We start from the raw sequence: 72,089 nt of genomic DNA on the forward strand, positions 1-72,089 counted from the left end.
GTAAGATGAGGAAACAGGGACATATTGGCGGTAAGATGAGGGAACAGGGACATATTACTGGAATTATATCAATTTTCCCTCCTACATAGGGCATAATGCCTGTAATATGAGGGAACAGGGACATTATGCCTGTAATATGAGGGAACAGGGACATAATGTCGGTAATATAAAGGAACAGGGACATAATGCCGCTAATATGAAGGTACAGGATCATAATGCCTGTAATATGAAGGAACAGGGACATAATGCCTGTAATATGAAGGAACAGGGACATAATGCCGGTAATATGAAGGTACATAGTCATAATGCCGGTAATATGAAGGCACAGGGACAAAATGTCTTTAATATGATTGAACAGGGACATAATGCCGGTAATATGAAGGAACAGGATCATAATGCCTGTAATATGAAGGAACAGGGACATAATGCCTGTAATATGAAGGAACAGGGACATAATGCCGGTAATATGAAGGTACATAGTCATAATGCCGGTAATATGAAGGCACAGGGACAAAATGTCTTTAATATGATTGAACAGGGACATAATGCCGGTAATATGAAGGAGCAGGGACGTAATGCCGGTAATACGAAGGAACAGGGACATCATGCCTGTAAGATGAGGAAACAGGGACATATTGGCGGTAAGATGAGGAAACAGGGACATATTGGCGGTAAGATGAGGGAACAGGGACATATTACTGCCATTATATCAATTTTCCCTCCTTCATAGGGCATAATGCCTGTAATATGAGGGAACAGGGCTATAATGTCTGTAATATGAGGGAACAGGGACATAAAGCCGGTAATATGAGGGAACAGGAACATAATACCGGTAAGATGAGGGAACAGGGACATCATGTCTAAAATATGAGGGAACAGGGACATAATGCCGGTAATATGAAGGAACAGGGACATAATGCCGGTAATATGAAGGAGCAGGGACGTAATGCCGGTAATATGAAGGAACAAGGACATAATGCTTGTAAGATGAGGGAACAGGGACATATTACCCGAATTTTGTCCCTGTACACTCCTTCAGGGGACATAATGCCAGTAATATGAGGGAACAGGGACATAATGCCTGTAATATGAGGGAACAGGGACATAATGCCTATAATATGAAGGAACAGGGACATAATGCCTGTAATATGAGGGAACAGGGACATAATGCCTATAATATGAAGGAACAGGGACATAATGCCTGTAATATGAGGGAACAGGGACATAATGCCTATAATATGAAGGAACAGGGACATAATGCCTGTAATATGAGGGAACAGGGACATAATGCTGTAATATGAGGGAACAGGGATATAATGTCTGTAATATGAGGGAACAGGGATATAATGTCTGTAATATGAGGGAACAGGGACATAAAGCCGGTAATATGAGGGAACAGGAACATAATACCGGTAAGATGAGGGAACAGGGACATAATGCCTGTAATATGAAGGAACAGGGACATAATGCCTGTAATATGAAGGAACAGGGACATAATGCCGGTAAAATGAAGGAACAGGGATATAATGCCGGTAAGATGAGGGAACAGGGACATAATGTCTGTAATATGAGGGAACAGGGACATAATGTCAGTAATATAAAGGAACAGGGACGTAATGCCGGTAATATTAAGGAAAAAGGAGATAATGCCTGTAATATGAAGGAAAAAGGAGATAATGCCTGTAATATGAAGGAACAGGGACGTAATGACGGCAATATGAAGGAACAGGGACATAATGTCGGTAATATGGCGGAACAGGGACGTAATGCCAGTGACATGAGGGAACAGGGACATAATGCCTGTAATATGAGGGAACAGGGACATAATGCCGGTAATATGAAGGAACAGGGACATAATGCCTGTAATATGAAGGAACAGGGACATAATGCCTGTAATATGAGGGAACAGTGATATAATGTCTGTAATATGAGGGAACAGGGACATAAAGCCGGTAATATGAGGGAACAGGAACATAATACCGGTAAGATGAGGGAACAGGGACATAATGTCTGTAATATGAGGGAACAGGGACATAATGTCAGTAATATAAAGGAACAGGGATGTAATGGCGGTAATATGAAGGAGCAGGGACATAATGCCGGTAATATAAAGGAAAATGGAGATAATGCCTGTAATATGAAGGAACAGGGACGTAATGACGGCAATATGAAGGAACAGGGACATAATGTCGGTAATATGGAGGAACAGGGACGTAATGCCAGTAACATGAGGGAACAGGGACATAATGCCTGTAATATGAGGGAACAGGGACATAATGCCGGTAATATGAAGGAACAGGGACATAATGCCTGTAATATGAGGGAACAGGGACATAATGCCTATAATATGAAGGAACAGGGACATAATGCCTGTAATATGAGGGAACAGGGACATAATGCCGGTAATATGAAGGGACAGGGATATAATGCCTGTAATATGAAGGAACAGGGACATAATGCCGGTAATATGAAGGAACAGGGACATAATGCCTGTCATATGAGGGAACAGGGACATAATGCCTATAATATGAAGGAACAGGGACATAATGCCTGTAATATGAGGGAACAGGGATATAATGTCTGTAATATGAGGGAACAGGGATTTAATGTCTGTAATATGAGGGAACAGGGACATAAAGCCGGTAATATGAGGGAACAGGAACATAATACCGGTAAGATGAGGGAACAGGGACATATTGCCTGTAATATGAAGGAACAGGGACATAATGCCTGTAATATGAAGGAACAGGGACATAATGCCGGTAATATGAAGGAAAAAGGAGATAATGCCTGTAATATGAAGGAACAGGGACGTAATGTCGGTAATATGGAGGAACAGGGACGTAATGCCAGTAACATGAGGGAACAGGGACATAATGCCTGTAAGATGAGGGAACAGGGACATAATGTCTGTAATATGAGGGAACATGGACATAATGCCGGTAATATGAAGGAACAGGGACATAATGCCGGTAACATGAAGGAACAGGGACATAATGCCTGTAATATTAAGGAACCGGGACATAATGCCGGTAATATGAAGGAATAAGGACATAATGGCGGTAATATGAAGGACCAGGGACAAAATGCCTGTAATATGAAGGAACAGGGACATAATGCTGGTAATATGAAGGAACAGGGACATAATGCCGGTAATATGAAGGAGCAGGGACGTAGTGCCGGTAATACGAGGAACAAGGACATAATGCCTGTAAGATGAGGGTACAGGGACATATTACCGGCATTTTGTTCCTGTATGCTTCTTCAGGGGACATAATGCCAGTAATATGAGGGAACAGGGACATAATGCCGGTATTATGAAGGAACAGGGACATCATGCCTGTAAGATGAGGAAACAGGGACATATTGGCGGTAAGATGAGGGAACAGGGACATATTACTGGAATTATATCAATTTTCCCTCCTACATAGGGCATAATGCCTGTAATATGAGGGAACAGGGACATTATGCCTGTAATATGAGGGAACAGGGACATAATGTCGGTAATATAAAGGAACAGGGACATAATGCCGCTAATATGAAGGAACAGGGACATAATGCTGGTAAGATGAGGGAACAGGGACATAATGCCGGTAATATGAAGGAACAGGATCATAATGCCTGTAATATGAAGGAACAGGGACATAATGCCGGTAATATGAAGGCACAGGGACAAAATGTCTTTAATATGATTGAACAGGGACATAATGCCGGTAATATGAAGGAGCAGGGACGTAATGCCGGTAATACGAAGGAACAGGGACATCATGCCTGTAAGATGAGGAAACAGGGACATATTGGCGGTAAGATGAGGGAACAGGGACATATTACTGCCATTATATCAATTTTCCCTCCTACATAGGGCATAATGCCTGTAATATGAGGGAACAGGGCTATAATGTCTGTAATATGAGGGAACAGGGACATAATACCGGTAAGATGAGGGAACAGGGACATAATGTCTGTAATATGAGGGAACAGGGTCATAATGCCGGTAATATGAAGGAACAGGGACATAATGCCGGTAATATGAAGGAGCAGGGACGTAATGCCGGTAATATGAAGGAACAAGGACATAATGCTTGTAAGATGAGGGAACAGGGACATATTACCGGAATTTTGTCCCTGTACACTCCTTCAGGGGACATAATGCCAGTAATATGAGGGAACAGGGACATAATGCCTATAATATGAAGGAACAGGGACAAAATGCCTGTAATATGAGGGAACAGGGACATAATGCCTATAATATGAAGGAACAGAGACATAATGCCTGTAATATGAGGGAACAGGGACATAATGCCTATAATATGAAGGAACAGGGACATAATGCCTGTAATATGAGGGAACAGGGACATAATGCCGGTAATATGAAGGGACAGGGATATAATGCCTGTAATATGAAGGAACAGGGACATAATGCCGGTAATTAGAATGAACAAGGACATAATGCCGGTAATATAAAGGAACAGGGACATAATGCCTGTAAGATGAGGAAACAGGGACATAATGCCTGTAATATGAGGGAACAGGGACATAATGCCTGTAATATGGGGGAACAGGGATATAATGTCTGTAATATGAGGGAACAGGGATATAATGTCTGTAATATGAGGGAACAGGGACATAAAGCCGGTAATATGAGGGAACAGGAACATAATACCGGTAAGATGAGGGAACAGGGACATAATGCCTGTAATATGAAGGAACAGGGACATAATGCCGGTAATATGAGGGAACAGAGACATAATGCCAGTAATATGAGGGAACAGGGACATAATGCCTGTAATATGAAGGAACAGGGACATAATGCCTGTAATATGAAGGAACAGGGATATAATGCCAGTAATATGAGGGAACAGAGACATAATGCCAGTAATATGAGGGAACAGGGACATTATGCCTGTAATATGAGGGAACAGGGACATAATGTCGGTAATATAAAGGAACAGGGACATAATGCCGCTAATATGAAGGAACAGGGACATAATGCTGGTAAGATGAGGGAACAGGGACATAATGCCGGTAATATGAAGGAACAGAATCATAATGCCTGTAATATGAAGGAACAGGGACATAATGCCGCTAATATGAAGGAACAAGGACATAATGTTGGTAATATGAAGGAACGGGACATAATGCCGGTAAGATGAGGAAACAGGGACATAATGCCTTTAATATGAAGGAACAGGGACATAATGCCTATAATATGAAGGAACAGGGACATAATGCCTGTAATATGAGGGAACAGGGACATAATGCCTATAATATTAAGGAACAGGCACATAATGCCTGTAATATGAGGGAACAGGGACATAATGCCGGTAATATGAAGGGACAGGGATATAATGCCTGTAATATGAAGGAACAGGGACATAATGGCGGTAATTAGAAGGAACAAGGACATAATGCCGGTAATATAAAGGAACAGGGACATAATGCCTGTAAGATGAGGAAACAGGGACATAATGCCTGTAATATGAGGGAACAGGGACATAATGCCTGTAATATGAGGGAACAGGGATATAATGTCTGTAATATGAGGGAACAGGGATATAATGTCTGTAATATGAGGGAACAGGGACATAATGCCTGTAATATGAAGGAACAGGGATATAATGCCGGTAAGATGAGGGAAGAGGTACATAATGTCTTTAATATGAGGGAACAGGGACATAATGTCGGTAATATAAAGGAACAGGGACGTAATGCCGGTAATATGAAGGAACAGGGACATAATGCCGGTAATATGAAGGAAAAAGTAGATAATGCCTGTAATATGAAGGAACAGGGACGTAATGACGGCAATATGAAGGAACAGGGACATAATGTCGGTAATATGGAGGAACAGGGACGTAATGCCAGTAACATGAGGGAACAGGGACATAATGCTGGTAATATGAGGGAACATGGACATAATGCCGGTAATATGAAGGAACAGGGACATAATGCCGGTAATATGAAGGAAAAAGTACATAATGCCGGTAATATGAAGGAACTGGGACAAAATGCCTGTAATATGAAGGAACAGGGACACAATGCTGGTAATATGAAGGAACAGGGACATAATGCTGGTAATATGAAGGAACAGGGACATAATGCCTGTAAGATGAGGGTACAGGGACATATTACCGGCATTTTGTTCCTGTAGCCTTCTTCAGGGGCCATAATGCCAGTAATATGAGGGAACAGGGACATTATGCCTGTAATATGAGGGAACAGGGACATAATGTCGGTAATATAAAGGAACAGGGACATAATGCCGCTAATATGAAGGAACAGGGACATAATGCTGGTAAGATGAGGGAACAGGGACATAATGCCGGTAATATGAAGGAACAGAATCATAATGCCTGTAATATGAAGGAACAGGGACATAATGCCGCTAATATGAAGGAACAAGGACATAATGTTGGTAATATGAAGGAACGGGACATAATGCCGGTAAGATGAGGAAACAGGGACATAATGCCTTTAATATGAAGGAACAGGGACATAATGCCTATAATATGAAGGAACAGGGACATAATGCCTGTAATATGAGGGAACAGGGACATAATGCCTATAATATTAAGGAACAGGGACATAATGCCTGTAATATGAGGGAACAGGGACATAATGCCGGTAATATGAAGGGACAGGGATATAGTGCCTGTAATATGAAGGAACAGGGACATAATGCCTGTAATATGAAGGGACAGGGATATAATGCCTGTAATATGAAGGAACAGGGACATAATGCCGGTAATATGAAGGGACAGGGATATAATGCCTGTAATATGAAGGAACAGGGACATAATGCCGGTAATTAGAAGGAACAAGGACATAATGCCGGTAATATAAAGGAACAGGGACATAATGCCTGTAAGATGAGGAAACAGGGACATAATGCCTGTAATATGAGGGAACAGGGACATAATGCCTGTAATATGAGGGAACAGGGATATAATGTCTGTAATATGAGGGAACAGGGATATAATGTCTGTAATATGAGGGAACAGGGACATAAAGCCGGTAATATGAGGGAACAGGAACATAATACCGGTAAGATGAGGGAACAGGGACATAATGCCTGTAATATGAAGGAACAGGGACATAATGCCTGTAATATGAAGGAACAGGGATATAATGCCGGTAAGATGAGGGAACAGGAACATAATGTCTGTAATATGAGGGAACAGGGACATAATGTCGGTAATATAAAGGAACAGGGACGTAATGCCGGTAATATGAAGGAACAGGGACATAATGCCGGTAATTTGAAGGAAAAAGGAGATAATGCCTGTAATATGAAGGAACAGGGACGTAATGACAGCAATATGAAGGAACATGGACATAATGTCGGTAATATGGAGGAACAGGGACGTAATGCCAGTAACATGAGGGAACAGGGACATAATGCTGGTAATATGAAGGAACAAGGACATAATGCCGGTAATATTAAGGAAAAAGGACATAATGCCGGTAATATGAAGGAACAGGGACAAAATGCCTGTTAATATGAAGGAACAGGGACATAATGCTGGTAATATGAAGGAACAGGGACATAATGCTGGTAATATGAAGGAACAGGGACATAATGCCTGTAAGATGAGGGTACAGGGGCATATTACCGGCATTTTTTTCCTGTACCCTTCTTCAGGGGACATAATGCCAGTAATATGAGGGAACAGGGACATTATGCCTGTAATATGAGGGAACAGGGACATAATGTCGGTAATATAAAGGAACAGGGACATAATGCCGCTAATATGAAGGAACAGGGACATAATGCCGGTAAAATGAAGGAACAGGGATATAATTCCGGTAAGATGAGGGAACAGGGACATAATGTCTGTAATATGAGGGAACAGGGACATAATGTCAGTAATATAAAGGAACAGGGACGTAATGCCGTTAATATTAAGGAACAGGGACATAATGCCGGTAATATGAAGGAAAAAGGAGAAAATGCCTGTAATATGAAGGAACAGGGACGTAATGACGGCAATATGAAGGAACAGGGACATAATGCCGGTAATATGAAGGAACAGAATCATAATGCCTTTAATATGAGGGAACAGGGACATAATGCCTCTAATATGAAGGAACAAGGACATAATGTTGGTAATATGAAGGAACGGGACATAATGCCAGTAATATGAGGGAACAGGGACATAATGCCTATAATATGAAGGAACAGGGACATAATGCCTGTAATATGAGGGAACAGGGACATAATGCCGGTAATATGAAGGGACAGGGATATAATGCCTGTAATATGAAGGAACAGGGACATAATGCCGGTAATTAGAAGGAACAAGGACATAATGCCGGTAATATAAAGGAACAGGGACATAATGCCTGTAAGATGAGGAAACAGGGACATAATGCCTGTAATATGAGGGAACAGGGACATAATGCCTGTAATATGAGGGAACAGGGATATAATGTCTGTAATATGAGGGAACAGGGATATAATGTCTGTAATATGAGGGAACAGGGACATAAAGCCGGTAATATGAGGGAACAGGGACATAATGTCGGTAATATGGAGGAACAGGGACGTAATGCCAGTAACATGAGGGAGCAGGGACATAATGCCGGTAATATGAGGGAACATGGACATAATGCCGGTAATATGAAGGAACAGGGACATAATGCCGGTAATATGAAGGAAAAAGGACATAATGCCGGTAATATGAAGGAGCAGGGACGTAATGCCGGTAATACGAAGGAACAGGGACATCATGCCTGTAAGATGAGGAAACAGGGACATATTGGCGGTAAGATGAGGAAACAGGGACATATTGGCGGTAAGATGAGGGAACAGGGACATATTACTGCCATTATATCAATTTTCCCTCCTTCATAGGGCATAATGCCTGTAATATGAGGGAACAGGGCTATAATGTCTGTAATATGAGGGAACAGGGACATAAAGCCGGTAATATGAGGGAACAGGGACATAATGGCTATAATATGAAGGAACAGGGACATAATGCCTGTAATATGAGGGAACAGGGACATAATGCCGGTAATATGAAGGGACAGGGATATAATGCCTGTAATATGAAGGAACAGGGACATAATGCCGGTAATTAGAAGGAACAAGGACATAATGCCGGTAATATAAAGGAACAGGGACATAATGCCTGTAAGATGAGGAAACAGGGACATAATGCCTGTAATATGAGGGAACAGGGACATAATGCCTGTAATATGAGGGAACAGGGATATAATGTCTGTAATATGAGGGAACAGGGATATAATGTCTGTAATATGAGGGAACAGGGACATAAAGCCGGTAATATGAGGGAACAGGAACATAATACCGGTAAGATGAGGGAACAGGGACATAATGCCTGTAATATGAAGGAACAGGGACATAATGCCTGTAATATGAAGGAACAGGGACATAATGCCGGTAAAATGAAGGAACAGGGATATAATGCCGGTAAGATGAGGGAACAGGGACATAATGTCTGTAATATGAGGGAACAGGGACATAATGTCAGTAATATAAAGGAACAGGGACGTAATGCCGGTAATATTAAGGAACAGGGACATAATGCCATAATATGAAGGAAAAAGGAGATAATGCCTGTAATATGAAGGAACAGGGACGTAATGACGGCAATATGAAGGAACAGGGACATAATGTCGGTAATATGGCGGAACAGGGACGTAATGCCAGTGACATGAGGGAACAGGGACATAATGCCTGTAATATGAGGGAACAGGGACATAATGCCGGTAATATGAAGGAACAGGGACATAATGCCTGTAATATGAAGGAACAGGGACATAATGCCTGTAATATGAGGGAACAGTGATATAATGTCTGTAATATGAGGGAACAGGGACATAAAGCCGGTAATATGAGGGAACAGGAACATAATACCGGTAAGATGAGGGAACAGGGACATAATGTCTGTAATATGAGGGAACAGGGACATAATGTCAGTAATATAAAGGAACAGGGATGTAATGGCGGTAATATGAAGGAACAGGGACATAATGCCGGTAATATAAAGGAAAATGGAGATAATGCCTGTAATATGAAGGAACAGGGACGTAATGACGGCAATATGAAGGAACAGGGACATAATGTCGGTAATATGGAGGAACAGGGACGTAATGCCAGTAACATGAGGGAACAGGGACATAATGCCTGTAATATGAGGGAACAGGGACATAATGCCGGTAATATGAAGGAACAGGGACATAATGCCTGTAATATGAGGGAACAGGGACATAATGCCTATAATATGAAGGAACAGGGACATAATGCCTGTAATATGAGGGAACAGGGACATAATGCCTATAATATGAAGGAACAGGGACATAATGCCTGTAATATGAGGGAACAGGGACATAATGCCGGTAATATGAAGGGACAGGGATATAATGCCTGTAATATGAAGGAACAGGGACATAATGCCGGTAATATGAAGGAACAGGGACATAATGCCTGTCATATGAGGGAACAGGGACATAATGCCTATAATATGAAGGAACAGGGACATAATGCCTGTAATATGAGGGAACAGGGATATAATGTCTGTAATATGAGGGAACAGGGATTTAATGTCTGTAATATGAGGGAACAGGGACATAAAGCCGGTAATATGAGGGAACAGGAACATAATACCGGTAAGATGAGGGAACAGGGACATATTGCCTGTAATATGAAGGAACAGGGACATAATGCCTGTAATATGAAGGAACAGGGACATAATGCCGGTAATATGAAGGAAAAAGGAGATAATGCCTGTAATATGAAGGAACAGGGACGTAATGTCGGTAATATGGAGGAACAGGGACGTAATGCCAGTAACATGAGGGAACAGGGACATAATGCCTGTAAGATGAGGGAACAGGGACATAATGTCTGTAATATGAGGGAACATGGACATAATGCCGGTAATATGAAGGAACAGGGACATAATGCCGGTAACATGAAGGAACAGGGACATAATGCCTGTAATATTAAGGAACCGGGACATAATGCCGGTAATATGAAGGAATAAGGACATAATGCCGGTAATATGAAGGAACAGGGACAAAATGCCTGTAATATGAAGGAACAGGGACATAATGCTGGTAATATGAAGGAACAGGGACATAATGCCGGTAATATGAAGGAGCAGGGACGTAGTGCCGGTAATACGAGGAACAAGGACATAATGCCTGTAAGATGAGGGTACAGGGACATATTACCGGCATTTTGTTCCTGTATGCTTCTTCAGGGGACATAATGCCAGTAATATGAGGGAACAGGGACATAATGCCGGTATTATGAAGGAACAGGGACATCATGCCTGTAAGATGAGGAAACAGGGACATATTGGCGGTAAGATGAGGGAACAGGGACATATTACTGGAATTATATCAATTTTCCCTCCTACATAGGGCATAATGCCTGTAATATGAGGGAACAGGGACATTATGCCTGTAATATGAGGGAACAGGGACATAATGTCGGTAATATAAAGGAACAGGGACATAATGCCGCTAATATGAAGGAACAGGGACATAATGCTGGTAAGATGAGGGAACAGGGACATAATGCCGGTAATATGAAGGAACAGGATCATAATGCCTGTAATATGAAGGAACAGGGACATAATGCCGGTAATATGAAGGCACAGGGACAAAATGTCTTTAATATGATTGAACAGGGACATAATGCCGGTAATATGAAGGAGCAGGGACGTAATGCCGGTAATACGAAGGAACAGGGACATCATGCCTGTAAGATGAGGAAACAGGGACATATTGGCGGTAAGATGAGGGAACAGGGACATATTACTGCCATTATATCAATTTTCCCTCCTACATAGGGCATAATGCCTGTAATATGAGGGAACAGGGCTATAATGTCTGTAATATGAATGAACAGGGACATAATACCGGTAAGATGAGGGAACAGGGACATAATGTCTGTAATATGAGGGAACAGGGTCATAATGCCGGTAATATGAAGGAACAGGGACATAATGCCGGTAATATGAAGGAGCAGGGACGTAATGCCGGTAATATGAAGGAACAAGGACATAATGCTTGTAAGATGAGGGAACAGGGACATATTACCGGAATTTTGTCCCTGTACACTCCTTCAGGGGACATAATGCCAGTAATATGAGGGAACAGGGACATAATGCCTATAATATGAAGGAACAGGGACAAAATGCCTGTAATATGAGGGAACAGGGACATAATGCCTATAATATGAAGGAACAGAGACATAATGCCTGTAATATGAGGGAACAGGGACATAATGCCTATAATATGAAGGAACAGGGACATAATGCCTGTAATATGAGGGAACAGGGACATAATGCCGGTAATATGAAGGGACAGGGATATAATGCCTGTAATATGAAGGAACAGGGACATAATGCCGGTAATTAGAATGAACAAGGACATAATGCCGGTAATATAAAGGAACAGGGACATAATGCCTGTAAGATGAGGAAACAGGGACATAATGCCTGTAATATGAGGGAACAGGGACATAATGCCTGTAATATGAGGGAACAGGGATATAATGTCTGTAATATGAGGGAACAGGGATATAATGTCTGTAATATGAGGGAACAGGGACATAAAGCCGGTAATATGAGGGAACAGGAACATAATACCGGTAAGATGAGGGAACAGGGACATAATGCCTGTAATATGAAGGAACAGGGACATAATGCCGGTAATATGAGGGAACAGAGACATAATGCCAGTAATATGAGGGAACAGGGACATAATGCCTGTAATATGAAGGAACAGGGACATAATGCCTGTAATATGAAGGAACAGGGATATAATGCCAGTAATATGAGGGAACAGAGACATAATGCCAGTAATATGAGGGAACAGGGACATTATGCCTGTAATATGAGGGAACAGGGACATAATGTCGGTAATATAAAGGAACAGGGACATAATGCCGCTAATATGAAGGAACAGGGACATAATGCTGGTAAGATGAGGGAACAGGGACATAATGCCGGTAATATGAAGGAACAGAATCATAATGCCTGTAATATGAAGGAACAGGGACATAATGCCGCTAATATGAAGGAACAAGGACATAATGTTGGTAATATGAAGGAACGGGACATAATGCCGGTAAGATGAGGAAACAGGGACATAATGCCTTTAATATGAAGGAACAGGGACATAATGCCTATAATATGAAGGAACAGGGACATAATGCCTGTAATATGAGGGAACAGGGACATAATGCCTATAATATTAAGGAACAGGCACATAATGCCTGTAATATGAGGGAACAGGGACATAATGCCGGTAATATGAAGGGACAGGGATATAATGCCTGTAATATGAAGGAACAGGGACATAATGGCGGTAATTAGAAGGAACAAGGACATAATGCCGGTAATATAAAGGAACAGGGACATAATGCCTGTAAGATGAGGAAACAGGGACATAATGCCTGTAATATGAGGGAACAGGGACATAATGCCTGTAATATGAGGGAACAGGGATATAATGTCTGTAATATGAGGGAACAGGGATATAATGTCTGTAATATGAGGGAACAGGGACATAATGCCTGTAATATGAAGGAACAGGGATATAATGCCGGTAAGATGAGGGAAGAGGGACATAATGTCTTTAATATGAGGGAACAGGGACATAATGTCGGTAATATAAAGGAACAGGGACGTAATGCCGGTAATATGAAGGAACAGGGACATAATGCCGGTAATATGAAGGAAAAAGTAGATAATGCCTGTAATATGAAGGAACAGGGACGTAATGACGGCAATATGAAGGAACAGGGACATAATGTCGGTAATATGGAGGAACAGGGACGTAATGCCAGTAACATGAGGGAACAGGGACATAATGCTGGTAATATGAGGGAACATGGACATAATGCCGGTAATATGAAGGAACAGGGACATAATGCCGGTAATATGAAGGAAAAAGTACATAATGCCGGTAATATGAAGGAACAGGGACAAAATGCCTGTAATATGAAGGAACAGGGACACAATGCTGGTAATATGAAGGAACAGGGACATAATGCTGGTAATATGAAGGAACAGGGACATAATGCCTGTAAGATGAGGGTACAGGGACATATTACCGGCATTTTGTTCCTGTAGCCTTCTTCAGGGGCCATAATGCCAGTAATATGAGGGAACAGGGACATTATGCCTGTAATATGAGGGAACAGGGACATAATGTCGGTAATATAAAGGAACAGGGACATAATGCCGCTAATATGAAGGAACAGGGACATAATGCTGGTAAGATGAGGGAACAGGGACATAATGCCGGTAATATGAAGGAACAGAATCATAATGCCTGTAATATGAAGGAACAGGGACATAATGCCGCTAATATGAAGGAACAAGGACATAATGTTGGTAATATGAAGGAACGGGACATAATGCCGGTAAGATGAGGAAACAGGGACATAATGCCTTTAATATGAAGGAACAGGGACATAATGCCTATAATATGAAGGAACAGGGACATAATGCCTGTAATATGAGGGAACAGGGACATAATGCCTATAATATTAAGGAACAGGCACATAATGCCTGTAATATGAGGGAACAGGGACATAATGCCGGTAATATGAAGGGACAGGGATATAATGCCTGTAATATGAAGGAACAGGGACATAATGGCGGTAATTAGAAGGAACAAGGACATAATGCCGGTAATATAAAGGAACAGGGACATAATGCCTGTAAGATGAGGAAACAGGGACATAATGCCTGTAATATGAGGGAACAGGGACATAATGCCTGTAATATGAGGGAACAGGGATATAATGTCTGTAATATGAGGGAACAGGGATATAATGTCTGTAATATGAGGGAACAGGGACATAATGCCTGTAATATGAAGGAACAGGGATATAATGCCGGTAAGATGAGGGAAGAGGGACATAATGTCTTTAATATGAGGGAACAGGGACATAATGTCGGTAATATAAAGGAACAGGGACGTAATGCCGGTAATATGAAGGAACAGGGACATAATGCCGGTAATATGAAGGAAAAAGTAGATAATGCCTGTAATATGAAGGAACAGGGACGTAATGACGGCAATATGAAGGAACAGGGACATAATGTCGGTAATATGGAGGAACAGGGACGTAATGCCAGTAACATGAGGGAACAGGGACATAATGCTGGTAATATGAGGGAACATGGACATAATGCCGGTAATATGAAGGAACAGGGACATAATGCCGGTAATATGAAGGAAAAAGTACATAATGCCGGTAATATGAAGGAACAGGGACATAATGTTGGTAATATGAAGGAACGGGACATAATGCCGGTAAGATGAGGAAACAGGGACATAATGCCTTTAATATGAAGGAACAGGGACATAATGCCTGTAATATGAGGGAACAGGGACATAATGCCTATAATATTAAGGAACAGGGACATAATGCCTGTAATATGAGGGAACAGGGACATAATGCCGGTAATATGAAGGGACAGGGATATAGTGCCTGTAATATGAAGGAACAGGGACATAATGCCTGTAATATGAAGGGACAGGGATATAATGCCTGTAATATGAAGGAACAGGGACATAATGCCGGTAATATGAAGGGACAGGGATATAATGCCTGTAATATGAAGGAACAGGGACATAATGCCGGTAATTAGAAGGAACAAGGACATAATGCCGGTAATATAAAGGAACAGGGACATAATGCCTGTAAGATGAGGAAACAGGGACATAATGCCTGTAATATGAGGGAACAGGGACATAATGCCTGTAATATGAGGGAACAGGGATATAATGTCTGTAATATGAGGGAACAGGGATATAATGTCTGTAATATGAGGGAACAGGGACATAAAGCCGGTAATATGAGGGAACAGGAACATAATACCGGTAAGATGAGGGAACAGGGACATAATGCCTGTAATATGAAGGAACAGGGACATAATGCCTGTAATATGAAGGAACAGGGATATAATGCCGGTAAGATGAGGGAACAGGAACATAATGTCTGTAATATGAGGGAACAGGGACATAATGTCGGTAATATAAAGGAACAGGGACGTAATGCCGGTAATATGAAGGAACAGGGACATAATGCCGGTAATTTGAAGGAAAAAGGAGATAATGCCTGTAATATGAAGGAACAGGGACGTAATGACAGCAATATGAAGGAACATGGACATAATGTCGGTAATATGGAGGAACAGGGACGTAATGCCAGTAACATGAGGGAACAGGGACATAATGCTGGTAATATGAAGGAACAAGGACATAATGCCGGTAATATTAAGGAAAAAGGACATAATGCCGGTAATATGAAGGAACAGGGACAAAATGCCTGTTAATATGAAGGAACAGGGACATAATGCTGGTAATATGAAGGAACAGGGACATAATGCTGGTAATATGAAGGAACAGGGACATAATGCCTGTAAGATGAGGGTACAGGGGCATATTACCGGCATTTTGTTCCTGTACCCTTCTTCAGGGGACATAATGCCAGTAATATGAGGGAACAGGGACATTATGCCTGTAATATGAGGGAACAGGGACATAATGTCGGTAATATAAAGGAACAGGGACATAATGCCGCTAATATGAAGGAACAGGGACATAATGCCGGTAAAATGAAGGAACAGGGATATAATTCCGGTAAGATGAGGGAACAGGGACATAATGTCTGTAATATGAGGGAACAGGGACATAATGTCAGTAATATAAAGGAACAGGGACGTAATGCCGTTAATATTAAGGAACAGGGACATAATGACGGTAATATGAAGGAAAAAGGAGATAATGCCTGTAATATGAAGGAACAGGGACGTAATGACGGCAATATGAAGGAACAGGGACATAATGCCGGTAATATGAAGGAACAGAATCATAATGCCTTTAATATGAGGGAACAGGGACATAATGCCTCTAATATGAAGGAACAAGGACATAATGTTGGTAATATGAAGGAACGGGACATAATGCCAGTAATATGAGGGAACAGGGACATAATGCCTATAATATGAAGGAACAGGGACATAATGCCTGTAATATGAGGGAACAGGGACATAATGCCGGTAATATGAAGGGACAGGGATATAATGCCTGTAATATGAAGGAACAGGGACATAATGCCGGTAATTAGAAGGAACAAGGACATAATGCCGGTAATATAAAGGAACAGGGACATAATGCCTGTAAGATGAGGAAACAGGGACATAATGCCTGTAATATGAGGGAACAGGGACATAATGCCTGTAATATGAGGGAACAGGGATATAATGTCTGTAATATGAGGGAACAGGGATATAATGTCTGTAATATGAGGGAACAGGGACATAAAGCCGGTAATATGAGGGAACAGGGACATAAAGCCGGTAATATGAGGGAACAGGGACATAATGTCGGTAATATGGAGGAACAGGGACGTAATGCCAGTAACATGAGGGAGCAGGGACATAATGCCGGTAATATGAGGGAACATGGACATAATGCCGGTAATATGAAGGAACAGGGACATAATGCCGGTAATATGAAGGAAAAAGGACATAATGCCGGTAATATGAAGGAAAAGGGACAAAATGCCTGTAATATGAAGGAACAGGGACATAATGCTGGTAATATGAAGGAACAGGGACATAATGCTGGTAATATGAAGGAACAGGGACATAATGCCGGCAATATGAAGGAGCAGGGACGTAATGCCGGTAATACGAGGAACAAGGACATAATGCCTGTAAGATAAGGGTACAGGGACATATTACCGGCATTTTGTTCCTGCACCCTTCTTCAGGGGACATAATGCCAGTAATATGAGGGAACAGGGATATTATGCCTGTAATATGAGGGAACAGGGACATAATGTCGGTAATATAAAGGAACAGGGACATAATGCCGCTAATATGAAGGAACAGGGACATAATGCTGGTAAGATGAGGGAACAGGGACATAATGCCGGTAATATGAAGGAACAGGATCATAATGCCTGTAATATGAAGGAACAGGGACATAATGCCGCTAATATGAAGGAACAAGGACATAATGTCGGTAATATGAAGGATCAGGGACATAATGCCGGTAAGATGAGGGAACAGGGACATAATGCCTTTAATATGAAGGAACAGGGACATAATGCCTGTAATATGAGGGAACAGGGACATAATGCCTATAATATGAAGGAACAGGGACATAATGCCTGTAATATGAGGGAACAGGGACATAATGCCTATAATATGAAGGAACAGGGACATAATGCCTGTAATATGAAGGAACAGGGACATAATGCCTGTAAGATGAGGGAACAGGGACATTATGCCTGTAATATGAAGGAACAGGGACATAATGCCTGTAATATGAAGGAACAGGGTCAAAATGCCTGTAGAATGAGGGAACAAGGACATAATGCCTATAGTATGAAGGAACAGGGACATAATGCCGGTAATATGAGGGAACAGGGACATAATGCCGGTAATATAAAGGAACAGGAACATAATGCCGGTAATATGAAGGAACAGGGACATAATACCGGTAAGATGAGGTAACAGGGACATAATGCCGGTAATATGAAGGAATAGGGACATAATGCCGGTAATATGAAGGAACAGGGACATAATGCCGGTAATATGAAGGAACAAGGACATAATGCCTGTAATATGAAGGAACAGGGACATAATGCCGGTAATATGAAGGAACAGGGTCAAAATGCCTGTAGAATGAGGGAACAAGGACATAATGCCTATAGTATGAAGGAACAGGGACATAATGCCGGTAATATGAGGGAACAGGGACATAATGCCGGTAATATAAAGGAACAGGAACATAATGCCGGTAATATGAAGGAACAGGGACATAATACCGGTAAGATGAGGTAACAGGGACATAATGCCGGTAATATGAAGGAATAGGGACATAATGCCGGTAATATGAAGGAACAGGGACATAATGCCGGTAATATGAAGGAACAAGGACATAATGCCTGTAATATGAAGGAACAGGGACATAATGCCGGTAATATGAAGGAACAAGGAGATAATGCCTGTCATATGAAGGAACAGGGACATAATGTCGGTAATATGAAGGAACATAGTCATAATTCCGGTAATATGAAGGCACAGGGACAAAATGCCTGTAATATGAAGGAACAGGGACATAATGTCAGTAATATAAAGGAACAGGGACGTAATGCCGGTAATATGAAGGAACAGGGACATAATGCCGGTAATATGAAGGAAAAAGGAGATAATGCCTGTAATATGAAGGAACAGGGACGTAATGTCGGTAATATTGAGGAACAGGGACGTAATGCCAGTAACATGAGGGAACAGGGACATAATGCCGGTAATATGAGGGAACAGGGACATAATGTCGGTAATATGGAGGAACAGGGACATAATGCCTGTAAGATGAGGGAACAGGGACATAATGGTGGTAATATGAAGGAACAGGGACATAATGCCGGTAATATGGAGGAACAGGGACGTAATGCCGGTAACATGAGGGAACAGGGACATAATGCCTGTAAGATGAGGGAAAAGGGACATAATGTCTGAAATATGAGGGAACATGGACATAATGCCGGTAATATGAAGGAACAGGGACATAATGCCTGTAATATGAAGGAACAAGGACATAATGCCAGTAATATGAAGGAACAGGGACATAATGCCGGTAAGATGAGGGAACCGGGACATAATGGCGGTAAGATGAGGGAAAATGAACATTATGCCTGTAATATGAAGGAACAGGGTCAAAATGCCTATAAAATGGGACATAATACCTATAATATGAAGGAAAAGGGACATAATGCCTGTAATATGAGGGAACAGGGACATAATGCCTGTAATATGAAGGAACAGGGTCAAAATGCCTGTAGAATGAGGGAACTAGGACATAATGCCTATAGTATGAAGGAACAGGGACATAATGCCGGTAATATGAGGGAACAGGGACATAATGCCGGTAATATAAAGGAACAGGAACATAATGCCGGTAATATGAAGGAACAGGGACATAATACCGGTAAGATGAGGTAACAGGGACATAATGCCGTTAATTTGAAGGAATAGGGACAATATGCCGGTAATATGAAGGAACAGGGACATAATGCCGGTAATATGAAGGAACAAGGACATAATGCCTGTAATATGAAGTAACAGGGACATAATGCAGGTAATATGAAGGAACAAGGAGATAATGCCTGTCATATGAAGGAACAGGGACATAATGCCTGTAATATGAAGGAACAGGGACATAATGTCGGTAATATGAAGGAACATAGTCATAATTCCGGTAATATGAAGGCACAGGGACAAAATGCCTGTAATATGAAGGAACAGAGACATAATGGCGGTAATATGAAGGAACAGGGAAATAAAGCCGGTAATATGAAGGAAAGGGGACATAATGCCGGTAATATGGAGGAACAGGGACGTAATGCCGGTAACATGAGGGAACAGGGACATAATGCCTGTAAGATGAGGGAAAAGGGACATAATGTCTGTAATATGAGGGTACATGGACATAATGCCGGTAATATGAAGGAACAGGGACATAATGCCGGTAATATGAAGGAACAAGGACATAATGCCGGTAATATGAAGGAACAGGGACATAATGCCGGTAAGATGAGGGAACCGGGACATAATGCCGGTAAGATGAGGGAACAGGAACATAATGCCTGTAATATGAAGGAACAGGGTCAAAATGCCTGTAAAATGAGGGAACAGGGACATAATGCCTGTAATATGAAGGAACAGGAAAATAATGCCTATAGTATGAAGGAACAGGGACATAATGCCGGTAATATGAGGGTACAGAGACATAATGCCGGTAATATGAAGGAACAGGAACATAATGCCGGTAATATGAAGGAACAGGGACATAATACCGGTAAGATGAGGTAACAGGGACATAATGCCGGTAATATGAAGGAATAGGGACATAATGCCGGTAATATGAAGGAACATGGACATAAAGCCGGTAATATGAAGGAACAGGGACATAATGCCGGTAATATGAAGGAACAAGGACATAATGCCTGTAATATGAAGGAAAAGGGACATAATGCCGGTAATATGAAGGAACAAGGAGATAATGCCTGTAATATGAAGGAACAGGGACATAATGCCTGTAATATGAAGGAACAGGGACATAATGCCTGTAATATGAAGGAACAGGGAAATAATGCCTGTAATATGAAGGAACAGGGACATAATGCCGGTAATATGAAGGAACAGGAACATAATGCCGGTAATATGAAGGAACAGGGACATAATACCGGTAAGATGAGGTAACAGGGACATAATGCCGGTAATATGAAGGAATTGGGACATAATGCCGGTAATATGAAGGAACAAGGACATAATGCCTGTAATATGAAGGAAAAGGGACATAATGCCGGTAATATGAAGGAACAAGGAGATAATGCCTGTAATATGAAGGAACAGGGACATAATGCCTGTAATATGAAGGAACAGGGACATAATGCCTGTAATATGAAGGAACAGGGACATAATGCCGATAATATGAAGGAACAGGGAAATAATGCCTGTAATATGAAGGAACAGGGAAATAATGCCTGTAATATGAAGGAACAGGGACATAATGCCTGTAATATGAAGGAACAGGGACATAATGCCGATAATATGAAGGAACAGGGACATAATGCCGATAATATGAAGGAACAGGGACATAATGCCGATAATATGAAGGAACAGGAAAATAATGCCGATAATATGAAGGAACAGGGACATAATGCCGATAATATGAAGGAACAGGGACATAATGCCGATAATATGAAGGAACAGGGACATAATGCCGATAATATGAAGGAATAGGCAAATAATGCCGATAATATGAAGGAACAGGGACATAATGGCGATAATATGAAGGAACAGGGAAATAATGCTGGTAATATGAAGGAACAGGGACATAATGCCGGTAATATGAAGGAACAGGGACATAATGCCGGTAAGATGAGAGAACAGGGACATAATGCCTGTAAGATGAGGGAACAGGGACAAAATGCCGGTAAGATGAGGGAACAGGGACAAAATGCCGGTAAGGTGAGGGAAAAGGGATGTAATGCAGATAATATGAAGGAACAGGGACATAATGCAGATAATATGAAGGAACAGGGACGTAATGCCGATAATATGAAGGAACAGGGACGTAATGCCGATAATATGAGGGAGCAGGGACATAATGCCGATAATATGAAGAAACAGGGACGTAATGCCGATAATATGAAGGAGCAGGGGCGTAATGCCGTTAATATGAAGGAACAGGGGCGTAATGCCGGTTCAAATGAGGGAACAGGGACATAATGCCGGTAAGATGAGGGAATAGGGACATAATGCCGGTAATATGGAGGAACAGTGACGTAATCCCGGTAAGATGAGAGAACAGGGACATAATGCCTGTAAGATGAGGGAACAGGGACAAAATGCCGGTAAGATGAGGGAACAGGGACAAAATGCCGGTAAGGTGAGGGAAAAGGGACGTAATGCAGATAATATGAAGGAACAGGGACATAATGCCGATAATATGAAGGAACAGGGACGTAATGCCGATAATATGAAGGAACAGGGACGTAATGCCGATAATATGAAGGAACAGGGACATAATGCCGATAATATGAAGGAACAGGGACGTAATGCCGATAATATGAAGGGACAGGGACGTAATGCCGATAATATGAGGGAGCAGGGACATAATGCCGATAATATGAAGGAACAGGGACGTAATGCCGATAATATGAAGGAACAGGGACGTAAAGCCGATAATATGAAGGAGCAGGAACGTAATGCCGTTAACATGAAGGAACAGGGACGTAATTCCGATTCAAATGAGGGAACAGGGACATAATGCCTGTAAGATGAGGGAACAGGGACATAATGCCGGTAAGATGAGGGAACAGGGACTTAATGCCGGTTATATGAAGGAACAGGGACATAATGCCAGTAATATGAAGGAATAGGGACGCAATTCTGGTAATATGAAGGAACAGGGACGTAATGCCGATAATATTAAGAAATAGGGACTTAATGCCGGTAATATGAAGGAACAGGGACGTAATACCGGTAATATGAAGGAATAGGGACATAATTCCGGTAATATGGAGGAACAGTGACGTAATCCCGGTAAGATGAAGGAACAGGCACATAATGCCGGTTCAGATGAGGGAATAGGGATATAATGCCGGTATAATGAGGGAACAGGGGCATAATGCCGGTAAGATGAGCGAACAGGGACTTAATGCCGGTTATATGAAGGAACAGGGACATAATGCCTGTAATATGAAGGAACAAGGACGTAATGCCGGTAATATGAAGGAATAGGGACGCAATTTCGGTAATATGAAGGAACAGGGACATAATGTCGGTAATATGAAGGAGCAAGGACATAATGTCGGTAATATGAAGGAACAGTGACGTAATGCCGGTAAGATAAGGGAACAGGGACATAATGCCGTTAATATGAAGGAACAGGGACGTAATGACGGTAATATGAAGGAATAGGGACATAATGTCGGTAATATGAAGGAACAGTGACGTAATGCCGGTAAGATAAGGGAACAGGGACATAATGCCGTTAATATGAAGGAACAGGGACATAATGCCGGTAATATGAAGGAACAGGGACATAATGCCATTAATATGAAGACATAGGGACGTAATTCCGGTATAATAGAGGAACAGGCACATAATGCCGGTTCAAATGAGGGAACAGGGACATAATGCCGGTAAGGTGAGGGTACAGGGACATAATGCCGGTAATATAAGGGAACAGGGACTTAATGCCGGTTATATGAAGGAACAGGGACATAATGCCTGTAATATGAAGGAACAGGGACAAAATGCCTGTAATATGAAGGAACATGGACATAATGCTTGTAATATGAAGGAACAGGGACATAATGCCGGTAATATGAAGGAATAGGGACGCAATTCTGGTAATATGAAGGTACTGGGACGTAATGCTGGTAATATGAAGAAACAGGGACGTAATGCCGATAATATGAAGGAGCAGGGACGTAATGCCGGTAATATGAGGGAACAGGGACATAATGTCTGTAATATGAGAGAACAGGGACATAAAGCTGGTAATATGAAGGAACAGGGACATAATGCCATTAATATGAAGGAACAGGCACATAATGCCGGTAAGATGAGGGAACAGAGGCATAATGCCGGTAAGATGAGCGAACAGGGACTTAATGCCGGTAATATGAAGGAACAGGGACATCATGCCTCTAATATGGAGGAACAAGGACATAATGCCGGTAATATGAAGGAATAGGGACATAATGCCGGTAATATGAAGGAATAGGGACGCAATTCTGGTAATATGAAGAAACAGGGACGTAGTGCCGATAATATGAAGGAGCAGGGACGTAATGCCGGTAATATGAGGGAACAGGGACATAATGTCTGTAATATGAGAGAACAGTGACATGAAGCCGGTAATATGAAGTAACAGGGACATAATGCCTGTAAGACGGAACAGGGACATATTACCGGCATTATGTCCCTGTACCCTCCTTCAGTGGACATAATGGCAGTAAAATGAAGGAACAGGAAAAAAATGCCGGTAATATGAAGGATCAGGGACATAATGCCGGTAATATGAAGGTACAGGGACGTAATGCCGATAATATTAAGAAACAGGGACCTAATGCCGGTAATATGAAGGAACAGTGACGTAATCCCGGTAAGATGAAGGAACAGGGACATAATTCCGGTAAGATGACGGAACAGGCACATAATGCCGGTTCAGATGAGGGAATAGGGACACAATGCCGGTTATATGAAGGAACAGGGACATAATGCCGGTAATATGAAGGAACAGTGACGTAATGCCGGTAAGATAAGGGAACAGGGACATAATGCCCTTAATATGAAAGAACAGGGACATAATGCCGGTAATATGAAGGAACAGGGACATAATGCCGGTAATATGAAGGAACAGTGACGTAATGCCGGTAAGATAAGGGAACAGGGACATAATGCCGATAATATGAAGGAACAGGGACATAATGCCGTTAATATGAAGGAACAGTGATATAATGCCTGTAATATGAAGGAACAGGGACATAATGCCTGTAATATGAAGGAACAGGGACATAATGCCGGTAATATGAAAGTACAAGTAGAAGCGGGAAAAGAGCGGCCGGTATTGTAAAATGAGCTTGCAATTCAAAATCTGAGTTAAGCCAATCAAAGGGAGGGGGAGGGATTGGTAATGTGAATTTACTGATTGAAACGCCCCGGAAGTGACATGTTTAACAGTTCTCTCTCTGGTCCACATAAGGTCTATATAAAGACGCGCCCCGCGGTTGTCGGTACTATATTTCTCTTCAGCTTCAGCTGACAGGATGTCTGGTCGTGGTAAAGGAGGAAAAGGACTCGGAAAGGGCGGTGCCAAGCGGCATAGGAAGGTGCTCCGTGATAACATCCAGGGCATCACCAAGCCTGCCATCCGCCGTCTAGCTCGCAGGGGAGGCGTCAAACGCATCTCCGGTCTCATCTATGAAGAGACTCGCGGCGTCCTGAAGGTTTTCCTGGAGAACGTCATCCGTGACGCCGTCACCTACACCGAGCACGCCAAGAGGAAGACCGTCACCGCTATGGACGTGGTGTACGCGCTCAAACGCCAGGGCCGCACTCTCTATGGCTTCGGAGGTTAAATCCGCTCCTGCTCAGCTCCATTTTACACAACACAAAGGCTCTTCTCAGAGCCGCCACATCCTCTATAGATCAGCTATGATGTCTGCTGGTGACCGCTCGTGTATCTGAGCAGTGACCTTCTACTTCTATATACACGGGGGTAGGGGCTTCAGTATCACGTCCGTCTTCCAGTGAGGAGCCGGATATGTGGACTGCAGTGTGTCCCCTAATAGCGTCCTAGAAGTTAATGTGAAGGGAGAGTACCTTAGTGCTATACTTGCTGGCGAGTGATCCTCAGGCAGGAAAACACCTCCTCGTAGCGGCGCTGCCGGACGCCGTTTGTGCCGATGCCTGCACGTACAGGAGTGGCAGAAACACCGCTGAATATCCGCTCAGTTGCTCATAGCGCTGTATAAGCACACGAGCAGTGGATCAAACAGCGGACTTGCGGTGTTGCTTCTTCGGCGTCCAGCTTGCTGCTGGGCAACGTGCTTTCCGCAATCCTTGGAGAGAGGGCCAGTGTTTTCTTAGCTGCTGTCACTGCTACTAATGTTACCAGATTCTTACAACAAACAATAAATCTGTTACTGGGACCAACTTTGACACAAGTATCGGCTCGGCTCGTATCTCATTCTGCCGGACGGCTGGGATTAATAAGGCTGCTGGCAATAAATCTGTTAACCTCTAGTACTAATAATGACTCTGTCTGCTGTCCCTATATAGGACTCACTTTATTACAGTAACGCGTGCAGTTTCTTGCAGAGCAACATTTAGTGAGACGCATTCAATGATTGAAAAAGTACAAAACTGATGCAGCTGATACGGCATTTTACAAGAGCAAAACCCAATGTTGGAGGGGCCGTGTTTTCCAAGCTGCTCTCATTGCTACAAATGTTACGAGATTTTCAAAACAAACTACCAATTTGTAGCACCAAGTTCCACATAAGTATGGACTTGCATTGTCTTGTATGTCACTTTGCCAGACTGCTGGTATAATCGAGCTGCTGGCAATACAATGACAGGAAACAGAATGCACCTATTTCTACTTCGTACTAACACTGTGCGTTGTCTATACTTAGGACTGACCTCATCCCACTAACGCATGAAGTTGCTGCAGAGTAACATTTACTGAGACGCATTCGAAGAATCCAGTGAGACTGGAAGATATAATTTAAGACACTATGTAGTCGGGGACGGGTTGTAGATCATGAACACGAATCACTGGAGTAGTTGTACTATTAATGTGTTCTGTACAGTATAGTTAGTGCACCAATGAGGACAGCGCCACCATCTGCACGAGGCAGTAGTGAATGTATAGGTCATGAGTAACGCGGTTCTACACCCACCCACCCTACGGCTTCCTCTTCAATGTGAAACCACGCGGTATATGAATTGATATGGGTAGATTTCTGTACAAGCAGAGCCACTTATTTGGCGCAGAACGTTTACATATCGGAGATCAGCGGTGAGAGCTCTGTTCTAAGGACCATGTGGGCGGCTCTTAAAAGAGCCTTTGTGGTTAAATGTGGGATAAGCGGCGCTCACTTGCTCTTGGCGCTTTTGCTGCTCTCGGTCTTCTTGGGCAGCAGAACGGCCTGGATGTTGGGCAGGACGCCTCCCTGAGCGATGGTCACACCACCCAGCAGCTTGTTGAGCTCCTCGTCATTGCGCACGGCCAGCTGCAGGTGACGGGGGATGATTCGGGTCTTCTTGTTGTCCCGGGCGGCATTTCCGGCCAGTTCCAGGATCTCAGCGGTCAGATATTCCAGCACAGCGGCCAGGTAGACCGGAGCGCCGGCGCCGACCCTCTCAGCGTAGTTACCCTTGCGGAGAAGTCTGTGCACACGACCGACAGGGAACTGAAGTCCTGCCCGGGATGAGCGGGTCTTGGCTTTAGCCCGCACTTTGCCTCCTTGCTTTCCTCTTCCAGACATGTCTATTATCTGATCAGATCTAACGGCTGCGCTCCCACCGTCACTTCTTATACCCGGATGGAGCAGAGAGCTTCTTCTCTGATTGGCCGCATCTAAAACTGATATTCAACGCCAGACGCTGTAGCCAATGAGGAAGTAGAATATTTCTATAGACTCGCAGATAACACCACGCCCCCTCCTCTGTCTCTACCAATAGGAACATCTCCCGCCTGAACTCGAATGGAGCAGGAATAAAGCAGCAGCTGCGGATTCTGCTCATTAGGCGCCAAGTAATGTGCCCCGTCCCTGCAGGAAGGACCCAAAGGCTCTTCTAAGAGCCCCCACCAAGTCTACAACAGAGTAGCGCAGAGCTGCTGCTGCTGCATTAGGGTCTTGTTATCTGCGGGCTGCACGGGCTGATTCTTCTACATCCAACGATACCATGAAACGCACAATTCAAACGTACCAATCTCCAGTATAAAGGTGGTTACGTACAAACATGTAACACGTCTTTATTACATCCGTATCGTTCCCGAATTACCGGCATTATGTCCCTGTTCCCTCATATAACTGGCATTATGTCCTTTGTAGGAGGGTACAGGGACACAATGCCGGTAACATGTCCCTGTTCCCTCATCTTCCAGACATTATGTCCCTGTTCCCTCATATTACCGGCATTATGTCCCTGCTCCCTCATATTACAGGCATTATGTCCTATGTAGGAGGGAACAGGGACATAATGCCGGTAATATGTCCCTGTTCCCTAATCTTACAGGCATTATATCCCTGTTCCCTCATATTACAGGCATCATGTCCTTGTTCCTTCATATTACAGGCATTATGTCCCTGTTCCTTCATATTCCCGGCATTATGTCCTTGTTCCCTCATCTTACCGCCATTTTGTCCCTGTTCCCTCATATTACAGGCATTATGTCCCTGCTCCCTCATATTACCGGCATTATGTCCCTGTTCCATTACAGCGTGTAGAAGTCACCAGAGACTGCTCCTCCAATAACCAGGCACAAACACCAGAGTCTGCTCCACCTGTATTAAAAGAAGCCCTCACAGACAAGAAATAGAGGCTTTTCGACCTGTATTACAATAACGACTCAACACACTAGAGTTTGCGGCTACAATAACCTTGCACCAAAAAAAAAAAACGGGTATTGTAATACGGGTGGAGCAAACTTTGTTGTTTTGTGCAAGATTATTGTAACAGCAAAGTCTGTATTGCAATACCAGGCACAGAGGAGACACCAGAGTCTGCTCCGCCTGTATTACAATACCCGGTACAGAGGAGACACCAGAGTCTGCTCCACTTATATTGCAATACCCGACACAGAGGAGACACCAGAGTCTGCTCCACTTGTATTGCAATACCCGGTACAGAGGAGACACCAGAGTCTGCTCCACTTGTATTGCAATACCCGGTACAGAGGAGACACCAGTCTGCTCCACTTGTATTACAATACACGGCACAGAGGATACACCAGAGTCTGCTCCGCCTGTATTACAATAACCACCCTTTATCCAGTCCTCGCCAGTGTGATTGCTTGTTCTCTATCGTCGACAAGCAGTTTCCCTGGCATCTGTTATAAATCTGACTACTACCCTCATCATTGTTATTTACAGATGTCCCATGCTTCCTTCCGTCTCCTAGTGTAGAAATGTTCCGTTGTTTCTGGACAGTGTGATATTGGGACGGGTCATCTGCCCGCAGGATCCGTGTCCCGGCTTCCTCACACGCGACAATGTCCCTCCCTGTCCGGCAGCCACATAATGTATGAAGCAGCATCTGCACCGACACGAGAGCGGCCGCACATAGAACAGGGAGACTAGCGGGAGGCCAGACAATAGCAGGCACAGCTCTGTTGTAGACAAGGTGGGCGGCTCTTAGAAGAGCCTTTGTGTTCTTACTGCAGGGACGGGGCACATTACTTGGCGCTGGTGTACTTGGTGACAGCCTTGGTGCCCTCGGACACGGCGTGCTTGGCCAGCTCTCCAGGCAGCAGCAGGCGCACGGCAGTCTGGATCTCCCGGGAGGTGATGGTGGAGCGCTTGTTGTAGTGAGCCAGGCGGGAGGCTTCCCCTGCGATGCGCTCGAAGATGTCATTGACGAAGGAGTTCATGATGCCCATAGCCTTGGACGAGATGCCGGTGTCAGGGTGGACCTGCTTGAGCACCTTGTACACGTAAATGGCGTAGCTCTCCTTCCTGCTCTTTCTCCGCTTCTTGCCGTCCTTCTTCTGTGTCTTGGTCACAGCTTTCTTGGAGCCCTTCTTGGGCGCTGGGGCAGACTTGGCGGGCTCAGGCATGCTAACACACTGCGATCTGCTCGCAACTGAGATAATGGAATGCTTTACCCTCCCACCGCTGCTGTATTTATACACGGGCTATGCAAATGAGCAACGCTGCCTGACCACTGTTCTACTGGAAGAGCAAGTCATGTGACCTATGGAATCGTCATAAGCCACTCCCAATGCAGCTAATTGGTGGTTTCCACGAGTCTGTTCTCTGTTGGTGGCTTTAAATCTCTCCAATCCCAGGAGCTGGTGAGCGGTGCAGTAGCTTATAAAAGGCAGCAGAAAGGGGGTGATTGTTAAGATACGAATAGGACATTTCTCTCCTTTAGCGATGTCTGGACGTGGTAAACAGGGAGGCAAAGTGCGGGCTAAAGCCAAGACCCGCTCATCCCGGGCTGGACTTCAGTTCCCTGTCGGTCGTGTGCACAGACTTCTCCGCAAGGGCAACTACGCTCAGAGGGTGGGCGCCGGCGCTCCGGTTTACATGGCCGCTGTGCTTGAATATTTGACCGCTGAGATCCTGGAACTGGCCGGAAATGCCGCCCGGGACAACAAGAAGACCCGAATCATCCCCCGTCACCTGCAGCTGGCCGTGCGCAATGACGAGGAGCTCAACAAGCTGCTGGGTGGTGTGACCATCGCTCAGGGAGGCGTCCTGCCCAACATCCAGGCCGTTCTGCTGCCCAAGAAGACCGAGAGCAGCAAAAGCGCTAAGAGCAAGTGAGCGCCGCTTATCCCACATTTAACCACAAAGGCTCTTTTAAGAGCCGCCCACGTGATCCTTAGAACAGAGCTCTCACCGCTGATCTCCGATATGTAAACGTTCTGCGCCAGATAAGTGGCTCTGCTTGTACAGCGATCTACCCATATGAATTCATATACCGCAGGGTTTCACATTGAAGAGGAAGCCGTAGGGTGGGTGGGTGGGTGTAGAACTTCTGCGTTACTCATGACCTATACATTCACTACTGCCTCGTGTAGATGGTGGCGCTGTCCTCATTGGTGCACTAACTATACTGTACAGGACACATTAATAGTACAACTACTCCAGTGATTCATGTTCACAATCTACAACCCGTCCCCGACTACATAATATCTTAAATTCTATCTTCCAGTCTCAAGAGCTTTGTCACAGTTCGGTCCTCCTGGAGTATAACCACCATCATCCCAGGTGTTTAGACGAAGATTCCATCCCCGCGTCATGTACGGATAAGAGCAGTTCCTAAACTACAAAAGTCCTACGAGGGGTCTGCGGCAATGCTTTATATACACAGGAGACGCTATCTGGGGTTCAAACCATTCCTCTCAAGGACTCATATTGCTTCTAATTCTGCCCTGGTGTACACCACCAACTAAATGTGAACAAATGAAAAAGGGAGGGGAAGAGAAGGGCAAGAAGCGCACGGATCAAAGGATCTCTCGAATTAAGAAAAATTATAGATCAATAAAACGAGCTTAGAGGTATATTCTACCTAACAGGGATGGGGTGAACGGTCCCTGTGTAGAGAACACCCCATTTAATGAACAAATCCCATTCAGCATTGTGACTTATCGTAGATGAAGGGGAATAAAAGGGAAAGGTACATAAATCAAATATCAAAAGTGGGGGCATAAAGGGGACAAACTGGGCTGTAATGTTCGTCTCCTTCAAGTACCGCACTATTGGAGCGCTGATATTAGATGTTACTTCTGAATAGAGCTGCATCAATTTGTCCTTTTCATTCTCTGAATGCGTCTCAGTAAATGTTACTCTGCAGCAACTTCATGCGTTAGTGGGATGAGGTCAGTCCTAAGTATAGACAACGCACAGTGTTAGTACGAAGTAGAAATAGGTGCATTCTGTTTCCTGTCATTGTATTGCCAGCAGCTCGATTATACATTTGTAGCAATGAGAGCAGCTTGGAAAACACGGCCCCTCCAACATTTGGTTTTGCTCTTGTAAAGTGCCGTATCAGCTGCATCAGTTTCTCCTTTTTCATTCATTGAATGCGTCTCACTAAATGTTGCTCTGCAAGAAACTGCACGCGTTACTGTAATAAAGTGAGTCCTATATAGGGACAGCAGACAGAGTCATTATTAGTACTAGAGGTTAACAGATTTATTGCCAGCAGCCTTATTAATCCCAGCCGTCCGGCAGAATGAGATACGGGCCGAGCCGATACTTGTGTCAAAGTTGGTCCCAGTAACAGATTTATTGTTTGTTGTAAGAATCTGGTAACATTAGTAGCAGTGACAGCAGCTAAGAAAACACTGGCCCTCTCTCCAAGGATTGCGGAAAGCACGTTGCCCAGCAGCAAGCTGGACGCCGAAGAAGCAACACCGCAAGTCAGCTGTTTGATCCGCTGCTCGTGGGCTTATACAGCGCTATGAGCAACTGAGCGGATATTCAGCGGTGAGTTTCTGCCACTCCTGTACGTGCAGGCATCGGCACAAACGGCGTCCGGCAGCGCCGCTACGAGGATGTGTTTTCCTGCCGGAGGATCACTCGCCAGCAAGTATAGCACTAAGGTACTCTTTCCCTTCACATTAACTTCTAGGACGCTATTAGGGGACACACTGCAGTCCACATATCCGGCTCCTCACTGGAAGACGGACGTGATACTGAAGCCCCTACCACCGTGTATATAGAAGTAGAAGGTCGCTGCTCAGATGATACACGAGCGGTCACCAGCAGACATCATAGCTGATTTATAGAGGATGTGGCCGCTCTTTTCCCGCTTATAGCGCGACTGCTGTGTAAACTCTATCTGCCCCAAATCTAAAGAGTAATGTTAAGGGAAACAAGGAACAAGCGTGACGTCTTGGATTAGTATGGCGGCTGCTCGTTATCTGCCGTCAGGTTCAGGATTTGTGTGCCCGCAGATCACCCCTCAGGCCACCAGCACAACGGCTTTATAGAATGAATAGGGAGGAGAGGACTCGGGCAGTGTTAATGCGTTTAGATCTCTGATTTACAACGGTGACCAGGACTACACCCGATGATCATGACCTCACAGAATAAGAGTAGAATTCCCCTGCGCTTGTGTTCACACCGGGCGGAGGATACCTGCTCCCCCACCCTACACGCTGCGCCTGGTTTGCCTTTACAAGGAGTAGGGAACAAGGACTCCGCACACACTGGTCAGCGGAGGATGATTAGCCGCACATAACGGCGTCATTCCTCGCAGCAGCAGCGGAGGTTATTATAGGAAGAGCGATGTGCGGTCACCAGTGAGGAGTGGGGCGTGTTATCACTGCGATACAGCCGGAGAGGGAGGTGATGAATACAGCGCAGACACCCGGCATAACACATGACAGGACTGCTGAAAGGGCCGGATAACGTGAGTGCTAGAGACGGGGACTGGCTATAGTGTAAATGGAGCTAACTAAGCACTGAAAGGGTTAACATGGCACCTCCACATATTAATAGCAGAGCACAGAGAAGCCAGCGCCCCGGTAGAATAACGGATGAAAAGGATTCAGCTCGTTTGAGGGAGGATTTGGTGGCTCTGAAAAGAGCCTTTGTGTTGTAGTCGGTGCCGGGTTCAGCCCTAAGCCCTCTCCCCACGGATCCTGCGGGCCAGTTGAATGTCTTTGGGCATGATGGTGACCCTCTTGGCGTGGATGGCGCACAGGTTGGTATCCTCAAACAGTCCGACCAGATAAGCCTCGCTGGCCTCCTGCAGAGCCATGACTGCTGAGCTCTGGAAGCGCAGATCGGTCTTGAAGTCCTGAGCGATCTCTCGCACCAGGCGCTGGAAGGGCAGCTTACGGATAAGAAGCTCGGTGGACTTCTGGTAGCGGCGGATTTCACGGAGAGCGACTGTGCCCGGGCGGTAACGATGAGGCTTCTTCACTCCGCCGGTAGCGGGAGCGCTCTTCCGTGCAGCTTTAGTAGCCAGCTGCTTGCGGGGCGCTTTCCCGCCGGTGGATTTACGCGCAGTCTGCTTTGTTCTGGCCATAGCTCTATATCAACGTGCACACTTGTAAACTGATACGAGGAGAGGACAGAGCAGAGTATTTATACACTTGAGCGTGTCCTCATTGGTCCATGAAAGGCACACCCCTACATTCTATTGGCTTGTTCATAAAAAATATGCGCCCGACAAAGCAAATGTGATATTCGCGACCAATCACCGTTCCGAAGAGGCGGACACCGGTTTACATGAGGTTCACACGCAGCTTTTACAGCAGGGGGCGTTAATGAGATCATTTCTCCAGCTTTCTGCGAATTAGTTATCAGTAACAGCTCACTGTATTTCCATGTCCGCAGATCACGTACACAGCGTTATATAAGAGACTACTTCCCCATCATCCGCCGCTGCAGTGGTTTTATAGATCACACAAAGGGACAATCCCACACCCCATCCTTACACAGGACACTGTGCCCCACATCCAGAGGCAGCGTATAAGGGTCACCATCCACCACGTGTAATGAGGAGCATGGGACATTGTGCTCTATTTACACCGGAGAGAGTGTAATCCATCGGCCTCCTTCACGTGGATCCTGAGCTGTAAGCTACAAGTCTATTGCTGCCCCGGTCCTTATTTCCACATTACACCTGGTGGACTGTGACCTGATAAACTCTGCCTGGATGTTACACCATAGTGACGGGACGGACACAGTGGAGGTCCGGATACAGCAGCTATGGTGTCCAGCGCAATGACCAGAAATGACACTTGTCATAGAGTAACAGGGACATGAAGCTCCTCCGTGCACACGCGATGATAGCGCCTCCTTTATCTCAGGATCGCGCTGCTGTCTGTACCGGAGGAAACAGCGGCCAGTGATCATACAGCTCTGCCGGGGAGAAGGTGGTGGCTCTGAAAAGAGCCTTTGTGGGACAAGAAACGGGCGGCTCTCGGTTATTTCTTCGCCACGGTCTTCCTGGATTTAGACGCTATCTTAGCCGGACTCTTGGCAGCTTTTTTAGCCGGACTCTTGGCAGCTTTCTTAGCCGGACTCTTGGCAGCTTTCTTAGCCGGACTCTTGGCAGCTTTCTTAGCCGGACTCTTGGCAGCTTTCTTAGCCGGACTCTTGGCAGCTTTCTTAGCCGGACTCTTGGCAGCTTTGGGCTTGGCCGCCTTCTTTGCTGGGCTCTTTGTTATTTTCTTAGGGGCAGGTTTTGGCTTCTTGGGGCTCTTCGCCACCTTCTTGGCCTTTGTCAGGCTCTTGGCCGGAGTCTTCTTCGGGGATTTGGCAGCAGCCGCCGGCTTCTTCTTCTTGACCGCCTTGTCCTTCTTGACCGCTTTGTCCTTAGTCTCCAGCTGCTTCTTGTTGAGCTTGAAGGAGCCGGAGGCGCCGCTGCCTTTCACCTGGAGCAGGGTTTCCTTGGTCACCAGAGTCTTGAGCGCCATCTTCAGGCGGCTGGTGTTCTTGTCTACATCATATCCTCCAGCAGCCAGAGACTTCTTCAGGGCGGCCAGAGAAACCCCACTGCGCTCTTTGGAGGCGGACACGGCTTTCACGATGAGCTCGGACACGCTGGGACCGGAGGGTTTTTTGTTTTTCTTGGCTCCCCCTGCTGCAGGTTTTTTCGGCTGCTTCTTGGATTTGGCGGCCGGCTCGGTGGGAGGGACAGCGGCGGTTGGTGCGGTCTCTGCCATCGTATAACAAGGGAATCCACTAAAACAATTATTCTGCGAGGGAATAACACTGAGAACAAAGATGGGGGCGCCTCTTATATGTACAGCGGCTGCTCGGTGATTGGCTGCGATTGTCCTGAGCGTCTATTGGCTGACACTGATCACATGTCCTTCCTTTCCTCATCTGACAGGAGTGAAGCTCCGCTCTCCCCTTGTGCTTCCCTGCCCGGGATAAGAGCCCTTACCGACTAGAAGCGGCCGGGCGAGCGGGCTCTCTACGTGACTTCCCCCTCCCTGACATTCCCCTACTCATTTCTAGCCTTCACTGGCAGAGATGCTGGGAAGGAGCCGGGAGGAGGCCCCGGGATCTCTGCCATAGTTCTGACGATCTGCACGTCGCTGTGATCGGACAAGATAAATGTGTTTGCGGGAGCTCGTTCCCTCTATTACCGGCACTTGTCACTATCACAGGGTTCTTTACCACAATGTCTAACGTGCGGGAAGCTGATTGTCCGATGCGGGGGCGACCTGGAGCTGCAGAGAGCCCAGAAGGGTAACCCGGCACAGACGCGATGTCGGAGTGTCTTCCGCCTGTCTTACTGTAACTTGGCACAGAGGAGACACCAGAAACTGCTCCACCTGTGTTACAATAACCCAGCACAGAGGAAACACCAGAGTTTGCTCTACCTATGTTATAATAAGTCGTCAGAGGCAAGACACCAGCGTCTGCTCCACCTGTATTACAACTTCACAGCACAGAAAGACACAAGTCTGCTCCTCCTTTACTAAACTAACCTGACACAGGCCAGACCCCAAAACCTGCTCCTCCAGCAGTACATTACCCGGACACAGACAGGACACTAGAGACTTCTCCACCTGTATAACTATAACGTAGCACAGAGGAGGGAACAGACACTATTTGTTCCTCTTGTACTACATTAAGCCGGCAAAAGACAAGACACCGTAGTATTGTCCCTGTCCCCTCATATTACTGGCATTATGTCCCCTGTAGGAGGGTACAGGGACACAATGCCGGTAATATGTCCCTGTTCCCTCATCTTCGAGGCATTATGTCCCTGTTCCTTCATATTACCGGCTTTATGTCCTTGTTCCCTCATATTACAGGCTTTATGTCCCTGTTCCTTCATATTACAGGCTTTATGTCCCTGTTCCTTCATATTACAGGCTTTATGTCCCTGTTCCTTATTATTTCCGGCATTATTTCCCTGTTCCCTCATCCTACCGGCATTATGTCCCTGTTCCTTCATATTATCGGTATTACGTCCCTGTTCCTTCATCTTACCGGGATTATATCCTTGTTCCTTCATATTACCGGCATTATGTCTCTGTTCCTTCATATAACCGGCATTATGTCCCTGTTCCCTCATCTTACTGGCATTATGTCCCTGTGCCTTCATATTACCTGCTAAATGTCCCTGTCCCCTCATTTTACTGCCATTATGTCCCCTGTAGGAGGGCACAGGGACATAATGCTGGTTACATGTCCCTGTTCAATCATCTTCCAGGCATTATGTCCCTGTTCCTTCATATTAGCGGTATTATGTCCCTGTTCCTACATATTACTGGCATTATATCCCTGTTCCCTCATCTTACCGGCATCTTGTCCCTGTTCCTTCATATTACCGGCATTATGTCCCTGTTCCTTCATATTACAGCCATTATGTCCCTCTTCCTTCATATTACAGGCATTATGTTCTTGTTAATTCATATTACAGGCTTTATGTCCCTGTTCCCTCATCTTACCGGCATTATATCCCTGTTCCTTCATACTACAGGCTTTATGTCCCTGTTCCTTCATATTCCCGGCATTATGTCCTTGTTCCTTCATCTTACCGGCTTTATGTCCCTGTTCCCTCATCTTATCGGCATTTTCTCCCTGTTCCCTCATCATACCGGCATTATGTCCCTGTTCCCTCATCTTACAGGCATTATGTCCCTATTCCTTCATATTACCGGCTTTATGTCCCTGTTCCCTCATATTACAGGCATTATGTCCCTGATCCCTCATATTACCGGCATCATGTCCCTGTTCCCTCAAATTACCGGCATTATGCCCCTGTTCCCTCATATTACCGGCATTATGTCCCTATTCTATTACAGCGTGTAGAAGTCACCAGAGACTGCTCCTCCAATAACCAGGCACAAACACCAGAGTCTGCTCCACCTGTATTAAAATAAGCCCTCACAGACAAGAAATAAAGGCTGTTCCACCTGTATTACAATAACGACTCAACACACTAGAGTTTGCGGCTACAATAACCTTGCACCAAAAAAAATCGGGTATTGTAATACGGGTGGAGCAAACTTTGTTGTTGTGTGCAAGATTATTGTAACAGCAAAGTCTGTATTGCAATACCTGGCACAGAGGAGACACCAGAGTCTGCTCCACTTGTATTACATTACCCGGCACAGAGGAGACACCAGAGTCTGCTCCACTTGTATTACAATACCCGGCACAGAGGAGACACCAGAGTCTGCTCCACTTGTATTACAATAACCAACCTTTATCCAGTCCTCGCCAGTGTGATTGACGACGATAGAGAACAAGCAAGCAGTTTCCCGGGCATCTATGTTATAAATCTGACTACTACCCTTTTAAGAGCCGCCCACATGGTCCTCAGAACAGAGCTCACCGCTGATCTCCGATATGTAAACGTTCTGCGCCAGATAAGTGGCTCTGCTTGTACAGAAATCTACCCATATGAATTCATATACCGCGGGGTTTCACTTTGAAGAGGAAGCCGTAGGGTGGGTGGGTGTAGAACTGCGTTACTCATTACCTATACATTCACTACTGCCTCGTGCAGATGATGGCGCTGTCCTCATTGGTGCACTAACTATACTGTACAGGACACATTAATAGTACAACTACTCCAGTGATTCATGTTCACGATCTACAACCCGCCCCCGACTACGTAGTGTCTTAAATTATATCTTCCAGTCTCACTGGATTCTTCGAATGCGTCTCAGTAAATGTTACTCTGCAGCAACTTCATGCGTTAGTGGGATGAGGGGAGTCCTAAGTATAGACAACGCACAGTGTTAGTACGAAGTAGAAATAGGTGCATTCTGTTTCCTGTCATTGTATTGCCAGCAGCTCGATTATACCAGCAGCCTGGCAAAGTGACATACAAGACAATGCAAGTCCATACTTATGTGGAACTTGGTGCTACAAATTGGTAGTTTGTTTTGAAAATCTCGTAACATTTGTAGCAATGAGAGCAGCTTGGAAAACACGGCCCCTCCAACATTGGGTTTTGCTCTTGAAAAATGCCGTATCAGCTGCATCAGTTTTGTACTTTTTCATTCATTGAATGCGTCTCACTAAATGTTGCTCTGCAAGAAACTGCACGCGTTACTGTAATAAAGTGAGTCCTATATAGGGACAGCAGACAGATTCATTATTCGTACTAGAGGTTAACAGATTTATTGCCAGCAGCCTTATTAATCCCAGCCGTCCGGCAGAATGAGATACGGGTCGAGCCGATACTTGTGTCAAAGTTGGTCCCAGTAACAGATTTATTGTTTGTTGTAAGAATCTGGTAACATTAGTAGCAGTGACAGCAGCTAAGAAAACACTGGCCCTCTCTCCAAGGATTGCGGAAAGCACGTTGCCCAGCAGCAAGCTGGACGCCGAAGCAGCAACACAGCAAGTCAGCTGTTTGATCCACTGCTCGTGCGGATATTCAGCGGCGAGTGTATGCCACTCGTGTACATGCAGGCATCGGAACAAACTGCGCCCGGCAGCGCCGCTACGAGAATGTGTTTTCCTGCCGGAGGATCACTCGGCAGCAAGTATAGCACTAAGGCACTCTTTCCCTTCACATTAACATTCCCTGGTCCAAGACCGGTTTCAGTCAGCTGCTTCTAGGACGCTATTAGGGGACACACTGCGGTCCACATATCCGGCTCCTCACTGGAAGACGGACGTGATACTGAAGCCCCTACCCCCGTGTATATAGAAGTAGAAGGTCACTGCTCAGATACACGAGCGGTCACCAGCAGACATCATAGCTGATCTATAGAGGATGTGGCGGCTCTGAGAAGAGCCTTTGTGTTGTGTAAAATGGAGCTGAGCAGGAGCGGATTTAACCTCCGAAGCCATAGAGAGTGCGGCCCTGGCGTTTGAGCGCGTACACCACGTCCATAGCGGTGACGGTCTTCCTCTTAGCGTGCTCGGTGTAGGTGACGGCGTCACGGATGACGTTCTCCAGGAAAACCTTCAGGACGCCGCGAGTCTCTTCATAGATGAGACCGGAGATGCGTTTGACGCCTCCCCTGCGAGCTAGACGGCGGATGGCAGGCTTGGTGATGCCCTGGATGTTATCACGGAGCACCTTCCTATGCCGCTTGGCACCGCCCTTTCCGAGTCCTTTTCCTCCTTTACCACGACCAGACATCCTGTAAGCTGGAGCTAAAGAGAAATACTGTACCGAGAACCGCGGGGCGCGTCTTTATATAGACCTTGGGTGGACCAGAGAGAGAACTGTTATTCATGTCACTTCCGGGGCGTTCCTCTCAGCTAATTTACATTACAAATCCCTCCCCCTCCCGTTGATTGGCTTAACTCAGATTTTGAATTGCAAGCTCATTTTACAATACCGGCCGCACTTTTCCCGCTTCTACTTGTACTTTCATATTACCGGCATTATGTCCCTGTTCCTTCATATTACCGGCATTACGTCCCTGCTCCTTCATATTATCGGCATTACGTCCCTGTTTCTTCATATTACCTGTATTACGTCCCTGTTTCTTCAAATTACCGAAATTACGTCCCTAATCCTTCATATAACCGGCATTATGCCCCTGTTCCCTCATCTGAACCGGCATTATGTGCCTGATCTGTAATCTTACCGGCATTACGTCACTGTTCCTTCATATTACCGGCATTACGTCCCTGTTCCTTCATATTAACGGAATTATGTCCCTGTTCCCTCATCTTACCGGCATTTTGTCCCTGTTCCCTCATCTTACCGGCATTATGTCCCTGTTCCTTCATCTTACCGGCATTACGTCCCTGTTCCTCCATATTACCGGAATTACGTCCCTATTCCTTCATATTACCGGCATTACGTCCATATTACCGGCATTACGTCCCTGTTCCTTCATATTAACGGCATTACGTCCCTGTTCCTTCATATTACCGGCATAAGGTCCCTGTTTCTTAATATTATCGGCATTACGTCCCTGTTTCTTCATATTACCGGCATTATGTCCCTGTTTCTTCATATTACAGGCATTATGTCCCTGTCCCCTCATCTTACCGGCATTATTTCCCTGTTCCTTCATATTATTGCCATTATGTCCACTGTAGGAGGGTACAGGGACATAATGCCGGTAATATGTCCCTATTCCCTCATCTTACAGGCATTATGTCCCTGTTCCTTCATATTACCGGCTTTATGTCCCTGTTCCCTCATATTACAGACATTATGTCCCTGTTCCCTCATATTACCGGCATTACGTCCCTGTTTCTTCATATTATCGGCATTACGTCCCTGTTTCTTCATATTACCAGCATTACGTCCCAGTTCCTTCATATTACCAGAATTGCGTCCCTATTCCTTCATATTACCGGCATTATGTCCCTGTTCCTTCATATTACCCACATTATGTCCCTGTTCCTTCATATTACAGGCATTTTGTCCCTGTTCCTTCATATTACCCTCATTATGTCCTTGTTTCTTCATATTACAGGCATTATGTCCCTGCTCCTTCATATAACCGGCATTAAGTCCCTGTTCCCTCATCTTACTGGCATTATGTCCCTGTTCCCTCACCTTACCGGCATTATGTCCCTGTTCCCTCATTTGAACCGGCATTATGTCCCTGTTCCCTCATATTACCGGCATTACGTCCCTGCTCCTTCATATTATCGGCATTACGTCCCTGTTTCTTCAAATTACCAGCATTACGTCCCTGTTCCTTCATATTACCGAAATTGCATCCCTATTCCTTCATATTACCGGCATTATGTCCCTGTTCCTTCATATTACCAGCATTATGTCCCTGTTCCTTCATATTACCAGCATTATGTCCCTGTTCCCTCATCTTACCGGCATTATGTCCCTGTTCCTTCATCTTACCGGCATTACATCCCTGTTCCTTCATATTACCGGCATTACGTCCCTGTTCCTTCATATTTTTGGCATTATGTCCCTGTTCCCTCATCTTACCGGCATTTTGTCCCTGTTCCCTCATCTTACCGGCATTATGTCCCTGTTCCTTCATCTTACCGGCATTATGTCCCTGTTCCTTCATCTGAATCGGCATTATGTGCATGTTCCTTCATCTTACCGGCATTATGTCCCTGTTCCTTCAGATGACAGGCATTACGTCCCTGTTTCTTCATCTGAACCGGCATTATGTGCATGTTCCTTCATTTTATCGGCATTACGTCCCTGTTTCTTCATATTATAATAATAATAATCTTTATTTATATAGCGCCAACATATTACGCAGCACTTTACAATTTAGAGGGGACATGAAACAAACAATATCAGACATTACATAGTGACAAAGTCCATTTACAATTCAAACCTGGGGAGTGAGGACCCTGCTCGCAAGAGCTTACAATCTATGAGGAAATAAGGGAGACACAAAGTGTAATAGTGTTTGTTCTGTACAATGGTCATTTTTATACACATGCGGTGGTAACATATTACAGGCATGATGTCCCTGTTTCTTCATATTACAGGCATTATGTCCCTGTTCCTTCATATTACAGGCATTATGTCCCTGTCCCCTCATATTATCGGCATTATGTCCCTGTTTCTTCATATTACGGGCATTATGTCCCTGTTCCTTCATATTACCAGCATAATGTCCCTGTCCCCTCATATTATCAGCATTACGTCCCTGTTTCTTCATATTACCAGTGTGATGGATGGTCAAATTGCTTATGTTCTCTGTATTAAACGACACTATGAATTATCCAGCAGGATGCCGGATTATGAAGATATGGATTCTCCATTTTGTAATGATCTCTTTCTGGTTCTGTTTAAATCACAAGGGAATAAGTTATTACTTTGTGTTCTTCTTCGTGGCCTTCAATACTGGTAGATAGGAGTCTGGCAGAACGCCAAGACCTGAAATAATTATTATATTTCCAATTAATTCTTCATCTCAGTATTTCACACACATATATGAAATCACCACATACACTTATGAAAACCTCCTACATTTCTATTGTTTGTAGGCCAGGATTTGCAGGTGTTAGAAAGATCATGTGACCTCAGTGGGAAGGTCCCTGTGACGTATTTTCAGTCTACGTGTAAAATGTTATGATTGGTTGTTCCATGAGAGGTAACACCCTGGTTAGAGGGTACGCCCTGAGGGTATATTAACCTATGTATCTTGATAATAAATGAGAATATTGATTGAGACGACAGATTGCTATTGTCTTTATTGATCTCCCGGTGCACTGCTGATACTTCAATTACCATATTTGAATACCACCTGACAAAGCAGAGGGAGCCCATTAGAGCACCCATCCCAAAAGGTGCTACCTGGAAGGGGTTTCTTCGACAGTTATGGTGCCAAACAGCCCGGGACCTCCTAATGAGAATTTTGTGCAAAGTCCACTAATCTGGAAGGACCTGGGGAGTCACTGAAACCAAAACCGAAAGGTAAGTAACAGACTTTATGTTACACCATTTGTTTCAGCCACTCTGTTAAGTCCCTGGAAACGTACTTTGTATATGTAAGTCTCTACAAAGGGGTCCCGTAATAATCAGGTCCTTTGTCAGGATGGTAGTGTGGTTAGATGGATTTACATGGGGGTGTATGTGACAAGTGTGATAAATGTGTGTGTAGTGTGATGTTGAATACATCTGTGAGAAGACGTACATATCAAATTGTTGAAACTGTATGGCTCCCAGCCCAGTAGTAATATCCACTTCATAGAAGACGATATCCACTCAGTGCAAGGAGGAGCAATTGTGTCTATATTGAATTTGCACTCAATACCATTACCCAGTGCAATAGGGAAAACTTTGAATACTGTATTAGAAAATCATTTATATTTTCCTAATTCACTGCCAAACAGTGATATTGTGTGTAAGGGTCCATAAACCAGTTGTATGCATTGCCAGCCAGTGATATTGTGTGTAAGGGTCCATAAACCAGTTGTATGCATTGCCAGACTGGCATAAGGTGGGAATCAGTACAGACTGATTTCTAGCACATGATAATCCGGCATATACACTTTGATGTAAAATAACATCCAAGTAATTAAGTCTGTAGTAGTATAACATCAGACCGCTGGATTGAATACCGTTGTAATATAACATCCTGTATTCAACGAATGACCCTGACACTTATCCCAGGTGCCACCTGTGTCGGAGTAGTATAACTACCCAGACTAATTACAGTGAAGGACATTGGTATTGGCTCAGACCCAGAGCCCCTAAAGAAATCATCACCAACATACATAACAGGCCCCTAAACTACAACCCACAGAGTGAACGGCTGAGCGGGGAGGATAACATATATGTTACCAAATATAATTTGCATGTGAAACCATTGCAAAGTGCTAGAGGAAAGAGTTTGGGATATATATGCTACATCACAGGCTGTATGAACTGAAAGACACCCCCCCCCCCCCCCCCCCCGGCAGCAAGTGTTCTGCATAAGTGAAAGAGACGAAGGGTTTGTAGAAGTTTGAAATGAATGTGACCAACTCCTGCTTGAATCAATGGAAGTTCATGAATGTAGATTGTGTTGAAGGATTTGCTCTTGTAATTTGTGGATTGGCAGCATTTTGTCTGTTCTTGATGTTCAAAACAGTGAGGGATCAGAGAAAAGGATATCCCACTGCTAGAATGTCTGGAGGGACGACTTTTGATATTGATAGTCTTTCTGAAACTGTAAGATAGATTGTCTGAGATATCTGTCAACAGACTAAGGCCTGTCTGTTTGGAGCTGGGGAGTTTTCCGGAGACTACCCTACGCCCTCTGACCATGGGGTCAGAAAATAGTAAGACAAAAATGCGGGACAGCCCTGAGACGTGGGTCTCTGCCATCAAAATAGTAGAAAGAGCAAAAGGATCTGAGGCTGTGAAGGATTGTAAAAGAATGTTTAAAATGATGGGAGTTGGGTCCTATGGAACATTAGCAGAATGTGATTGGAAAAGATTTATGACAAATTGTGTTGGATGGTTGAAAGACAATAACATGGTGGAAAAAGCCCAAATGTGGTATGAGGTAGCACAGAGAGTGAGTAACACAGAACATAAGAGTATGGAAGCAAATCATGGAATAATGTATGATTTATATGACCCTTTAAGTGAAAAGCTCCTCACTAATGTGTTAACCCCTTTACAACTGCCAAACAGCCCGACAGCAGCAACTGCGCCACCTCCTTATCCTGAAAATAGCAAGAAAGGCAGCTGCTGGACATGTCCACACTGTGGGCAGCAGAACCCCCTCACTGCAGGATATTGTGTCAGTTGTGGTACGCAGCGCCCCACTAGATTGTTTCCGTTAGTATCAAGTATCCATACACACAGGGGACCAAAACCAGTAGATGTAGACGGGCAACCAGTACAAGGGGCAGTAGGGGAAATCCAGTCACATGAAGCCACTGTGTATCGCCCCTGGAGCCCGGCTGATTTACTAGCTGTATGTGGCACACTCCCAGACCCACGGAAAACACCCAGCGCTTTCCATAGAAAGCTGCGAGCCATCTAGCTTACCGTGCTACATGGTCAGGTATGGAGAGCCTGGTAGAAACAAAGGGAGGGGAAGTGCTCAAAAATCAAATACAAGCTGCTATTACAAATCCTGTACCAGCAAATAAAACCAATGAGCAATCAGGACTAGAATACCTGAACGCTATGCAGCCCTGGGTAGATACTACTCAACAGGATCCAACTGATTGTTTAACATCTTGGGAAAATGACATAAAACTGTCAGTCCCTGATTATGCCACAACTTTACAGCAGCAGTGGTTAGATCACGGGTATGAAGAAGGTGATGCAAAAGACTTGCGCCTACTAAAAATAACTTTTATGTCCGGTCTTAAGCCGGCAGTACAAGAAGCTGCTAAAAGATCCCGCCCCGACTGGCGTACATGCCAGTTTAATGATTTAGTAAGCATTGCAAAAGGTGCAGAGTTAGATTTAGCTCCTAAAAGAACCCGTCTCGCCCCGATGCAACAAAAGGGGGGCTATAGAGGAAGAGGCAGGGAACAAAAAGACACTTTGAGAACCCGGAGAAGGGATCTTAGCCAGATTACATGCTGGAATTGTGATAAGAAGGGTCATTATTCAGCCCGATGTCCCTCCCGTCCAGTTGAGCCTCCCAATTCTTTGATTGCTGCATAGGAAACTGGCAACCCTGATGTCTCCCTCTGCCCAGTGCTCCCCCCCGACAGGTCCATCATTGATGGTGCCTGTTACTTTACCCACAGGGGAAAATACCTATTTTCTAGTAGACACAGGGGCAGCCAGAACTGTATTACAAACCAGTGGCGTAGCTATAGGGGTCGCAGCGGTCGCAGTTGCGACCGGGCCCCTAAGCCTGGGGGGCCCACGGGCCCCCGTTGCCATACAGCATTTTTTCTAACTAAATCTTCTGTGCCGTGAAGCCGGCACTTCCAGGTTACGGTCACATGGTACACTTAGTGTACCATGTGACCGTGTTGTCAAGTGACACGGCTTCCAGACAGAGCAGAAGAGTCGGTGCGGAGGACTCCAGGTAAGCTGCAGTGTAATGTAATGTATTGTGTTGTAACGTTATGTATTGTAATGTAATGTATGTGATGCCTTGTAATGTATTGTGTTGTATGCGGTGGAGAGGGGGGGAGCGTTAAATCACAGCCCCCCCCCTCCTCCACCACAAACTGCACAATACAGTATAGTACACATGAGTGTATGAGAGCGGGGCTGCGGCTGTGTAATACAGTCACTGCCCCGCTCCTGAGTCCTAACATGTGCGCGCCGTCAGGATGATGTTATGCGGCCGGCGCTGCACTAATGAGCGTCGGCACTGAAGACAGAACATGGTGGGCGCACTGCAAAACACCCCCATGTTCTGTCCTCAATGCCTGAACCGCCGCTCATTAGTGCAGCGCCGGCCGCATCTCCACATGCTGACCGCGCGCGCACTTATATCAGGAGCGGGGCAATGGCTGTATTACACAGCTGCAGCCCCGCTCTATAACGGCGGAGATCAGAGAAACCGCTCATCTCCGCCGCTCATCTCCTGAATGCTGCGATCAAAGCTGACTGCAGCATTCAGGGGAAAATGAGAAGGGGGGATGCCCCTGGATCGCGTCACAGGGAATTTCTGTGATGCGATTAAGGGACATACCATATATGGGCAGACAGCCCAGGGTCTGTTGAAGGACCCCAGGGCAGTCCTACCATATTTCCTGTTGTTAGGGCATACTGAGGTATGTCCTAACAACTGCCTGTGTACTATCCGTACACAGGCTAATGTACTGGCATATAGCTATAGGCCAGTACATTGAAGTTTAAAAATAAAGTAAAAACAAAGTAATGTTAAATAAAAAAAATACACATACACTTTTTTTATAATAAACATTAAAATAAGTCTCAATACATAAAACATACACATAATCGGTATTGGCGCACCCGTAATAACCTGCACAACAATTTTTTTGCATCATTTATGATGTGTACTCTGTAAAAAAATAAAATAAAAATTGCTTTCTATCACTTAGGCCCCATTCACACGACCGTGCCCGCAATCAGGGCCCGCGATTGCGGGCACGGCCGGCCGCCGACTGCCACCCGCATTTTCGGGCCGTGCTCCCATACAAAGTATGGGAGAACGGCCCGCAAAATGACGGACATGTTCCATAATTTTAGTGCTACGGAAATGTGTCCGCGCTCAATGAAAGTGAATGGAGGTTATTTACGGTCGTGTGCATGGGGCCTAATTGTGAGGCACAAGGTGCGATGATGAATTTAACCTCCATGTGCCTCACATTAATAGTAATTAACCCCATCATGTACCTTACACATTAACCCATTATGACTGAGAAACATGATGAGGTTAATTACTATTAATGTGAGGCACATTCAAAATTCATCATGGGGGGCTATAGAGGAAGAGGCAGGGAACAAAAAGACACTTTGAGAACCCGGAGAAGGGATCTTAGCCAGATTACATGCTGGAATTGTGATAAGAAGGGTCATTATTCAGCCCGATGTCCCTCCCGTCCAGTTGAGCCTCCCAATTCTTTGATTGCTGCATAGGAAACTAGCAACCCTGATGTCTCCCTCTGCCCAGTGCTCCCCCCGACAGGTCCATCATTGATGGTGCCTGTTACTTTACCCACAGGGGAAAATACCTATTTTCTAGTAGACACAGGGGCAGCCAGAACTGTATTACAAACCAGTGGCGTAGCTATAGGGGTCGCAGCGGTCGCAGTTGCGACCGGGCCCCTAAGCCTGGGGGGCCCACGGGCCCCCGTTGCCATACAGCATTTTTTCTAACTAAATCTTCTGTGCCGTGAAGCCGGCACTTCCGGGTTACGGTCACATGGTACACTTAGTGTACCATGTGACCGTGTTGTCACGTGACACGGCTTCCAGACAGAGCAGAAGAGTCGGTGCGGAGGACTCCAGGTAAGCTGCAGTGTAATGTAATGTATTGTGTTGTAACGTTATGTATTGTAATGTAATGTATGTGATGCCTTGTAATGTATTGTGTTGTATGCGGTGGAGAGGGGGGGAGCGTTAAATCACAGCCCCCCCCCTCCTCCACCACAAACTGCACAATACAGTATAGTACACATGAGTGTATGAGAGCGGGGTTGCGGCTGTGTAATACAGTCACTGCCCCGCTCCTGAGTCCTAACATGTGCGCGCCGTCAGGATGATGTTATGCGGCCGGCGCTGCACTAATGAGCGTCGGCACTAAAGACAGAACATGGTGGGCGCACTGCAAAACACCCCCATGTTCTGTCCTCAATGCCTGAACCGCCGCTCATTAGTGCAGTGAATTCTTGCACCCGGGCCCATGAGCCTTTAGCTACGCCCCTGTTACAAACCAAATATGTACTGGCAGAGTTGCTATCACCAGACTATATAGATTGTGAAGGGGTGGAGGGAACATCATTTCAGTTACAGTTAACAAAACCAATGCGACTGAATATACATGACACACAATCAATTGTCTCCCGTGTGTTAGTGTCACCACACACTCCCTACAATTTATTGGGGACAGATGTACTCAGTGCCCTGGGAGCAGCATTGGACTTTTCTTCTGGCACGCCTATATTAACCTCTGCCATTCCAGTGTCTCTGCTATGCAAACTCCTTAGTATGGCAAGTATGCCAGACGCTGAAAAAGCCCCAAGTACCCCTCCCCTTTGGTTGGCAGACATCCCAGAAAAAGCTATGGGCACAAGATAAGATGGATGTAGGAGTTTTAAATGTGCCGCCTGTACAAGTAAATGTAAAATCAGACATGCAGAACCGTCCTGTATGTATAAAGCAATATCCTCTGAGTCCACAGCAAGACGCTGCTATAGAAAAGGATATTAACTCCTTACTGGAAAACAATCTCATAGTGCCCATAATCTCGCCTTTCAACACTCCTCTCTACCCAGTAAAGAAAAAGACACTGCCCGGTCAACCTGTACAGTACCGGATGGTACATGACCTACGGGCTGTGAATGCTGTGACAATAATTAATACACCACAAGTGCCTAACCCACATACCCTGCTCAACCAGGTCCCCGGCACTGCAGTCTATGTCACAGGTATAACCCACATACCCTGCTCAACCAGGTCCCCGGCACTGCAGTCTATGTCACAGGTATAACCCACATACCCTGCTCAACCAGGTCCCCGGCACTGCAGTCTATGTCACAGGTATAACCCACATCCCCTGCTCAACCAGGTCCCCGGCACTGCAGTCTATGTCACAGGTATAACCCACATCCCCTGCTCAACCAGGTCCCCGGCACTGCAGTCTATGTCACAGGTATAACCCACATACCCTGCTCAACCAGGTCCCCGGCACTGCAGTCTATGTCACAGGTATAACCCACATCCCCTGCTCAACCAGGTCCCCGGCACTGCAGTCTATGTCACAGGTATAACCCACATACCCTGCTCAACCAGGTCCCCGGCACTGCAGTCTATGTCACAGGTATAACCCACATACCCTGCTCAACCAGGTCCCCGGCACTGCAGTCTATGTCACAGGTATAACCCACATACCCTGCTCAACCAGGTCCCCGGCACTGCAGTCTATGTCACAGGTATAACCCACATACCCTGCTCAACCAGGTCCTCGGCACTGCAGTCTATGTCACAGGTATAACCCACATACCCTGCTCAACCAGGTCCCCGGCACTGCAGTCTATGTCACAGGTATAACCCACATACCCTGCTCAACCAGGTCCCCGGCACTGCAGTCTATGTCACAGGTATAACCCACATACCCTGCTCAACCATGTCCCCGGCACTGCAGTCTATGTCACAGGTATAACCCACATCCCCTGCTCAACCAGGTCCCCGGCACTGCAGTCTATTTCACAGTTATAGACTTAGCCAATGCTTTCTTCTCCATCCCGCTGGATAAAGAGTGCCAGCAGTATTTTGCATTTACACATAGGGGAAGACAGTATGCTTGGGTAGTGCTGCCACAGGGTGCCGCAAATTCCCCTGATATCTTCTCACGTACCATGAAAGATATTCTGGACACCTGGCAGCCCCCCAATCAGTCCTCAGTTCTACTACAATATGTAGATGATTTGTTACTTTGTAGTCAGAGTCTGGAGAAGAGTGAAACAGATTCTAAATCACTATTAATGTTCCTAGAAGAAGTGGCTGTAAAACGTGCGAGCACAAGCTGCAATTATGTGCCAAAACAGTGGTTTTCCTTGGTCTCTGTATTTCCCAAGATGGATCTCGATATTGGAGCGAAGACAAAGGACATTTCCTCACCGGGTATGCTGTGGTCCACAATGGATGGCCAGAAGCTTTTCCAGTGGCAAAAGCAAATGCAGATACCACAGCAAAGAAACTGATAGCTGAGGTAGTGTGCCGCTATGGAGTACCAGAGACAATTGAAAGTGACAGAGGTACTCATTTTACCCAAGAACTATTGAGGAACATATTAAAAAGCCTTGGGATAGAACAAGCATTTCATACTCCCGATCACCCACAAAGCAGTGGTAAGATCCAAACTTTCTTTCAGGTACCCACTCACTACAACCTGGAGACTGGGTGGTAACAAAGATACACAACAGGAGCAGTCTGGAGCCAAGGTACAGCCAACCAGTAGAAGTACAGCCGGTCACCGCCACATCAGTGAAGCTCCAAGGTACAGCCAACCAGTAGAAGTACAGCTGGTCACCGCCACATCAGTGAAGCTCCAAGGTACAGCCAACCAGTAGAAGTACAGCTGGTCACCGCCACATCAGTGAAGCTCCAAGGTACAGCCAACCAGTAGAAGTACAGCTGGTCACCGCCACATCAGTGAAGCTCCAAGGTACAGCCAACCAGTAGAAGTACAGCCGGTCACCGCCACATCAGTGAAGCTCCAAGGTACAGCCAACCAGTAGAAGTACAGCTGGTCACCGCCACATCAGTGAAGCTCCAAGGTACAGCCAACCAGTAGAAGTACAGCTGGTCACCGCCACATCAGTGAAGCTCCAAGGTACAGCCAACCAGTAGAAGTACAGCTGGTCACCGCCACATCAGTGAAGCTCCAAGGTACAGCCAACCAGTAGAAGTACAGCTGGTCACCGCCACTTCAGTGAAGCTCCAAGGTACAGCCAACCAGTAGAAGTACAGCTGGTCACCGCCACATCAGTGAAGCTCCAAGGTACAGCCAACCAGTAGAAGTACAGCTGGTCACCGCCACATCAGTGAAGCTCCAAGGACGAGCCAATTGGATACATGCAAGCCATTGTAAAAAGGTTATCAGCCCAGATGACGTCGCCTCGATCGATGATGTTGCCCTTGGCAGGGTTGATGTTGATGTTGCCCCTCGTGGGGACGATGACTCAAGTTCTCAAGGAGGAAGTGGACAATAAAATTCATAAAACATCATCAAATTATAACAGCATTAACAAACTTATCTAATTGTTGGATATGTACACACAGTCCTATAAGTTCAAAATCCATGCCATACATGGCTGTGCCCCTTAGTGAGAAAGAACTTCTTAACACTACATGTTGGGATCCCTCAAAGGTAAAGGATAACACAAAAAGGTATACATGGTCTAATACCAGTGTGCCCTTACCCATAGCAGGATGGATGGAGGATCCCTGGTGGCAGGTAAATCTAACCCTGATACCTGGTAAGGCACTGATTCTCACACAGAAGGAAAATGGAAAATGGGTCCCTAAAAATGTCACTAAAACACTGACACTAGGTGAGATCCCCATAAAAGGCATAAAGATAAGCTGCAATAAAACCCAACAGACCTCAGATGTATTTAGACCAAGTCTGGTAGAACGGTACATACAATGGTAGTTGGGAATACGGCCATTTCTTCCCTTCAGGAAGTAAGACTGATTGTAAACGTTATCCAGGGTATATGGAAGAAACAGACTTACAAGGGAATGAAACTATGTATTGTGGATGCACAGGAGTATACCATGGCTCTTTGGGAACAAATTGTCCTTGGTGTGTATTACAGCAGTCTTTTCCCTTAGTTCATTTTGCTCATATGTTAACCCTAGGAAGTATGCAATGGTTTGACCTTCCCCATGATATATATATAGTGTGCGGACATAATGCATATAAATGGATCCCGCAGACTACCACAGGTACCTGTACCCTAGCTAGGTTACAGTCTGCTACCTGGACATGGGACAAGGATGCACTTCCTTATGATAAAGTACCAAAACATATGCTGTACAAAAGGGAGGGAAAGCAAAAAGCCCACCCATTGGTACACTTACCTTGGTACACCAAGTTAGGATATGCTCTATCTTTGGAGGACCAATTAGAAACGCATATAACATAGAAAAACTAGCAGAGTTGTTTGACAATATGACCGAATTAATATTTGATGCTTTAAATGTTTCTTCAGTACTTACCCGACAGCTTATTACTGTTACTAACCAACATACACTTGTACTAGATTACTTAACTGCAAGTCAAGGGGGTATGTGCCAGATAGTGGGTCCTGCATGCTGTCATTATATAGATCCCCAAGGGACAGTACAGATTAAACATGATATTGAACAAGCACAGCAATTAAAGGAGGAATTTAGGAAAGCCAATTCTGAAGAAGATTGGAACCTAAATTGGCCAGACTGGTTGTCATGGCTGAACCCGGCCTCATGGTTCTGAGGCATTGGAGGATGGGCTGCAGGACTCATGGTTCAGAGGCATTGGAGGATCGGCTGCAGGACTCATGGTTCAGAGGCATTGGAGGATGGGCTGCAGGACTCATGGTTCAGAGGCATTGGAGGATGGGCTGCAGGACTCATGGTTCAGAGGCATTGGAGGATGGGCTGCAGGACTCATGGTTCAGAGGCATTGGAGGATCGGCTGCAGGACTCATGGTTCAGAGGCATTGGGGGATGGGCTGCAGGACTCATGGTTCAGAGGCATTGGGGGATGGGCTGCAGGACTCATGGTTCAGAGGCATTGGAGGATGGGCTGCAGGACTCATGGTTCAGAGGCATTGGAGGATGGGCTGCAGGACTCATGGTTCAGAGGCATTGGAGGATGGGCTGCAGGACTCATGGTTCTGAGGCATTGGAGGATGGGCTGCAGGACTCATGGTTCAGAGGCATTGGAGGATGGGCTGCAGGACTCATGGTTCAGAGGCATTGGAGGATGGGCTGCAGGACTCATGGTTCAGAGGCATTGGAGGATGGGCTGCAGGACTCATGGTTCAGAGGCATTGGAGGATGGGCTGCAGGACTCATGGTTCTGAGGCATTGGAGGATGGGCTGCAGGACTCATGGTTCAGAGGCATTGGAGGATGGGCTGCAGGACTCATGGTTCAGAGGCATTGGAGGATGGGCTGCAGGACTCATGGTTCAGAGGCATTGGAGGATCGGCTGCAGGACTCATGGTTCAGAGGCATTGGGGGATGGGCTGCAGGACTCATGGTTCAGAGGCATTGGGGGATGGGCTGCAGGACTCATGGTTCTGAGGCATTGGAGGATGGGCTGCAGGACTCATGGTTCAGAGGCATTGGAGGATGGGCTGCAGGACTCATGGTTCAGAGGCATTGGAGGATGGGCTGCAGGACTCATGGTTCTGAGGCATTAACCGGCATTATGTCCCTGCTCCCTCATATTACCGACATTATGTCCCTGTTCTATTACAGCGTGTAGAAGAAACCAGAGACTGCTCCAATAACCAGGCACAGACACCAGAGTTTGTTCCACCTGTATTAACCCCTTAATGACGGGGCCTGTTTGGGCCTTAATGACCAAGCCAGATTTGTTAAATCTGGTATGTGTGACTTCATCAGAGAATAACTCTGCGAAAGTTTTGAATATCCAAGTAATTCTGACATTGTTTTTTCGTCACATGTTGTACTTTATTTTAGTGGTAAAATTTTGTAAAAATTATCATTTTTCCCTATTTTTAACGGCAATATGTCACATATGTACACACATACTGTACAATTTTTTTTATGAAATATATATTTCCATCGCTTTACTCTATTTTGGCAGCACTTTTGAAAAAAAAAAAATTTTTTGAGCAATTTAGAAGACTTACAATTTTAGTAATAATTTTATACATTTTGAAGTACATTTGGTTTTCCTGCACCAAGCCAGGTTTTCAGAGGCTCATAGGTGTCAGAATGGTGGAAACCCCCACAAGTGACCCCATTTTGCAAACTACACCCCTTAATGTATTTATTAAGGGGTGTTGTAAGTATTTTGACCCCACAGTTGTTTTGTAAGAATTCATGCAAAGCAGGCGTAAAAAAATATAATCTCACTTTTTTCATAAAATTATCACTTTGAAGACCGATTTCTTTGTAAAGCGACCATGAGAATGAAGATACACCCCCCAAAATCTATCACCCTGTTTCTCCTGTTTTCAAAAATGCCCCCATTGTGACCCTAATGCATTGCCTGGACACACGGCAGGGCCTGAAAGGAAGGGAGCACCCGGAGGCTTTCAGGACTTTTGCTTGAAAATGTTTTAGGCCCCACTGTATATTTGGAGAGGTTTTGAACTACCAGAACGATAGAAACTTCCCATAAACGACCCCATTTAGAAAACTAGACCCCTTAAGGTATTTATCTAGGGCTGTAGTGAGTATTTTGACTCCACAGTTTTTTGCTAAATTTAATGCATAGCAGGTGAAAAAAAATTAAACTTCACTTTTTTCATAAAAGTATCACTTTGAAGACAGATTTCTTTGTAAAGCGACCATGAAAATGAAGAAACACACCCCAAAATCTATCACCCCGTTTCTCCTGTTTTCAAAAATACTCTCATTGTTGCCCCAATCTGCTTATTAGACGTGTGGCTGGGCCAAAAAGAGAGGGAGCACCCTTTGGCTTTCAGGGCACAATTGAATAAATTCTCGGCCCCATATCATGCATTTAGAGGCATTGAGCTGCCTGAACAAAAAAAAAAACACGCAGAAATGACCCCATTTTAAAAACTAAACCCCTAAAGGTATTCATCTAGTGGTGTAGTGGGCATGCGGACCAAACATGTATTAAACGAGGAAATAATGGGTATCATTTCAGACACTATGGGTATATAATGTTTTCTTCAAACTCTTATTACGTTTCCACATGAAATAGAGGAGACGTGGTAGAAGGTTATTTTGTTAGAAATATGCCACATTAATAAATTTGTGCGGCACAGAAGAGAAGTGAAGCCGTGTATTCATAATGGATACATGTCGCTATAGACGTATTTGCCTGTACTTATGACTATGTCTTGCTGAAGAAGCAGTTGGTGCCATTATGATGTCATTGTGGACAGAATTCTGTCCTAATATAAAATCAGTCAGAGAGGAAAAAATAAACTGTACTGGAGTGACGGGCAATATCTTCAAACAAATGGAGGAAAATGTATCCAACTATGTGGCAAACTCGAGTCTGTTCACTAGATAGAAGAACACCTGCAGGGCGGCCATGACAAGGATTTTTTTTTTCAGTGACTGGTTGTACAACGTCTCTTTAGCTCCATCAATCCTTATGAGGGACGAACGTGCCAAGTGACGCGGTACACCATAACAGACCCCTGCCCGGCAAGGTAGGAACCGCTATGTGCACAAAACAACCAATCACCTACAGAATATATAAAGGGACAGTGTCCAAAACCATCTATAGGAACAGTAAAGGATCACTAATCCCCAAAATGATGTCAGTATTTCCAGAAGAACCGTAACAAAAGCCCATGGTGTATTGATAAGGAACAGCTCGATTATTAGAGATCCTCCAAAAAAAAAATATCATGCCCGTATCACGGTACAGAATAAGGAATATAACAGCCGCATGTGGCAGGACACAGTCATAAGAAAAAGGAAATACATCCCCAATTTATTCTTGTAACCATTGCTAAAATGCACGACTTCCACTAATTCAGGGGCGGCACGGGCCGCAGGGGTGGGATTTATCTACTAATTCAGGGGCGGCACGGGCCGCAGGTGTGGGATTTATCCACTAATTCGGGGGCGGCACGGGCCGCAGGGGTGGGATTTATCTACTAATTCAGGGGCGGCACGGGCCGCAGGTGTGGGATTTATCCACTAATTCAGGGGCGGCACAGGCCGCAGGGGTGGGATTTATCTACTAATTCAGGGGCGGCACGGGCCGCAGGTGTGGGATTTATCCACTAATTCAGGGGCGGCACGGGCCGCAGGTGTGGGATTTATCCACTAATTCAGGGGCGGCACGGGCCGCAGGTGTGGGATTTATCCACTAATTCAGGGGCGGCACGGGCCGCAGGTGTGGGATTTATCCACTAATTCAGGGGCGGCACGGGCCGCAGGGGTGGGATTTATCTACTAATAAATGCAATGCCCACATTTATTTTTTATTTCAAGAACACTTGTGGGGTCCATGTTCTGAATAGACAGATGTGGCTCCTGCACAATAAACAGTATTCATTTGTGAGTGATCAAGTCCTGGATTTAATTGTCCAAGAAATGTATAAAAAAAAATCATAAAGGGAAAATTTCGTTTTACAGTCTGAAATAAATACTTTACTTCCTCCCCGTGAGAATCCCTCCCTCCCTTGGAAAGCTCAGAAACGAAAAATAAAATATGAATAAATGAAATTGACTCCCTAAAAAGAATCCCCCCCCACCTTTTTTGGTGTTCCCTAAATTATACGGTGTGGTAGGACTCAAAACAGGGGTAGTTGCACAGGCCTGGATTTGAAGGGCACATGGGGCAGTAAAACCGGGAATCGCTCCTCCTTCCGTGCTTACTGCACACCCGGCATCTCTTTTGGGGGTATCTTTGGTTCACAGAGGCAGGGACGGGGTGAAGGAAGTGGCGCTCAGTGAGCCTTTTGACATTCTCCGACTCAAAGGAGTCTCCAGGTGCGGGGGAGTCAAACAGGAGGCGCTCTATAATTTTCTCCTGATACTGGAGGAAACTGAGCGTTCCCTGGGTCTTGTACAGCACATAACTGTTGTAAGTGGCCATCTGGATGAGGTAGATCGCTACCTTTTTATACCAGGCCCTAGTTTTGCGCTTGACCAGGTACGGTTGTAGGATCTGGTCAGATAGATCGACTCCCCCCATGAACTTGTTATAGTCCACAACGCAGACCGGTTTCCTCTTATCAGAGGTAGCGCCCCTCTCTCTCACTGCCACTGTGGTGTCCTCGTGCACGGTGGAGAGCATGTACACCTCCTTTTTGTCACTCCATTTGACAGCGAGCAACTGGTCACTGGTGAATGAGAGTGACGCACCCCTTACTAGTCGCCTGGACACCAGTCGTTGAGGGAAGCCGACTCTATTTTCTCGTACCGTCCCACAGGCCCCTGTATTCGCAGCATGGAGGGACTTATACAGGGGGACACTGGTGTAGTTATTGTCGGTATACACATGGTACCCTTTTTGTAGGAATGGCACCATGAGTTCCCAGACAATTTTCCCACTAATGCCAATATCCTCTGGGCATCCTGGGGGATTAAGGTGGCGGTCCCTGCCTCATAAATGAAAAAGCCACAGGTGTAGCCCGTTGTGCTCTCGCACACCTTATAGAGTTTCACTCCGTATCGGGCTCTTTTGGAGGGGATGTATTGGCGAAACAATAGACGGCCCTTGAAGGACATAAGGGACTCGTCTACCGCTATTTTTTGGCCTGGGGTGTATAAATTGAAAAATGAGTCACTTAGGAGGGAGATGAGGGGTCTCAGTTTGTTGAGGCGATCATAGGCTGGGTCACTTCTTGGGGGGATTTGTGTATTGTCAGAAAAATGCATGAAACGCATTAGAGTCTCATAGCGCGTTCGGGCCATAACGGCTGCAAATACAGGCGTGCTATGGATAGCGCTGGTAGCCCAATAGGAGCGGATAGAGGTTTTTTTTACTATGCCCCATGTTTAGGGTAATTCCCAAAAAAATGTTTATTTCAGAAACTGTTGTGGGGATCCATCCTCTGGCATAGCAAGACCTGGGATTTTGGGTGCCAAATTGCCTGGCGTATAAATTCGTCTGCTGGACGATTATTTCCAGGACCTGATCGCCTATAAACAAATGAAAAAAATTATAGGGACTAAAATTTGAGACATCTGCGTTGATGCCTGGAGTCGCTGTAAATGGCAAAACTTGGGGGGAGAAAGCAATTGCAGGATCCCAAATTGCGGAAGGGACTGCAGTACTAGGCCCGTCTCCCGACGCTTCACCGCTGACTGCTGCGTCCACCACCATAGGGCTGGGGGGTCCAGTGGCAGAAGCAGAACTTGTGTCGCTTTCTGAGCCAAGTTCTGCTTCTAACGCAGTGTCCGTATCACTGCCAGAACCGCTAGAGCACAGCATGGCGTATGCCTGCTCTGCAGAGAACATTCTGCGGCTTCTGCGGTCCATGTTCACCACACTAATAATTATTTTTTTTTAGAAGACAAACAAAAAAACGGGGGTGATTACGTGTAATCTGGGGTGATTACTGGTAATCTGGGGTAATTACAGGTAATCTGGGGTAATTACGGGTAATCTGGGGTAATTACGGGTAATCTGGGTTAATTACGGGTAATCTGGGGTAATTACGGGTAATCTGAGGTAATTACGGGTAATCTGGGTTAATTACGGGTAATCTGGGGTAATTACGTGTAATCTGGGGTAATTACGGGTAATCTGGGGTAATTACAGGTAATCTGGGTTAATTACGAGTAATCTGGGGTAATTACGGGTAATCTGGGGTAATTACGGGTAATCTGGGGTAATTACGGGTAATCTGGGGTGATTACGGGTAATCTGGGGTGATTACGGGTAATCTGGGGTAATTACGGACAATATTCGGATAATATCGGAACACTGGCGAGTAAGTATGTGGTGTATTTTACAGTATAATACAGCACAAGATATATATATATATATATATAGTATCTCTCTCTCTCCTCTCACAGATCAACTACAGTGAGAGGAGGGAGGGAAAGAGCACAAATCTTGTGCTGTATTTTGAAAATATGGGACTATGGTCACTGTGATAGGTATATCACAGTGACCATCTGATCAGGGACCAATTATAACGGTCCCTGATCAGTTTCTATTTACAGGCAGAATAGCTGCCTTTCACTGACAGCGCATGCGTGCGCCATTTTTTTTTTTTTTTACGGCGGTTGGGGGGAGGGGGGGCACGATCGGGGGCCTAACAAGTAGTTTTTTATCTCCTCTCACCAAACATTCATGGTGAGAGGAGATAAAAATGTTAATTTTCAACCGCTGCATTAATTGTAACGGCGGTCGCCGGTATTCATTGAATACCGGCGATCGCCGGTTTGGGGACCGCAACAACGGTCCCCAGACTGTGCTCCAAGCCCTCAGCTACCTCCGGTAGCTGAGAGCAGGGAGCTATCTCTTTTCACGGCGCCACAATTTTATTCAGATGCAGTGCCGTGAAAAGGCCTATGCATCAGAATAAAGCCCGTTAGTGGCAGCCGTGAAAAGGCATATTGGCGGTCACTAACGGGTTAATGTGTCCTGTACAGTATAGTTAGTGCACCAATGAGGACAGCGCCACCATCTACACGAGGCAGTAGTGAATGTATAGGTAATGAGTAACGCAATTCTACACCCACCCACCCTACGGCTTCCTCTTCAATGTGAAACCCCGCGGTATATGAATTCATATGGGTAGATCTCTGTACAAGCAGAGCCACTTATCTGGCGCAGAACGTTTACATATCGGAGATCAGCGGTGAGCTCTGTTCTAAGGACCTTGTGGGCGGCTCTTAAAAGAGCCTTTGTGGTTACATGTGGGATAAGCGGCGCTCACTTGCTCTTGGCGCTTTTGCTGCTCTCGGTCTTCTTGGGCAGCAGAACGGCCTGGATGTTGGGCAGGACGCCTCCCTGAGCGATGGTCACACCACCCAGCAGCTTGTTGAGCTCCTCGTCATTGCGCACGGCCAGCTGCAGGTGACGGGGGATGATTCGGGTCTTCTTGTTGTCCCGGGCGGCATTTCCGGCCAGTTCCAGGATCTCAGCGGTCAGATATTCCAGCACAGCGGCCAGGCAGACCGGAGCGCCGGCGCCCACCCTCTCGGCGTAGTTACCCTTGCGGAGAAGTCTGTGCACACGACCGACAGGAAACTGAAGTCCTGCCCGGGATGAGCGGGTCTTGGCTTTAGCCCGCACTTTGCCTCCCTGTTTGCCACGTCCAGACATCGCTAAAGCTGAGAACTCTCAGCTCCAAGAAAGCCGTGACCAAGACACAGAAGAAGGACGGCAAGAAGCGGAGAAAGAGCAGGAAGGAGAGTTACGCCATTTACGTGTACAAGGTGCTCAAGCAGGTCCACCCTGACACCGGCATCTCGTCCAAGGCCATGGGCATCATGAACTCCTTCGTCAATGACATCTTCGAGCGCATCGCAGGGGAAGCCTCCCGCCTGGCTCACTACAACAAGCGCTCCACCATCACCTCCCGGTAATACCCGGCCATCACCGGAATGTGTCCCGAGTGATGGCCGGGTCTATCGTCGCTCGCGCACTCTCTCTCCTCCTCCTCACAGTGCAGAGTGCATGTGAGGAGGAGGAGGGTCTTTTATTGCTCGCTGTAGGAGTCGGAATCCCCAATCCCCGGCCGGGGATTGGGGATTCCGCTACAGGAGAAGTGCGTGACTACACTGTCCAGATATGGACACAGCGAAGTCACTCACTTCTGCAGCGGAATCCCCCAGTCTATGGCCGAGGATGCCGCTACAGGAGAAGTGCGTGACTACACTGTCCATATATGGACACAGCGAAGTCACGCACTTCTGCAGCGGAATCCCCGACTCTATGGCCGGGGATGCCGCTACAGGAGAAGTGCGTGACTACACTGTCCATATATGGACACAGCGAAGTCACGCACTTCTGCAGCGGAATCCCCAACTCTATGGCCGGGGATGCCGCTACAGGAGAAGTGCATGACTACACTGTCCATATATGGACACAGCGAAGTCACACACTTCTGCAGCGGAATCCCCGACTCTATGGCCGGGGATGCCGCTACAGGAGAAGTGAGTGACTACACTGTCCATATATGGACACAGTGACGTCACTCACTTCTGAAGCGGAATTCCCGACCTGTGGCAGGGAATTCCTCTTCAGGAAAAGTCAGTGACTACACTGTCCATATATGGACATTGAAGTCAGTGACTTCTCCTGGAAGGGGGGGGGGGGATGGGTGCAACCTACAGGGGGCTGTGTGGGATCACCTACAGGAGACTTGGTGGCATCACCTACAGGGGGCTGGGTGGCATCACATATAGGGGGCTGGGTGGCATCACCTACAGGGGGCAGGGTGGAAAAACCTACAGGGGGCAGGGTGGAATCACCTACTGGGGGCAGGGTGGCATCACCTACAGGGGGCAGGGTGGGTGGCATCACCTACAGGGGGCTGGTGGGTGGCATCACCTACAGGGGGCTGGTGGGTGGCATCACCTACAGGGGGCTGGTGGGTGGCATCACCTACAGGGGGCTGGTGGGTGGCATCACCTACAGGGGGCTGGTGGGTGGCATCACCTACAGGGGGCTGGTGGGTGGCATCGCCTACAGGGGGCTGGTGGGTGGCATCGCCTACAGGGACAGGGGGCAGGGTGGCATCGCCTACAGGGGGCAGGGTGGCATCGCCTACAGGGGCAGGGTGGCATCGCCTACAGGGGGCTGTGTGGCATCGCCTAGAGGGTGCTGTGTGGCATCGCCTACAGGGGGCTGTGTGGCATCGCCTACAGGGGGCTGTGTGGCATCGCCTACAGGGGGCTGTGTGGCATCGCCTACAGGTGGCTGTGTGGCATCGCCTACAGGGGGCTTGGTGGTATCACCTACAGGGGGCTTGGTGGCATTACCTACAGGGGGCTGGGTGGCATTATCCACAGGGGGCTGGATGGCATTACCTACAGGGGGCTGGGTGGCATTACCTACAGGGGGCTGGGTGGCATTACCTACAGGGAGCTTGGTGGCATTACCTACAGGGGACAGGGTGGTATTCCTACAGGGGGCTGGGTGGCATCGCCTACAGGGGGCAGGGTGGCATCACCAACAGGGGGCTGTGTGGCATCACCTACAGGGGGCTGGGTGGCATTACCTGCAGGGGGCTGGGTGGCATTACCTACAGGGGGCTGTGTGGCATCACCAACAGGGGGCTGGGTGGCATTACCTACCAGGGGGGCTGTGGCATTATCTACAAAGGGCTGTGTGTGGCAACAAATTTAAATGAAATTCATCCGATTTTAAAACAGACAGGGAAAAAAACGGATGCAAATCGGGTCCAAATCGGCCGGTAAAAACGGCAACTCGGCCCGGAACGGAATCGGAACGGATGCAAATCGGATGCAAACCGGCCGGGAAAATCGGACAAAAACGGCCGATTTTCCCGGCCGACACTCGGACCCTGTCGTGTGAATGAGGCCTAACACTCTTAGGTCACCCATGAGTGTGTCCAAGTACTTTTGAGCTGTCTTTAAGGCAACGTTAGTGTCAAAGTTACGCCAACATGTATGGCTATAAGAAAACGGATGGGACACGGTGATAACTAACAGAACCACTGCACTTGTGCATGTTGTATGCTTAATGCATTGTTAAAAAAGGTACACAAATTAACCATTTTAGGCGGCTGATGCCTGCCAGGGTTCATACCTATAAGGTGGTAAAAGAAGAAGCAATGGCTTTTCACAAGCCCTCCAAAAATTGACCCTTTTTATTGGCAGATGCCTGCCGGGGTTCTTCCATACATGGATGTAACAGCAACAAGCAATGGCTTTTCACAAGCCCTCCAAAAATTGACCCTTTTTATTGGCAGATGCCTGCCGGGGTTCTTCCATACATGGATGTAAAAGCAACAAGCAATGGCTTTTGACAAGCTCTCCAAAAATTGACCCTTTTTATTGGCAGATGCGGCTTGCTCTCTGAGGAGAGAGGAGGTGCTTACTTTGGGTGTGGTGTTTTTTGCATACCTTCCCACGGACTCTGCTCTGTTATCTGCCCAGGTATAGTACATCTGCCTGGGCTAGCAGAGTGCCCCGAGGGGGGCTCCATCTGGAGATGGAGTACCGGGCCTCCACCCTCCGGAGCAGACCGGTGGGGGGTGGAGGGACATCCCAGTCGGCTGGGAAAGCTGAGCCAGCCCCAGGGGAGAGGAGGACATCGCGGGGCTGCAGCAATGTGGCCTCACCCCCCCCCCCCCCAGGCGGCTGGGGCATCGCAGCATGCCGCCAGGAGAGCAGAGGCAATGGAGCAAGGAGAAGCAGGACCGGAACACCATGGCTGCAGGGACCTCGTGGAGTGGGGGTCACTGAGGCCGGGAGAGGAGGCCACTACTTTTGGCTCCCGCCTGGTGGCCCACCTCGAGGAATATAAAGACCTGGGGAAGTCCCTGCAGCGGCTCCGAGGAGAAGTGACGGCGGCCCGGCAGAGAGCGGCAAAATCCTCCGGCAGCAGGCGGGCCAAATACTCGGCACAGGTCCGCTCCCTGCTGCGGGAGGTAAAGGAGGTGGAAGACAGGAGAGATGTAATTCTGGAAAGGGGAGGAGCCTTCACAGAAAATTACGTAACGACGACAGGTTCCAGCAAATGGAAGGATTAAACCAAAATGAAAACAAAGAAAAAAAAAACTGACAGCAAGCAAGGTGACAGCAAGCAGAGGAACTGCGGACGAGGAAAACCCTGGCAAGTCAGTACCGGTTCCTGTGCAGGAGGATTCGGGTCAGTCAGTTCTGGCGAGTTCTATCTTGCCAGGTGCAGATTCGGGGAGCAGCTCCGTGTCCGAGGGGGAGCACCCCCCCCCCGTATGATGACCCAGATACGTGACCAGGAATCCCCAGCAGGGCCGCCATCAGGGGGGTATTAGGGGTTGTGGTGTGAGGGGCCCGGCCAAACCTAATTGAAAGGGGGGCCCGGCAACTGCCGCGACATTCTTTTGGTAGGAAAAAACGGGCCCCTGCAATGGGGCCCGTTTTTTTCACCAAAAGAATGTCGTGAGCTGCTGCTGCTGCGAGCCCCCTCCCCTCGTCATGGGGGGCCGTCAAACCGTCCGCCCGCGCGCGCGCACCCGATCGCGCGCCCAAGGAAACTCCCGAGCGCGCACCCACGAACTCCCGCACTGGAGACCGCCCGCGCGCGCACCCGCGATCGGCCGCGGACACACATGGACAAAACTTACCTGGAGCCTGGCTGGAGGTGAAGGACTGGATGTCTGGACCGAAGACCTCGCCTGGAAGACATCGCCGGAAGAGGACTGGAGTGGGAGCAGCTCTTCTGACACAGTGAGTAAATTATCTCAAAGTGCTGATCATTTATGGCCCTGTTCACACAGTATTTTGCAGGCAAAAAAAAATCTGCCTCAAAATTCCTTAAAGAATTTTGAGGCAGATTTTGACCTTGCCGCGTTTTTTTGCTGCGTTTTTTGCCCGCGGCGATTGAGGACAGCAGACAAAAAACGCAGCGAAAAATGCATTTTCTGCCTCCCATTGATTTCGATGGCAGGTCAGAGGCGGAACCGCAACAAGAAAGGACGTGCTGCTTTTTCTTTTTTCCGCGACTGGCTCCCATTGATTTCAGATTAAATCAATGGGAGGCGGTTTTGGAAGTTTTTTGGTGCTGATTCTGACGCAGTGTCCGAGTCAATATCAAGGCCCAAAAACTCTGTGAACTGGGCCTTATTGTTAGGGCTTATTCAGACGAACGTGTAATACATCCGTGCAATGCGCGTGATTTTCACGCGCCTCGCACGGACCTATGTTACTCTATGGGGCCGTTCAGACTGTCAGTGATTTTCACGCAGCGTGTGTCCGTGTGTCCGCTGCGTAAAACTCACGACATGTCCGATATTTGTGCATTGTTCGCGCATCAATGGGTGCGTGAAAATCACGCCCAGCACTTCCGCAGCTGTATAAACTATGAATGAAAACAGAAAAGCACCACGTGCTACAAACATACAATCATAATGATGGCGGCTGCGGGAAAATCACGCAGCCGCGCATCATACGCTGCTGCCACACGGAGCTGTTATGGATCTTTTGCATGCGCAAAATGCCACGTTTTTTGCGCGCGCAAAAAGCACACGCTTGTGTGAATCCGGCCTTAGGGTAGGAACACACTAGGCATGAACACTGCGGATTTTATGCAACACATTTTATTGTGGAAAATCCGCAGTGTATCACAGTCGCAGCAGAGGGGATGAGATTTAAACAAATCTCATCCGCACGCTGAAAAAAAAATTTACATGCTGCGGCTTTTTGGCTTTTTAAGCCGCAGCGTGTCAATGTATTCTGTGGAATCGCTGCTCCTCTGTTGCGGAAATGCTGCGGTTCTGCCGCAAAAATCACAAATGAGAAAAAAAAAAAAAAAGGCACTTTTTTAAATTTTATAAAAAAGTTTAGACTTGCCCCGGCCGTAGTCCTGGTGACGCGATCCTCTATTCTTAGCGCAGCCCCGCCTCCTGTCATGACGTTCCATCCCATGTGACCGCTGCAGCAGTCACATGGTCTACAGCGTCATCCCAGGAGGCGGGGCTACGTTCAGAAGAGAGAGATGCGTCACCTAAACTACGGCCGGGGTAAGTCTAAACTTTTTTTCCCTGCAGGATTCCCGCAGCGGACACGCCTCACGAAACCTGAGCCACTATTTGGTGCGGTTTTGCGGTCAGAATTCCCTGCGGCTACCGGGGAATGGGAGCCAGTCGCGGAAAAAAGAAAAAGCAGCACATCCTTTCTTGCCGCGGTTCTGCCTCTGACCTGCCATCGAAATCAATGGGAGGCAGAAAATGCATTTTTCGCTGCGTTTTCTGTCTGCTGTCCTCAATCGCCGCAGGCAAAAAACGCGGCAAGATAGTGTGGGCAGGTCAAAATCTGCCTCAAAATTCGGTGCGCGGTTCCAGGCGGTCGCCGGAGCGCATGCGCGGGAGTTTGCGGGTGCGCGCAATCGGTCGCACGGGCGGTGGTGTTTGACGGCCCCCATGCTACCCAGGGCCGCCATCAGGGGGGGTATTAGGGGTACTGATGTGAGAGGCCTGGCCAAACCTAATTGAAAGGGGGGCCCGCAGCTCATGACATTCTTTTGGTGAAAAAAACGGGCCCCATTGCAGGGGCCTGTTTTTTTTCTACCAAAGGCAAGTCGCGGCAGTTTGCCGGGCCCCCCTTTCAATTAGGTTTGGCCGGGCCTCTCACATCAGTACCCCTAATACCCCCCCTGATGGCGGCCCTGGGTACCATGATATAGTGCTGGACGGAGTACCGTTAACAGGCGGTGCCACGGTAGGGGGGCCCAGAAAATTTAGCTGTAGGGGGCCCTGAAATTCCTGATGGCGGCCCTGATCCCCAGTATCGCTGGAGGGGTTCAGCTTCGGCACGGAGCTGCCCCCGGAGGAAGGTGAGAGAAGTACAGCAGCAGAGCGGAGGAGATGGAAAAAGCTGAGGAGACAGATGGAAGAAAGAAGAGAGGTGAGACTTGTATATGTGCACGGGTCTCCCCTGCACTCCGGGCCAGAAGAGATTCTGGTCCGACGTGCAGGACCCGCAAACCCCCCAGCCCCGGCTTCTGCAGTGGAGTCTGGGCGGGAAAGCGGGGAGATAGCATCGAGGGCGGGCAAGATGGCGCCAGAAGCCGCTCACTGTGAAGTGGGCGATGCTGGCTGTCAGAGCGCTGCAGGGGGCGTGGCCCCAGTCCCGGCTGACGGCGAGCCCCGGAGACCGGTGTGCGGTGTGAGCCGCATACCGGAGGAGGGGGCGGACCGGAAGTCGAGGGCACTGCTGTCCCGCGGGTCGGGTGCCTGCAACGAGGCCGGTCCGGTCGCACCGGGACCGGCCAGTGTGATAGGCCAGCGGGCTCCCGACGCCTCGGACAAGGGCATAGCCAAAGCCGCTGCTGGAGGCGGAGCCGGCCACTCCAGAGTGGAGGAGGGGAGAGGCCTGGCTGGTAAACACGCGGAGCGGCCGCTGCTGTGCAGCCTGGCAGGTGAAAGGGGCGGAGCCGGACACTCCAGAGCGGAGGAGGGGAGTGGCCCGGCTGGCATATGCACAGAGCGGCCACTGCAAAGCAGCTCATCATGCAAAATGCTTATAGAAGCAGAAAGCAACATGATAAAGAATAGAGAAGCCAATAATACAGTGAATACAGTAAATACAGTGGAAAAAAAAAATATGAATAAAAATATGAATAAAAATGCAAATATGAATAAAAATGCAAATGTGAATAAAAATGCAAATGTGAATAAAAATATTAATGTAAATGCTAATGTAAATATAAATGAAGAAGTGCCTCTCCCTGCCCTGGCAAGTGACATGGACACCAATGATGCGGAGGGTTGCGTTGAGGTGCCGCTTATGTCCCCTCCATAGTTGCGCCTGATGATGCAGAGGTGGGGGTGGGGGTCAGGGCAGGGAAGGCTAAGGAAAAACGTAACAATGTGGAACCTGGCTTGGCCAAAAGGGTGTTAGGATCACGGGAGGATGTTTCAGCCGGAAGTGTGGGGAGACCTGGCGCTCCCCTTCCCAGCGCCCCAAGCAGGACTTATGCCGGGGTAGTGGGGGGGGGGACCGCCGGCCCGCTCACCCTCGTCCTCGGGCCCTGGGGAGGGTCACTTGCAACAGCGCCTCCTGCAGGCCTTAAGGGAGGGGAAGCAGTCCCTAACCATAGAGGGTGTGCAGAGGGATCTATCCTTCTGGATAGATAGGTACGGGTTAGAGGCCTTCCGAGAGAAAAGAGGAGATCAGTGGTCGCTCCCGACAACCGGGCAGGCTGTGGTCAGGAGGAATGTGGTCCGTCTCCGGTGGCGTGGCAATGAAATCTGTCCCCCCAGAAAAACGGTGGTGGAGCTGCTTCTGGAGATGGGCTTCAGGGCGCGTGACAACTTCGCCCTGATACATCTTCATGGCTCAGCTGAGTTCGACATCAGCTTTGTTCAACCGGGAGGCCTAGAGGTCTTCTGGGGGAATTATGAGCTGGTGAAGGACGAGCCCGGCTGGCGGGATTTTGCTGCACAAGCAATATCCCGTCAGAATGGTCTCAAGAAGGTGACCGTTCTCACCCGTAACGAGTCACTTTCTTGCGTTGACATCATGACCTGGCTAAGTCGGTATGGGGAAGTAGCGGAGATGCCCAGGAAGAACCTGGACGAGTTTGGCATCTGGTCGGGGGCCTGGACGTTTATGGTGAAACTTAAACGTCTGGGGCAAACTGTGTCCCACATCCCATCCTCTGCTTTCCTTGGGAGGGATCGTATCCTGGTCTTCTACCAGGGGCAACCGAGGCTGTGTCACCGGTGCGGCGACCCCTCGCATTTGAGTGCAGCTTGCACAGTACAGAAGTGCGCTCATTGTGGGGGGATAGGTCATCTAGCTGCATCGTGTGACCAGATTAGGTGTCACCTGTGTGGTGACTTAGGTCACCCATTCAGTAGGTGTCCCCGCTCCGTGGTCAATGCCGTCGCCAAGCCTGCAGGAGGAGAGAGTGGGGTGGCTCCTTTGGGTGGGGAGGCGTGCAGATAGGGCGGAGCAAAAGGGAAAGTGAAGACATCAAGGAAAGGGCTCCAGCCTTCCTACCATCGAAGGCTGGAGAAGAGGCAAAAGGAGAGGGAGCTGAGGGAAACCCAGGCAACTGGGCGGACCTCTGGCCTGAACCCGGAGCCTGCCCTGGAGACGGATGCCCTTGGGGACGCTGAATTGGATGAGGAGGTCAGGAGGATCCAGAGGGAGCAAGTGGCTGAGGACTCTCAATCCTCCCAATATGAAAGTGTTGGTGAGGAAGAGAGGGTACAGCCTAAAAAAACACCTGGGACACAGGGCAAGATCCTGAGCGGGCCAAAGTCATCTGGCCAAGCCCCGGCCACGGAAGGCAACATCTGCACCCCTCTGGTGCTCTCCCCCAACCGATACCAAGTCCTCCATGGATTTTCCAGCTCTTGAGCAAAGAGAAGAGGAGGGTGAGGTAGGGGTCTCAGAGGGTGCTGGACCCCTTCCCCCGAGAGGTACAAAGGCCTCTGGGGCAGGGGTCAACCTGGGGCAGGGGGACGAGGATGGGAGTGTGAGTGAGGGGGGGAGGTCCGCCAGGAGGGAATGGACTCCACCACCTCAAAAAAACGTGTCAAGAAAGGAAGAGAGTCTGGGGGGTCCTCCTCAGACCATGACAGGGGTAGGAAGAAGAAAGCCATCTAATTTTATCATCCAGGATGGCGGTACCCATACCGTTGACGCTGGCTTCCATTAATGTCGCCAGCATTAAGTCAGATATGGCTAAATTTGCGGCCTTTGATTTTCTCAGCCGAGTTGAAGCTGACATTTTGTTTTTGCAGGAGACCAGGCTGTCACTTTTGGCAGACGTCGTAAAAGCCAGGAGGGATTGGCGACGCGGGCCCTCCTACTGGTCTCTTGCGGCCGAGCCATATAGCGGTGTGGCGGTTCTTTTCACCGCAGCGGTGAAATGCCGACGGATGATAGAATTAGAAATGGGGAGGTGCCTGATTTTAGATGTTCTCATAAAGGGACAAGAATTGCGATTAATCAACATCTATGGTCCCCAAACTAAGTTACATAGTTACATAGTTAGTACGGCTGAAAAAAGACACATGTCCATCAAGTTCAACCAAGGGAAGGGAAAAGGGAAGGAAAAATTTCTACACATAGGAGCTAATATTTTTTTGTTCTAGGAAATTATCTAACCCTTTTTTAAAACCATCTACTGTCCCTGCTGTGACGGCTCCTTCGGTGACTATTCCATAGATTCGCAGTTCTCACTGTAAAGAAGCCTTGTCGCCTCTGCAGCTTGAACCTTTTTTTCTCCAGACGGAGGGAGTGCCCCCTTGTTTTTTGAGGGGGTTTTACAAGGAACAGGATTTCACCATATTTTTTGTATGTGCCATTAATATATTTATATAAGTTAATCATGTCCCCCCTTAGTCGTCTTTTTTCAAGGCTAAATAGGTTTAATTCTTTCAATCTTTCCTCATAACTTAGATTCTCCATGCCCCTAATTAGCTTCGTTGCTCTTCTTTGTATTTTTTCCAAACTCCAGGGCATCCTTTCTATGAACTGGAGCCCAGAACTGGACTGCATATTCTAGATGAGGCCTCACTAATGCTTTGTAAAGTGGTAATATTACATCCCTGTCCCGCGAGTCCATGCCTCTTTTAATACACGACAATATCCTGCTGGCCTTTGAAGCAGCTGATTGACACTGCATGCTGTTATTTAGTTTATGATTTACAAGTACACCCAGATCCTTCTCAACAAGTGAATCCGCCAGTGTAGCTCCCCCTAGGACATATGATGCATGCAGGTTGTTGGTACCCAGATGCATAACTTTACATTTATCTACATTAAACTTCATCTGCCAAGTGGACGCCCAAACACTTAGTTTGTTTAAATCTGCCTGTAATTCATGAACATCTTCCATAGTCTGAACTATATTGCATAGCTTGGTGTCATCTGCAAAAATAGAAATAGTGCTATTAATCCCATCCTCTATATCATTAATAAATAAGTTGAATAATAGTGGTCCCAGCACTGAACCCTGGGGTACAGCACTTATAACCGGGGACCATTCAGAGTAGGAATCATTGACCACAACTCTCTGGATACGGTCCTTGAGCCAATTCTCAATCCAATTACAAACTATATTTTCTAAACCTATAGTCCGTAATTTACCCATTAGGCGTCTATGGGGGACAGTGTCAAATGCCTTTGCAAAGTCCAAAAACACTAAATCCACAGCGGCCCCTCTGTCTAGACTTCTGCTCACCTCTTCATAAAAACAGATTAGGTTAGTTTGACAACTTCTGTCCTTAGTAAAACCGTGCTGGCTGTCACTTATAATGCTATTTATTGTCACATAATCCTGTATATAGTCCCTCAATAGCCCCTCAAACATTTTCCCCACGATGGATGTTAAGCTTACTGGTCTATAATTACCCGGGGAAGACATAGAGCCCTTTTTGAAAATAGGCACCACATTTGCCCTGCGCCAGTCCCGTGGCACTATACCAGTCACTAGAGATTCTCTGAATATTATGAAAAGGGGGACAGAAATAACTGAACTAAGCTCTTTAAGAACTCTAGGGTGTAACCCATCTGGTCCCGGGGCCTTGTGCACATTTATTTTTGGGATCGAAAAAATCTCTTCATGAGGATTAAGCCTTTCCTTTTTTCTAGTCGACAGGTCATCTTTGGAGGGGATTTTAACACTGTCGTTAGACCCCGCGATAGAGGAGGTTCCATAGACAGACTGGCCTACGATAGTGTAGCCTTAAATAGCATAGCTAGCGAAGCTCGTCTGGTGGATATCCACATCAGGCATAGCCCAGGTCACCCCGGGTTCACCTATCAAAGAGGAAGCTGTAGGTCTAGGATAGATAGTTTTTTTTTGAAGGAGGAAGCCATCTCTTCACCAGTGTCCGTTGTTGAGGTGGAATTCTCCGACCACTGTATGATTTTGTTTTCTCTGAACATTGCAGAATCCCTTCGGATGGGTCGAGGTATATGGAGGCTGAATTCCACTCTCCTGGTAGAAGCAGAAATAAGACAGGCCTTTGAAGATTTTCTCCAGGACCAGGTACCTTTGTTGGATCTAGGTGGCACTAAGTCTGAGTGGTGGGAGTTGATTAAATATCGGGTAGCAGGATTTTTCCGCCAGCTTTCAGGCCTCAGGTCCATGAGCAGGTACCGCCTGTATCAGGAACTGAGGAGGAAACTCGAACGTCTGGTCTCGGACGGAGGTAGTCAGGAGGAGATCTTCGGGGTGAAAGCGCTGCTCAAAAGGTGTCAGTATGATTGGCACGCATCTTTGGTTCTTGAGAGGGATTTCGGGAGGTACCGCTCGCCCGACCCCTACAGGAACTGTAAGATGTCAGTGAGTCGTAAAATAGTGACAGGACTAATAGACAGTACAGGGTCCCTGAGGAGATCCAAGTCAGGGATCCTGGAGGTCGTTAGATCCTTCTACTCTCACCTTTTGGGTAGGCAGGATCCAGACCGAGAGGAGATGTCGACTTTCCTGGCTGAAACTATCCCTGAGCCAGGAGAGGATTCCTCCCTTAATGTCTTGATAGATCCAATCAAAGAAGAGGAAGTA

General features: G+C 46.6%; 8 protein-coding genes across 8 annotated transcripts; 2 read left to right on the top strand and 6 right to left on the bottom strand.

The window, feature by feature from the left end:
- The first annotated feature begins 25,354 nt into the window (after positions 1 to 25,354).
- On the top strand, positions 25,355 to 25,666 carry LOC142663386 (histone H4). The gene has a single exon (XM_075841992.1). The coding sequence runs from the start codon at positions 25,355 to 25,357 to the stop codon at positions 25,664 to 25,666; it is 312 nt and encodes a 103-aa protein (XP_075698107.1).
- A 1,521-nt stretch (positions 25,667 to 27,187) lies between these two features.
- On the bottom strand, positions 27,188 to 27,580 carry LOC142663369 (histone H2A type 1). The gene has a single exon (XM_075841974.1). It carries the CDS (start codon positions 27,578 to 27,580, stop codon positions 27,188 to 27,190), a length of 393 nt encoding a protein of 130 aa, XP_075698089.1.
- A 1,913-nt stretch (positions 27,581 to 29,493) lies between these two features.
- On the bottom strand, positions 29,494 to 29,874 carry LOC142663043 (histone H2B 1.1). The gene has a single exon (XM_075841339.1). The coding sequence runs from the start codon at positions 29,872 to 29,874 to the stop codon at positions 29,494 to 29,496; it is 381 nt and encodes a 126-aa protein (XP_075697454.1).
- A 319-nt stretch (positions 29,875 to 30,193) lies between these two features.
- On the top strand, positions 30,194 to 30,586 carry LOC142663044 (histone H2A type 1-like). The gene has a single exon (XM_075841340.1). The coding sequence runs from the start codon at positions 30,194 to 30,196 to the stop codon at positions 30,584 to 30,586; it is 393 nt and encodes a 130-aa protein (XP_075697455.1).
- A 2,806-nt stretch (positions 30,587 to 33,392) lies between these two features.
- On the bottom strand, positions 33,393 to 33,803 carry LOC142663045 (histone H3). The gene has a single exon (XM_075841342.1). The coding sequence runs from the start codon at positions 33,801 to 33,803 to the stop codon at positions 33,393 to 33,395; it is 411 nt and encodes a 136-aa protein (XP_075697457.1).
- Positions 33,804 to 34,688: 885 nt separating this feature from the next.
- On the bottom strand, positions 34,689 to 35,455 carry LOC142663352 (histone H1.5-like). Its single transcript, XM_075841958.1, has one exon. It carries the CDS (start codon positions 35,446 to 35,448, stop codon positions 34,708 to 34,710), a length of 741 nt encoding a protein of 246 aa, XP_075698073.1. The 5' UTR covers positions 35,449 to 35,455; the 3' UTR covers positions 34,689 to 34,707.
- A 4,024-nt stretch (positions 35,456 to 39,479) lies between these two features.
- Positions 39,480 to 39,848, bottom strand: LOC142663382 (histone H4). Its single transcript, XM_075841987.1, has one exon. The coding sequence runs from the start codon at positions 39,846 to 39,848 to the stop codon at positions 39,537 to 39,539; it is 312 nt and encodes a 103-aa protein (XP_075698102.1). The 3' UTR covers positions 39,480 to 39,536.
- A 19,974-nt stretch (positions 39,849 to 59,822) lies between these two features.
- LOC142663046 (histone H2A type 1-like) lies at positions 59,823 to 60,215 on the bottom strand. Its single transcript, XM_075841343.1, has one exon. It carries the CDS (start codon positions 60,213 to 60,215, stop codon positions 59,823 to 59,825), a length of 393 nt encoding a protein of 130 aa, XP_075697458.1.
- Between the last annotated feature and the right edge of the window lie 11,874 nt (positions 60,216 to 72,089).

The sequence above is a fragment of the Rhinoderma darwinii genome, chromosome 11 (assembly GCF_050947455.1).
Source record: "Rhinoderma darwinii isolate aRhiDar2 chromosome 11, aRhiDar2.hap1, whole genome shotgun sequence".
Taxonomy (NCBI): Eukaryota; Metazoa; Chordata; class Amphibia; order Anura; family Rhinodermatidae; genus Rhinoderma; species Rhinoderma darwinii.

Bases quoted from the DNA above. Each gene is read 5' to 3' on its own strand.
- LOC142663386 (XM_075841992.1), top strand. From the start codon at position 25,355: ATGTCTGGTCGTGGTAAAGGAGGAAAAGGACTCGGAAAGGGCGGTGCC.
- LOC142663369 (XM_075841974.1), bottom strand. From the start codon at position 27,580: ATGTCTGGAAGAGGAAAGCAAGGAGGCAAAGTGCGGGCTAAAGCCAAG.
- LOC142663043 (XM_075841339.1), bottom strand. From the start codon at position 29,874: ATGCCTGAGCCCGCCAAGTCTGCCCCAGCGCCCAAGAAGGGCTCCAAG.
- LOC142663044 (XM_075841340.1), top strand. From the start codon at position 30,194: ATGTCTGGACGTGGTAAACAGGGAGGCAAAGTGCGGGCTAAAGCCAAG.
- LOC142663045 (XM_075841342.1), bottom strand. From the start codon at position 33,803: ATGGCCAGAACAAAGCAGACTGCGCGTAAATCCACCGGCGGGAAAGCG.
- LOC142663352 (XM_075841958.1), bottom strand. From the start codon at position 35,448: ATGGCAGAGACCGCACCAACCGCCGCTGTCCCTCCCACCGAGCCGGCC.
- LOC142663382 (XM_075841987.1), bottom strand. From the start codon at position 39,848: ATGTCTGGTCGTGGTAAAGGAGGAAAAGGACTCGGAAAGGGCGGTGCC.
- LOC142663046 (XM_075841343.1), bottom strand. From the start codon at position 60,215: ATGTCTGGACGTGGCAAACAGGGAGGCAAAGTGCGGGCTAAAGCCAAG.